Here is a 66,139-nt window from a genome sequence, read left to right as displayed (position 1 = left end):
TGTGCCCCTAAATATATAACACTGTCACACACTGTGCCCCTAAATATATAATACTGCCACACACTGTGCCTCTAAATATATAACACTGTCACACGCTGTGCCCCTAAATATATAATACTGTCACACGCTGTGCCCCTAAATATATAACACTGCCACACACTGTGCTCCTAAATATATAACACTGTCACACACTGTGCCTCTAAATATATAACACTGCCACACACTGTGCCTCTAAATATATAACACTGCGACACACTGTGCCCCTAAATATATAACACTGCCACACACTGTGCCCCTAAATATATAACACTGCCACACACTGTGCCTCTAAATATATAATACTGTCACACACTGTGCCCCTAAATATATAACACTGCCACACACTGTGCCCCTAAATATATAACACTGCCACACACTGTGCCCCTAAATATATAACACTGTCACACACTGTGCCCCTAAATATATAACACTGCCACACACTGTGCCCCTAAATATATAACACTGCCACACACTGTGCCCCTAAATATATAATACTGTCACACACTGTGCTCCTAAATATATAACACTGTCACACACTGTGCCTCTAAATATATAACACTGTCACACACTGTGCCCCTAAATATATAACACTGCCACACACTGTGCCCCTAAATATATAACACTGCCACACACTGTGCCCCTAAATATATAACACTGTCACACACTGTGCTCCTAAATATATAACACTGCCACACACTGTGCCCCTAAATATATAACACTGTCACACACTGTGCCCCTAAATATATAATACTGTCACACGCTGTGCCCCTAAATATATAACACTGCCAAACGCTGTGCCCCTAAATATATAACACTGCCACACGCTGTGCCCCTAAATATATAACACTGTCACACACTGTGCTCCTAAATATATAACACTGCCACACACTGTGCCCCTAAATATATAACACTGTCACACACTGTGCCCCTAAATATATAATACTGTCACACACTGTGCCCCTAAATATATAATACTGTCACACACTGTGCCCCTAAATATATAACACTGTCACACGCTGTGCCCCTGAATATATAACACTGCCACACGCTGTGCCTCTAAATATATAATACTGTCACACACTGTGCCCCTAAATATATAACACTGTCACACACTGTGCCCCTAAATATATAATACTGTCACACACTGTGCCCCTAAATATATAACACTGCCACACACTGTGCCCCTAAATATATAACACTGCCACACACTGTGCCTCTAAATATATAACACTGCCACACACTGTGCCTCTAAATATATAATACTGTCACACACTGTGCCCCTAAATATATAACACTGTCACACACTGTGCCCCTAAATATATAACACTGCCACACACTGTGCCTCTAAATATATAACACTGCCACACACTGTGCCTCTAAATATATAACACTGCCACACAATGTGCCTCTAAATATATAATACTGCCACACACTGTGCCTCTAAATATATAACACTGTCACACACTGTGCCCCTAAATATATAACACTGTCACACACTGTGCCTCTAAATATATAACACTGTCACACACTGTGCCCCTAAATATATAACACTGTCACACACTGTGCCCCTAAATATATAACACTGTCACACACTGTGCCTCTAAATATATAACACTGTCACACACTGTGCCCCTAAATATATAATACTGTCACACACTGTGCCCCTAAATATATAATACTGTCACACACTGTGCCTCTAAATATATAACACTGCCACACGCTGTGCCCCTAAATATATAACACTGTCACACACTGTGCCTCTAAATATATAACACTGTCACACACTGTGCCTCTAAATATATAACACTGTCACACACTGTGCCTCTAAATATATAACACTGCCACACGCTGTGCCCCTAAATATATAACACTGTCACACGCTGTGCCCCTAAATATATAACACTGTCACACACTGTGCCTCTAAATATATAATACTGTCACACACTGTGCCTCTAAATATATAACACTGTCACACGCTGTGCCCCTAAATATATAACACTGTCACACGCTGTGCCCCTAAATATATAACACTGTCACACGCTGTGCCCCTAAATATATAACACTGTCACACGCTGTGCCCCTAAATATATAATACTGTCACACACTGTGCCCCTAAATATATAACACTGTCACACACTGTGCCCCTAAATATATAATACTGTCACACACTGTGCCCCTAAATATATAACACTGCCACACACTGTGCCCCTAAATATATAATACTGTCACACACTGTGCCCCTAAATATATAACACTGCCACACACTGTGCCTCTAAATATATAACACTGTCACACACTGTGCCCCTAAATATATAACACTGTCACACACTGTGCCTCTAAATATATAATACTGTCACACGCTGTGCCCCTGAATATATAACACTGCCACACACTGTGCCTCTAAATATATAACACTGTCACACACTGTGCTCCTAAATATATAATACTGTCACACGCTGTGCCTCTAAATATATAATACTGTCACACACTGTGCCCCTAAATATATAACACTGCCACACACTGTGCCTCTAAATATATAACACTGTCACACACTGTGCCCCTAAATATATAACACTGTCACACACTGTGCTCCTAAATATATAATACTGTCACACGCTGTGCCCCTAAATATATAATACTGCCACACACTGTGCCCCTAAATATATAACACTGTCACACACTGTGCCCCTAAATATATAACACTGTCACACACTGTGCCCCTAAATATATAACACTGTCACACACTGTGCTCCTAAATATATAATACTGTCACACACTGTGCCTCTAAATATATAACACTGTCACACACTGTGCCTCTAAATATATAATACTGTCACACACTGTGGGCACAGTCCCAGTTATCGGAGGAAGCGCTGAATACTCGTCCTTCTGTCCTGTTCTCTTTTATGGCTTTTCCTCCAAGTGATGAACTGGTTCCAGTCCCCACAGGGTTTTCCTTCTATGTCCATCAGTGTGAGACCTGGGTCGCCGCTTACTAGTCAGGATCATCCCTGGATTATATTATCTTGGATACTAATAAATGTCTGCTGTTCTTGAAGCCTCCTGGCATTGTGCGTTCAGATTCCAGGCAAAACGTCGCAGCACCAAACAATTACATCTGCAACACCTCCATGGGGCTTAACTTATTGCAACTGGAACATCAAAGTAATGTTCTGTACCCCGAGTGTCAGTGTCATTATCCCGTACCCCGAGTGTCAGTGTCATTATCCCGTACCCCGAGTGTCAGTATCATTATCCTGTACCCCGACTCTCAGTGTCATTATCCCATACCCCGAGTGTCAGCGTCATTATCCTGCACCCCGAGTGTCAGTGTCATTATCCCGTACCCCGAGTGTCAGTGTCATTATCCTGTACCCCGACTCTCAGTGTCATTATCCCATACCCCGAGTGTCAGTGTTATTATCCCGTACCCCGAGTGTCATTATCCCGTACCCCGAGTGTCATCCTGTACCCCCAGTGTCAGCTTCATTATTCCGTACCCCGAGCGTCAGCGTAATTATCCGGTACCCAAAGTGTCAGCGTCATTATTCCATACCCCGAGAGTCAGTACCATTATCCCGTACCCCAAGTGTCAGTCCATTATCCCTGACCCCGAGTGTCAGCGTCATTATCCCTGACCCCGATTATCAGTGTCATTATCCTGTACCCCGAGTGTCAGCGTCATTATCCTGTACCCCGAGTGTCAGCGTCATTATTCCATACACTGAGTGTCAGTACTATTATCCCGTACCCCCACTGTCAGCGTCATTATCCTGTACCCCGAGTGTCAGTGTCATTATCCCGTACCCCCACTGTCAGCGTCATTATCCTGTACCCTGAGTGTCAGTGTCATTATCCTGTACCCCGAGTGTCAGTGTCATTATCCCGTACCCCGAGTGTCAGCGTCATTATTCCATACCCTGAGTGTCAGTACTATTATCCCGTACCCCCACTGTCAGCGTCATTATCCTGTACCCCGAGTGTCAGTGTCATTATCCCGTACCCCGAGTGTCAGCGTCATTATTCCATACCCTGAGTGTCAGTACTATTATCCCGTACCCCCACTGTCAGCGTCATTATCCTGTACCCCGAGTGTCAGTGTCATTATCCCGTACCCCGAGTGTCAGTATCATTATCCTGTACCCCGAGTGTCAGTGTCATTATCCTGTACCCCGAGTGTCAGTGTCATTATCCTGTACCCCGAATGTCAGTATCATTATCCTGTACCGCGAGTGTCACTATCCTGTGCCCCGAGTGTCAGTGTCATTATCCTGCACCCCGAGTGTCACTATCCTGTACCCTGAGTGTCAGCGTCATTATCCTGTACCCCGAGTGTCAGTGTAATTATCCTGTACCCCGAATGTCAGTATCATTATCCTGTACCCCGAGTGTCACTATCCTGTGCCCCGAGTGTCAGTGTCATTATCCTGTACCCCGAATGTCAGTATCATTATCCTGTACCCCAAGTGTCATCATCATCATCCTGTACCCCGAGTGTCAGCGTCATTATCCTGTACCCCGAGTGTCAGTGTCATTATCCTGTACCCTGAATGTCAGTGTCATTATCCAGTACCCTGAGTGTCACTATCCTGTACCCTGAGTGTCAGCGTCATTATCCTGTACCCCGAGTGTCAGTGTCATTATCCTGTACCCCGAATGTCAGTATCATTATCCTGTACCCCGAGTGTCACTATCCTGTGCCCCGAGTGTCAGTGTCATTATCCTGTACCCCGAATGTCAGTATCATTATCCTGTACCCCAAGTGTCATCATCATCATCCTGTACCCCGAGTGTCAGGGTCATTATCCTGTACCCCGAGTGTCTGTCATTATCCTGTACCCCGAGTGTCAGCGTCATTATCCCGTACCCCGCGTGTCAGTGTCATTATCCTGTACCCCGAATGTCAGTATCATTATCCTGTACCCCAAGTGTCATCATCATCATCCTGTACCCCGAGTGTCAGCGTCATTATCCTGTACACCGAGTGTCAACGTCATTATCCTGTACCCCGAGTGTCAGCGTCATTATCCTGTACCCCGAGTGTCAGTGTCATTATCCTGTACCCTGAATGTCAGTATGATTATCCTGTACCCCAAGTGTCATCATCATCATCCTGTACCCCGAGTGTCAGTGTCATTATCCCGTACCCCCACTGTCAGCGTCATTATCCTGTACCCCGAGTGTCAGTCATTATCCTGTACCCCGAGTGTCAGTGTCATTATCCTGCACCCCGAGTGTCAGTGTCATTATCCCGCACCCCGAGTGTCAGTTTCATTATCCTGTACCCCGAGTGTCAGTTTCATTATCCTGTACCCCCAGTGTCAGCATCATTATCCTGTACCCCGAGTTTCAGCGTCATTATCCCGTACCCCAAGTGTCAGCGTCATTATCCCGTACCCCCAGTGTCAGTGTCATTATCCTGTACCCCGAGTGTCAGTGTCATTATCCTGTTCCCCGAGTGTCAGTGTCATTATCCTGTACCCCGAGTGTCAGTGTCATTATCCTGTACCCCGAGTGTCAGTGTCATTATCCTGTACCCCAAGTGTCAGTGTCATTATCCTGTACCCCGAGTGTCAGTGTCATTATCCTGTACCCCGAGTGTCAGTGTGATTATCCTGTACCCCGAGAAACAGTGTCATTATCCTGTACCCCGAGTGTCAGCGTCATTATCCTATACCCCGAGTGTCAGCGTCATTATCCTGTACCCCGAATGTGAGTATGATTATCCTGTACCCCCAGTGTCATCATCATCATCCTGTACCCCGAGTGTCATTATCCTGCACCCTGAGTGTCAGTGTCATTATCCCGTACCTCGAGTGTCATTATCCTGTACCCCGAGTGTTAGTGTCATTATCCTGCACCCTGAGTGTCAGTGTCATTACCATGTACCCCACCTGCCAGCGTCATTATCCTGTACCCCAAGTGTCAGCGTCATTATCCTGTACCCCGAGTGTCAGTGTCATTATCCTGTTCCCCGAGTGTCAGTGTCATTATCCTGTACCCCGAGTGTCAGTGTCATTATCCTGTACCCCGAGTGTCAGTGTCATTATCCTGTACCCCAAGTGTCAGTGTCATTATCCTGTACCCCCAGTGTCAGTGTCATTATCCTGTACCCCGAGTGTCAGTGTGATTATCCTGTACCCCGAGAAACAGTGTCATTATCCTGTACCCCGAGTGTCAGCGTCATTATCCTATACCCCGAGTGTCAGCGTCATTATCCTGTACCCCGAATGTGAGTATGATTATCCTGTACCCCCAGTGTCATCATCATCATCCTGTACCCCGAGTGTCATTATCCTGCACCCTGAGTGTCAGTGTCATTATCCCGTACCTCGAGTGTCATTATCCTGTACCCCGAGTGTTAGTGTCATTATCCTGCACCCTGAGTGTCAGTGTCATTACCATGTACCCCACCTGCCAGTGTCGATATCCCGTACCCCGAGTGTTAGTGTTACCATTTTGTGCTCCATTTATACTTTCTCGCTGTGTTCTTCCTTCCTTGTAGCTTGTGGCTGATTAGAGTACAGAGCAGATAATAGCTGCTGTCAGTCGGGGGAGCGTCGTCTCTTCACCCAGAATGTGTCCTCCGCCCTTCACATCTCCTGGTGAATAATGTGCCACATACCGCCCTGGTGCCATCACTGTTATCGGCTGTTACCAGCAGAGGAACCTTTATGGCTTATACACGGGCTGCAATGTGCAGAGATTTTCCCTATAGACGCGATCCATCTATATTCCTCTTTTTGCCTCTTTATAAAGTAAAACCTCAGGCGTCTCTGCGGAAGCTTCACCCAAGGCCTCCTTCACATGTCCTGATATTTCCATTGCTGGAAAAGCCAGTACCTGAGATATCTGTGTCCATGTGTCGCATACATGTGTCAACCGTGTGCCACATCAGAATAACACATAGCGGCGCCTGAGAAAAGCCACCACAGTTTGCTCTGTTCCCAGTTGCCGGAGGCAACTGTCATCATTGTCCCCTGCTGGGCCTGAGATCAGTGTGAGCAGGGGACAATGTTGAAAGTTGTATTCATAAACTTTACAAGTGTTGCGCTAAGCTCACTGAGGTCACCGCAGTTCAGGGGCCAGCTCGCTTTAGCGAGTCGTTTTCCCCTGCTCTTCAGCATGAGCAGTCGCCTCATGCCACCGCTCATGCTGAAGAGCACGTCGCACAAATGGATTATTGCGCGGGACACTATGGATTCTTTCAACTTCAGACAGGTGAGGGATATTGTATTTTTCAGTTTTGTTTTTTACAGGGGATAATAGCTTCAGCGGGTTAGGTGTTAAGGTGAGTATAATGTGTTTTTATTTTATCCTTCATTTTATACTTGATGTAGACAGCGGGGGCTGAATACAATTCTCAACATTGTCCTGTGCTCGTGCTGATTCAGCGCCAGCAGGGGACAATGATGAGAGCTGCCTCCAGCAGGCAGCGCCAGGGATCAGCACTAACTGTACCACTGTTTTCCAGGAGCCAGTTTGAGTCACACTGATATCACAGATGTCATCCGTGTGTCATCAGTGTGCACATGTGTGGGATGTTTTGTGGCCCATGATGCGTGAAAAAAACAGACACGGCAGCATGTTTGCCCACAGACACACGGTCCGTGGAAACACACTGACATGTGCGCAGACCCATTCTTTTGAATGTGTCTATATGTGTCAGTGTCTGAAGTGCACGTGAAAACTGTCACCACATGTCCTGGAGACACTGACATGTGAAAGTCCCCTAACGCAGAGATATCTGACCGTGCCCTGTATTTGTACGTGTTCATTCCGAACTTTTTTTTTTTTCACTTTGAGAGTTTTTTTGCTGCCTACCCTGGATAGTTACTCATCCACTGACAACACGTGAGTCGTCTGGAGTTTGTTGCCTGCTTTCTTCTCAGTCGTAGATAAGGCATTATGCATCTCCCCGGCAGTCACATTCTTTTTCCTCTGGGACGGTTATTGTTTGACCATTAGGGTGGTTTGGAGCCTGTAGAGTCACAGAAGCTGTAAGTCTGGGACACGCAGCAAAGTCCCAAGTATCCAGATAACCTACAAACAACCCCAGCGTCTGTACTTCCTTAATGGCACTGGTATCTTCTCAGCTTAGGACATATAATATGGCCTCCCACACGGGTCTATGTGCTGATTTGACTGCTCTTCTGGGAGGTATAACCTTTTTTTCAGGATTCTTTTAGACATAGGTATTGAATGTATGACTGTGATGTTGGCTGCGGACACTTGTTACCACTATCGTAACATAGACTATAAAAAGAGTTGAGGAGAAGGAAGACAGTCAATGTGTGGCTGCAACAATCAGATGCACAAATTCCTTGTGCTGAGAAGAACAGAGAACTAGGACACCAGCCAGGTGGGGTTTCCAAAAAAATGTTCTTACGCAGAAGGGGAGCTCTGGAGAGCCGGCTGTAAGAGATGTCACATTGGTGGAGCACCTGTAGTTCCCGCAAGATGTGCTTGAGATAGACAGCATGACACAAAAGGGCAATATATATATATATATATATATATATATATATAGACAGTGTCATAGCTATAATTGTAAAATCTATAAAGCCACCTCATAGTTCTCATAAGTAAACATTGAAGCAAGGCTAACACACTATTAGCCTCTACATGACTCTTATTCTTGGCTGGGACCCCATCCTGCTGAAAACATATAATTAAAGTTGGTTATCTGATGGATCACAGACGTGAATTCCATACCCACATTGCAGAGGAATGTGAGAGGCTACAGGCTTATGTCCCTTGAATCCCAATTTACACAGAACTGTAAACAGACTACTTTGAGCTCCTTTGTCCATCTTTTCCAAGTTATGAATATTGATTATTTTTTATGAACGGCATAGATATGACAGATATGAGAGACATATTTTTGGCATCGTGACGAAGTAGCAAACGCAATGCATTGTCTTACATCACTGGACGGTTGCGGAAGCACCTCCACATTAACATTGGGCAGATGGATGACAATATATATGCCATGTTTCCTGTCTATGGCTAGCCAAAATCAAGAATGGAAGTAAGGCATTAATATCTCCCACCTGGGACCTCCAGCGACGAAGATATTGTGAAAGTTGGGCATCCCATAATTTTCTAAAGACCTAGCCACATCCCATGATGTGGGCGTGACTTGTGTTAATAAAAGCAAATGCCCAACTATGGTCAGTGTCAGTCCTGTAAGACACAGTGCGCTGTGTGCTGTATCGTTTGCCTAAAAAAGGAATACTTCCCTCCACTACAACCTGCATAATTTCCATGACATCAGGTTTAGTACTTTTCTTTTGTTATGCCTTTTTATTATATGTAATTCTTTATACTGCATTGTTTTCTCCATTTTGTAACATTTTTGTCTATTTTTGCAAACACTGCCTACTTTTTGGATTATATACATGTATATACGTGTTTGTGTATAGTGTGTGTATATACATGTGTGTGTACAGTGTGTTTATGTGCAGTGTGTATATACACACGTGTATGTGACAACACAGAATTTCTTCTTAATTATGCCAGAACTAAATTCACTGGGCCCCGAGACATAACTATTATCCATGAGTCTACACGTTAGCTCTTCTTGTAGGTTGACTTGATATTTGTAAATTGATAAATGGCTGTTATTTACCTCTTATATCAGTTCCTACAGTGTATTGTACTGTTATCTTTGCAAGACAGGGATGCAGGGTCATTGAACAATGCTGTTTGCTAATATGTTGATTACACATTATGCAGATTGTTGACTTACATTGTTTGGGTGTTTATAGTTTATCCTTCAATGTTTGCAAGTCAACACTGGGAGATGAACTGTGGATGCTCAGACAATGCAAGTTAATACCATCACCCCTTCCCCTTGACCTGTGGATGATAGCTTGAAGGACAGTTGTGAACTATATAAAGGGGTCTCTGCCTCTGTTCCAAGTGGAATGTCTGCTTACGGGACCACAGCCCCAGCTGGAAGAACATTGATCTGCTCCTTTGACCATTGCTGCACCTTCAGAGACATTTTGAAGAATCCATGTTGCGACCATCCGATCACCTGATCATGTACCTCCATTGGACTGTCAGCTTCCTAAGCTTGTCATTTCCTCCTCTCTGTGGGTGCCTACCAAAGAGGGGTGCCACGGGTGGGGCAGTCGACCCTGGAAGTCACAGCTGCTCTAATCCCCGTGGCCAGCGAAAGGGCGACATTCTGTCATTTGCACCATCTTGGGTATTTGCTGGGACTGTTCTATATGTTATTGTCTGTTTATTAAACCACCAAAGTATTGCTTTATTGTGTTACCATCACCCTGTGTTGTCCGAGTAGTATTCAGCCCACAAGAGACCCGAGTCTTCACAGTGTATGCGCAGTGTGTGTGGGTATATACACGTGTATGTATGCGCAGTGTGTGTGGGTATATACACGTGTATGTATGCGCAGTGTGTGTGGGTATATACACGTGTATGTATGCGCAGTGTGTGTGGGTATATACACGTGTATGTATGCGCAGTGTGTGTGGGTATATACACGTGTATGTATGCGCAGTGTGTGGGTATATACACGTGTATGTATGCGCAGTGTGTGTGTATATACACGTGTATGTATGCGCAGTGTGTGTGGGTATATACACGTGTATGTATGCGCAGTGTGTGGGTATGTACACGTGTATGTATGCGCAGTGTGTGTGGGTATATACACGTGTATGTATGCGCAGTGTGTGTGGGTATATACACGTGTATGTATGCGCAGTGTGTGGGTATATACACGTGTATGTATGCGCAGTGTGTGTGGGTATATACACGTGTATGTATGCGCAGTGTGTGGGTATATACACGTGTATGTATGCGGAGTGTGTGGGTATATACACGTGTATGTATGCGCAGTGTGTGGGTATATACACGTGTATGTATGCGCAGTGTGTGGGTATGTACACGTGTATGTATGCGCAGTGTGTGTATATGCAGGGTGTATATATACACATGTGTTTGCACATTTAAAATTTGTAAAGTGCTGCGGAATATGTTGGCACTATAAAAATAAAAAATATTATTATTATTACATAAGTGTGTGGGTATGTACACGTGTATGTATGCGCAGTGTGTGGCTATGTACACGTGTATGTATGCGCAGTGTGTGGCTATGTACACGTGTATGTATGCGCAGTGTGTGGGTATATACACGTGTATGTATGCGCAGTGTGTGGGTATATACACGTGTATGTATGCGGAGTGTGTGGGTATATACACGTGTATGTATGCGGAGTGTGTGGGTATATACACGTGTATGTATGCGGAGTGTGTGGGTATATACACGTGTATGTATGGGCAGTGTGTGGGTATATACACGTGTATGTATGCGGAGTGTGTGGGTATATACACGTGTATGTATGCGGAGTGTGTGGGTATATACACGTGTATGTATGCGGAGTGTGTGGGTATATACACGTGTATGTATGCGGAGTGTGTGGGTATATACACGTGTATGTATGCGGAGTGTGTGGGTATATACACGTGTATGTATGCGGAGTGTGTGGGTATATACACGTGTATGTATGGGCAGTGTGTGGGTATATACACGTGTATGTATGCGGAGTGTGTGGGTATATACACGTGTATGTATGCGCAGTGTGTGGCTATGTACACGTGTATGTATGCGCAGTGTGTGGGTATGTACACGTGTATGTATGCGCAGTGTGTGGGTATGTACACGTGTATGTATGCGCAGTGTGTGGCTATGTACACGTGTATGTATGCGCAGTGTGTGGCTATGTACACGTGTATGTATGCGCAGTGTGTGGCTATGTACACGTGTATGTATGCGCAGTGTGTGGCTATGTACACGTGTATGTATGCGCAGTGTGTGGCTATGTACACGTGTATGTATGCGCAGTGTGTGGGTATGTACACGTGTATGTATGCGGAGTGTGTGGGTATATACACGTGTATGTATGCGGAGTGTGTGGGTATATACACGTGTATGTATGCGCAGTGTGTGGGTATATACACGTGTATGTATGCGCAGTGTGTGGGTATATACACGTGTATGTATGCGCAGTGTGTGGGTATATACACGTGTATGTATGCGCAGTGTGTGGGTATGTACACGTGTATGTATGCGCAGTGTGTGGGTATATACACGTGTATGTATGCGCAGTGTGTGGGTATATACACGTGTATGTATGCGGAGTGTGTGGGTATATACACGTGTATGTATGCGGAGTGTGTGGGTATATACACGTGTATGTATGCGGAGTGTGTGGGTATATACACGTGTATGTATGCGGAGTGTGTGGGTATATACACGTGTATGTATGCGGAGTGTGTGGGTATATACACGTGTATGTATGCGGAGTGTGTGGGTATATACACGTGTATGTATGGGCAGTGTGTGGGTATATACACGTGTATGTATGCGGAGTGTGTGGGTATATACACGTGTATGTATGCGGAGTGTGTGGGTATATAAACGTGTATGTATGCGGAGTGTGTGGGTATGTACACGTGTATGTATGCGGAGTGTGTGGGTATGTACACGTGTATGTATGCGGAGTGTGTGGGTATGTACACGTGTATGTATGCGCAGTGTGTGGGTATGTACACGTGTATGTATGCGGAGTGTGTGGGTATGTACACGTGTATGTATGCGCAGTGTGTGGGTATGTACACGTGTATGTATGCGCAGTGTGTGGGTATGTACACGTGTATGTATGCGCAGTGTGTGGGTATGTACACGTGTATGTATGCGCAGTGTGTGGGTATGTACACGTGTATGTATGCGCAGTGTGTGGGTATGTACACGTGTATGTATGCGCAGTGTGTGGGTATGTACACGTGTATGTATGCGCAGTGTGTGGGTATATACACGTGTATGTATGCGGAGTGTGTGGGTATATACACGTGTATGTATGCGGAGTGTGTGGGTATATACACGTGTATGTATGGGCAGTGTGTGGGTATATACACGTGTATGTATGGGCAGTGTGTGGCTATGTACACGTGTATGTATGCGGAGTGTGTGGCTATGTACACGTGTATGTATGCGGAGTGTGTGGGTATATACACGTGTATGTATGCGGAGTGTGTGGGTATATACACGTGTATGTATGCGGAGTGTGTGGGTATATACACGTGTATGTATGCGGAGTGTGTGGGTATATACACGTGTATGTATGCGGAGTGTGTGGGTATATACACGTGTATGTATGCGGAGTGTGTGGGTATATACACGTGTATGTATGCGGAGTGTGTGGGTATATACACGTGTATGTATGCGCAGTGTGTGGGTATATACACGTGTATGTATGCGGAGTGTGTGGGTATATACACGTGTATGTATGCGCAGTGTGTGGGTATATACACGTGTATGTATGCGGAGTGTGTGGGTATATACACGTGTATGTATGCGGAGTGTGTGGGTATATACACGTGTATGTATGGGCAGTGTGTGGGTATGTACACGTGTATGTATGCGGAGTGTGTGGGTATATACACGTGTATGTATGCGCAGTGTGTGGGTATATACACGTGTATGTATGGGCAGTGTGTGGGTATATACACGTGTATGTATGCGGAGTGTGTGGGTATATACACGTGTATGTATGCGCAGTGTGTGGGTATGTACACGTGTATGTATGCGGAGTGTGTGGGTATATACACGTGTATGTATGCGGAGTGTGTGGGTATATACACGTGTATGTATGGGCAGTGTGTGGGTATATACACGTGTATGTATGCGGAGTGTGTGGGTATATACACGTGTATGTATGCGGAGTGTGTGGGTATATACACGTGTATGTATGCGGAGTGTGTGGGTATATACACGTGTATGTATGCGCAGTGTGTGGGTATGTACACGTGTATGTATGCGGAGTGTGTGGGTATATACACGTGTATGTATGCGGAGTGTGTGGGTATATACACGTGTATGTATGGGCAGTGTGTGGGTATGTACACGTGTATGTATGCGCAGTGTGTGGGTATATACACGTGTATGTATGCGCAGTGTGTGGGTATGTACACGTGTATGTATGCGCAGTGTGTGTATATGCAGGGTGTATATATACACATGTGTTTGCACATTTAAAATTTGTAAAGTGCTGCGGAATATGTTGGCACTATAAAAATAAAAAATATTATTATTATTACATAAGTGTGTGGGTATATACACGTGTATGTATGCGGAGTGTGTGGGTATATACACGTGTATGTATGCGGAGTGTGTGGGTATATACACGTGTATGTATGCGGAGTGTGTGGGTATATACACGTGTATGTATGCGGAGTGTGTGGGTATATACACGTGTATGTATGCGGAGTGTGTGGGTATGTACACGTGTATGTATGGGCAGTGTGTGGGTATATACACGTGTATGTATGCGGAGTGTGTGGGTATGTACACGTGTATGTATGGGCAGTGTGTGGGTATATACACGTGTATGTATGGGCAGTGTGTGGGTATATACACGTGTATGTATGCGGAGTGTGTGGGTATATACACGTGTATGTATGCGGAGTGTGTGGGTATATACACGTGTATGTATGCGGAGTGTGTGGGTATATACACGTGTATGTATGCGGAGTGTGTGGGTATATACACGTGTATGTATGCGGAGTGTGTGGGTATATACACGTGTATGTATGGGCAGTGTGTGGGTATATACACGTGTATGTATGCGGAGTGTGTGGGTATATACACGTGTATGTATGCGGAGTGTGTGGGTATATACACGTGTATGTATGCGGAGTGTGTGGGTATATACACGTGTATGTATGCGGAGTGTGTGGGTATATACACGTGTATGTATGCGCAGTGTGTGGGTATATACACGTGTATGTATGCGCAGTGTGTGGGTATATACACGTGTATGTATGCGCAGTGTGTGGGTATGTACACGTGTATGTATGCGCAGTGTGTGGGTATATACACGTGTATGTATGCGCAGTGTGTGGGTATATACACGTGTATGTATGCGGAGTGTGTGGGTATATACACGTGTATGTATGCGGAGTGTGTGGGTATATACACGTGTATGTATGCGGAGTGTGTGGGTATATACACGTGTATGTATGCGGAGTGTGTGGGTATATACACGTGTATGTATGCGGAGTGTGTGGGTATATACACGTGTATGTATGCGCAGTGTGTGGGTATATACACGTGTATGTATGCGCAGTGTGTGGGTATATACACGTGTATGTATGCGGAGTGTGTGGGTATATACACGTGTATGTATGCGGAGTGTGTGGGTATATACACGTGTATGTATGCGGAGTGTGTGGGTATATACACGTGTATGTATGCGGAGTGTGTGGGTATATACACGTGTATGTATGGGCAGTGTGTGGGTATATACACGTGTATGTATGCGGAGTGTGTGGGTATATACACGTGTATGTATGCGGAGTGTGTGGGTATATACACGTGTATGTATGCGGAGTGTGTGGGTATATACACGTGTATGTATGCGCAGTGTGTGGGTATGTACACGTGTATGTATGCGCAGTGTGTGGGTATGTACACGTGTATGTATGCGGAGTGTGTGGGTATATACACGTGTATGTATGCGCAGTGTGTGGGTATGTACACGTGTATGTATGCGCAGTGTGTGGGTATGTACACGTGTATGTATGCGCAGTGTGTGGGTATATACACGTGTATGTATGCGCAGTGTGTGGGTATATACACGTGTATGTATGCGCAGTGTGTGGGTATATACACGTGTATGTATGGGCAGTGTGTGGGTATATACACGTGTATGTATGGGCAGTGTGTGGGTATATACACGTGTATGTATGGGCAGTGTGTGGGTATATACACGTGTATGTATGCGCAGTGTGTGGGTATATACACGTGTATGTATGCGCAGTGTGTGGGTATATACACGTGTATGTATGCGGAGTGTGTGGGTATATACACGTGTATGTATGGGCAGTGTGTGGGTATGTACACGTGTATGTATGCGCAGTGTGTGGGTATATACACGTGTATGTATGCGGAGTGTGTGGGTATATACACGTGTATGTATGCGGAGTGTGTGGGTATATACACGTGTATGTATGCGGAGTGTGTGGGTATATACACGTGTATGTATGCGCAGTGTGTGGGTATATACACGTGTATGTATGCGGAGTGTGTGGGTATATACACGTGTATGTATGCGCAGTGTGTGGGTATATACACGTGTATGTATGCGGAGTGTGTGGGTATATACACGTGTATGTATGCGGAGTGTGTGGGTATATACACGTGTATGTATGCGGAGTGTGTGGGTATATACACGTGTATGTATGCGGAGTGTGTGGGTATATACACGTGTATGTATGCGGAGTGTGTGGGTATATACACGTGTATGTATGCGGAGTGTGTGGGTATGTACACGTGTATGTATGCGGAGTGTGTGGGTATGTACACGTGTATGTATGCGCAGTGTGTGGGTATGTACACGTGTATGTATGCGCAGTGTGTGGGTATATACACGTGTATGTATGCGCAGTGTGTGGGTATGTACACGTGTATGTATGCGCAGTGTGTGGGTATGTACACGTGTATGTATGCGCAGTGTGTGGGTATATACACGTGTATGTATGCGCAGTGTGTGGGTATATACACGTGTATGTATGCGGAGTGTGTGGGTATATACACTTGTATGTATGCGCAGTGTGTGGGTATATACACGTGTATGTATGCGCAGTGTGTGGGTATATACACGTGTATGTATGCGGAGTGTGTGGGTATATACACGTGTATGTATGCGCAGTGTGTGGGTATATACACGTGTATGTATGCGCAGTGTGTGGGTATATACACGTGTATGTATGCGCAGTGTGTGGGTATATACACGTGTATGTATGGGCAGTGTGTGGGTATATACACGTGTATGTATGCGCAGTGTGTGGGTATATACACGTGTATGTATGGGCAGTGTGTGGGTATATACACGTTTATGTATGCGGAGTGTGTGGGTATATACACGTGTATGTATGCGGAGTGTGTGGGTATATACACGTGTATGTATGCGGAGTGTGTGGGTATATACACGTGTATGTATGCGCAGTGTGTGGGTATATACACGTGTATGTATGCGCAGTGTGTGGGTATATACACGTGTATGTATGGGCAGTGTGTGGGTATATACACGTGTATGTATGCGGAGTGTGTGGGTATATACACGTGTATGTATGCGGAGTGTGTGGGTATGTACACGTGTATGTATGCGCAGTGTGTGGGTATATACACGTGTATGTATGCGCAGTGTGTGGGTATATACACGTGTATGTATGCGGAGTGTGTGGGTATATACACGTGTATGTATGCGGAGTGTGTGGGTATGTACACGTGTATGTATGGGCAGTGTGTGGGTATATACACGTGTATGTATGCGGAGTGTGTGGGTATGTACACGTGTATGTATGGGCAGTGTGTGGGTATGTACACGTGTATGTATGGGCAGTGTGTGGGTATATACACGTGTATGTATGCGGAGTGTGTGGGTATATACACGTGTATGTATGCGGAGTGTGTGGGTATATACACGTGTATGTATGCGGAGTGTGTGGGTATATACACGTGTATGTATGCGGAGTGTGTGGGTATATACACGTGTATGTATGCGGAGTGTGTGGGTATATACACGTGTATGTATGCGCAGTGTGTGGGTATATACACGTGTATGTATGCGGAGTGTGTGGGTATATACACGTGTATGTATGCGGAGTGTGTGGGTATATACACGTGTATGTATGCGGAGTGTGTGGGTATATACACGTGTATGTATGCGGAGTGTGTGGGTATATACACGTGTATGTATGCGCAGTGTGTGGGTATATACACGTGTATGTATGCGCAGTGTGTGGGTATATACACGTGTATGTATGCGCAGTGTGTGGGTATGTACACGTGTATGTATGCGCAGTGTGTGGGTATATACACGTGTATGTATGCGCAGTGTGTGGGTATATACACGTGTATGTATGCGGAGTGTGTGGGTATATACACGTGTATGTATGCGGAGTGTGTGGGTATATACACGTGTATGTATGCGGAGTGTGTGGGTATATACACGTGTATGTATGCGGAGTGTGTGGGTATATACACGTGTATGTATGCGGAGTGTGTGGGTATATACACGTGTATGTATGCGCAGTGTGTGGGTATATACACGTGTATGTATGCGCAGTGTGTGGGTATATACACGTGTATGTATGCGGAGTGTGTGGGTATATACACGTGTATGTATGCGGAGTGTGTGGGTATATACACGTGTATGTATGCGGAGTGTGTGGGTATATACACGTGTATGTATGCGGAGTGTGTGGGTATATACACGTGTATGTATGGGCAGTGTGTGGGTATATACACGTGTATGTATGCGGAGTGTGTGGGTATATACACGTGTATGTATGCGGAGTGTGTGGGTATATACACGTGTATGTATGCGGAGTGTGTGGGTATATACACGTGTATGTATGCGCAGTGTGTGGGTATGTACACGTGTATGTATGCGCAGTGTGTGGGTATGTACACGTGTATGTATGCGCAGTGTGTGGGTATGTACACGTGTATGTATGCGCAGTGTGTGGGTATGTACACGTGTATGTATGCGCAGTGTGTGGGTATATACACGTGTATGTATGCGCAGTGTGTGGGTATATACACGTGTATGTATGCGCAGTGTGTGGGTATATACACGTGTATGTATGGGCAGTGTGTGGGTATATACACGTGTATGTATGGGCAGTGTGTGGGTATATACACGTGTATGTATGCGCAGTGTGTGGGTATATACACGTGTATGTATGCGCAGTGTGTGGGTATATACACGTGTATGTATGCGCAGTGTGTGGGTATATACACGTGTATGTATGCGGAGTGTGTGGGTATATACACGTGTATGTATGGGCAGTGTGTGGGTATGTACACGTGTATGTATGCGCAGTGTGTGGGTATATACACGTGTATGTATGCGGAGTGTGTGGGTATATACACGTGTATGTATGCGGAGTGTGTGGGTATATACACGTGTATGTATGCGGAGTGTGTGGGTATATACACGTGTATGTATGCGCAGTGTGTGGGTATATACACGTGTATGTATGCGGAGTGTGTGGGTATATACACGTGTATGTATGCGCAGTGTGTGGGTATATACACGTGTATGTATGCGCAGTGTGTGGGTATATACACGTGTATGTATGCGGAGTGTGTGGGTATATACACGTGTATGTATGCGGAGTGTGTGGGTATATACACGTGTATGTATGCGGAGTGTGTGGGTATATACACGTGTATGTATGCGGAGTGTGTGGGTATATACACGTGTATGTATGCGCAGTGTGTGGGTATGTACACGTGTATGTATGCGCAGTGTGTGGGTATATACACGTGTATGTATGCGCAGTGTGTGGGTATATACACGTGTATGTATGCGCAGTGTGTGGGTATATACACGTGTATGTATGCGGAGTGTGTGGGTATATACACTTGTATGTATGCGCAGTGTGTGGGTATATACACGTGTATGTATGCGCAGTGTGTGGGTATATACACGTGTATGTATGCGGAGTGTGTGGGTATATACACGTGTATGTATGCGCAGTGTGTGGGTATATACACGTGTATGTATGCGCAGTGTGTGGGTATATACACGTGTATGTATGGGCAGTGTGTGGGTATATACACGTGTATGTATGCGCAGTGTGTGGGTATATACACGTGTATGTATGGGCAGTGTGTGGGTATATACACGTTTATGTATGCGGAGTGTGTGGGTATATACACGTGTATGTATGCGGAGTGTGTGGGTATATACACGTGTATGTATGCGGAGTGTGTGGGTATATACACGTGTATGTATGCGCAGTGTGTGGGTATATACACGTGTATGTATGCGCAGTGTGTGGGTATATACACGTGTATGTATGGGCAGTGTGTGGGTATATACACGTGTATGTATGCGGAGTGTGTGGGTATATACACGTGTATGTATGCGGAGTGTGTGGGTATGTACACGTGTATGTATGCGCAGTGTGTGGGTATATACACGTGTATGTATGCGCAGTGTGTGGGTATATACACGTGTATGTATGCGGAGTGTGTGGGTATATACACGTGTATGTATGCGGAGTGTGTGGGTATATACACGTGTATGTATGCGGAGTGTGTGGGTATATACACGTGTATGTATGCGGAGTGTGTGGGTATATACACGTGTATGTATGCGGAGTGTGTGGGTATATACACGTGTATGTATGCGGAGTGTGTGGGTATATACACGTGTATGTATGCGGAGTGTGTGGGTATATACACGTGTATGTATGCGGAGTGTGTGGGTATATACACGTGTATGTATGCGGAGTGTGTGGGTATATACACGTGTATGTATGCGCAGTGTGTGGCTATGTACACGTGTATGTATGCGGAGTGTGTGGGTATATACACGTGTATGTATGCGGAGTGTGTGGGTATATACACGTGTATGTATGCGGAGTGTGTGGGTATATACACGTGTATGTATGCGGAGTGTGTGGGTATATACACGTGTATGTATGCGGAGTGTGTGGGTATATACACGTGTATGTATGCGGAGTGTGTGGGTATATACACGTGTATGTATGCGGAGTGTGTGGGTATATACACGTGTATGTATGGGCAGTGTGTGGGTATATACACGTGTATGTATGCGGAGTGTGTGGGTATATACACGTGTATGTATGCGGAGTGTGTGGGTATATACACGTGTATGTATGGGCAGTGTGTGGGTATATACACGTGTATGTATGCGGAGTGTGTGGGTATATACACGTGTATGTATGCGGAGTGTGTGGGTATATACACGTGTATGTATGCGGAGTGTGTGGGTATATACACGTGTATGTATGCGGAGTGTGTGGGTATATACACGTGTATGTATGGGCAGTGTGTGGGTATATACACGTGTATGTATGCGGAGTGTGTGGGTATGTACACGTGTATGTATGCGCAGTGTGTGGCTATGTACACGTGTATGTATGCGCAGTGTGTGGCTATGTACACGTGTATGTATGCGCAGTGTGTGGGTATATACACGTGTATGTATGCGCAGTGTGTGGGTATATACACGTGTATGTATGCGGAGTGTGTGGGTATATACACGTGTATGTATGCGGAGTGTGTGGGTATATACACGTGTATGTATGCGCAGTGTGTGGGTATGTACACGTGTATGTATGCGCAGTGTGTGGGTATATACACGTGTATGTATGCGCAGTGTGTGGGTATATACACGTGTATGTATGCGCAGTGTGTGGGTATATACACGTGTATGTATGCGGAGTGTGTGGGTATATACACGTGTATGTATGGGCAGTGTGTGGGTATATACACGTGTATGTATGGGCAGTGTGTGGGTATATACACGTGTATGTATGCGCAGTGTGTGGGTATATACACGTGTATGTATGCGCAGTGTGTGGGTATATACACGTGTATGTATGCGCAGTGTGTGGGTATATACACGTGTATGTATGCGGAGTGTGTGGGTATATACACGTGTATGTATGGGCAGTGTGTGGGTATGTACACGTGTATGTATGCGGAGTGTGTGGGTATATACACGTGTATGTATGCGGAGTGTGTGGGTATATACACGTGTATGTATGCGCAGTGTGTGGGTATATACACGTGTATGTATGCGGAGTGTGTGGGTATATACACGTGTATGTATGCGGAGTGTGTGGGTATGTACACGTGTATGTATGCGCAGTGTGTGGGTATGTACACGTGTATGTATGCGCAGTGTGTGGGTATGTACACGTGTATGTATGCGGAGTGTGTGGGTATATACACGTGTATGTATGCGCAGTGTGTGGGTATATACACGTGTATGTATGCGGAGTGTGTGGGTATATACACGTGTATGTATGCGGAGTGTGTGGGTATATACACGTGTATGTATGCGCAGTGTGTGGGTATATACACGTGTATGTATGCGGAGTGTGTGGGTATATACACGTGTATGTATGCGGAGTGTGTGGGTATATACACGTGTATGTATGCGCAGTGTGTGGGTATATACACGTGTATGTATGCGGAGTGTGTGGGTATATACACGTGTATGTATGCGGAGTGTGTGGGTATATACACGTGTATGTATGCGGAGTGTGTGGGTATATACACGTGTATGTATGCGGAGTGTGTGGGTATATACACGTGTATGTATGCGCAGTGTGTGGGTATGTACACGTGTATGTATGCGCAGTGTGTGGGTATATACACGTGTATGTATGCGCAGTGTGTGGGTATATACACGTGTATGTATGCGCAGTGTGTGGGTATATACACGTGTATGTATGCGCAGTGTGTGGGTATATACACGTGTATGTATGCGGAGTGTGTGGGTATATACACGTGTATGTATGCGCAGTGTGTGGGTATATACACGTGTATGTATGCGCAGTGTGTGGGTATATACACGTGTATGTATGGGCAGTGTGTGGGTATGTACACGTGTATGTATGGGCAGTGTGTGGGTATGTACACGTGTATGTATGCGCAGTGTGTGGGTATGTACACGTGTATGTATGCGCAGTGTGTGGGTATGTACACGTGTATGTATGCGCAGTGTGTGGGTATGTACACGTGTATGTATGCGGAGTGTGTGGGTATATACACGTGTATGTATGCGCAGTGTGTGGGTATGTACACGTGTATGTATGCGCAGTGTGTGGGTATGTACACGTGTATGTATGCGCAGTGTGTGGGTATGTACACGTGTATGTATGCGCAGTGTGTGGGTATATACACGTGTATGTATGCGCAGTGTGTGGGTATATACACGTGTATGTATGCGCAGTGTGTGGGTATATACACGTGTATGTATGCGCAGTGTGTGGGTATATACACGTGTATGTATGGGCAGTGTGTGGGTATGTACACGTGTATGTATGGGCAGTGTGTGGGTATGTACACGTGTATGTATGCGCAGTGTGTGGGTATATACACGTGTATGTATGCGGAGTGTGTGGGTATATACACGTGTATGTATGCGGAGTGTGTGGGTATATACACGTGTATGTATGCGGAGTGTGTGGGTATATACACGTATATGTATGCGCAGTGTGTGGGTATATACACGTGTATGTATGCGGAGTGTGTGGGTATATACACGTGTATGTATGCGGAGTGTGTGGGTATATACACGTGTATGTATGCGGAGTGTGTGGGTATATACACGTGTATGTATGCGGAGTGTGTGGGTATATACACGTGTATGTATGCGCAGTGTGTGGGTATGTACACGTGTATGTATGGGCAGTGTGTGGGTATATACACGTGTATGTATGCGCAGTGTGTGGGTATATACACGTGTATGTATGCGCAGTGTGTGGGTATATACACGTGTATGTATGCGCAGTGTGTGGGTATATACACGTGTATGTATGCGGAGTGTGTGGGTATATACACGTGTATGTATGCGCAGTGTGTGGGTATATACACGTGTATGTATGCGCAGTGTGTGGGTATATACACGTGTATGTATGCGGAGTGTGTGGGTATATACACGTGTATGTATGCGCAGTGTGTGGGTGTATACACGTGTATGTATGCGCAGTGTGTGGGTATATACACGTGTATGTATGCGGAGTGTGTGGGTATATACACGTGTATGTATGCGCAGTGTGTGGGTATATACACGTGTATGTATGCGGAGTGTGTGGGTATATACACGTGTATGTATGCGCAGTGTGTGGGTATATACACGTGTATGTATGCGGAGTGTGTGGGTATATACACGTGTATGTATGCGGAGTGTGTGGGTATATACACGTGTATGTATGCGGAGTGTGTGGGTATATACACGTGTATGTATGCGCAGTGTGTGGGTATATACACGTGTATGTATGCGGAGTGTGTGGGTATATACACGTGTATGTATGCGCAGTGTGTGATGACATGATTACATTTGAATGTTGATTTTTTGTTCAAGAATTAATGTGGATTGTTGTTCATGGAAAAAAAAAATATATATATATATAAGCCTCAACTCATTCAGAGCAAAAAATAATATAAGATCCTGTCTTCTTTTCGGAGACACACGGTCCATGGAAGTGGTGACTTGACAACTACTCAAGCTGCTTAAGATGTGCATAAGAGCTGGCGTCAGACTGAAGTTTTACCATGGCTGCCGGAAAACCTCGATTCACCTCTGTGCAAACTATCAATATTAATTGAGATACTGAAAGAATAAGTGTGAGACGGAGCAGAGGAGGAATCTGTGCGTCACCGGCTCTGCAGCTGGAGCCCCCTGCGCTAGCACCCGCTCTGCAGCTGCAGCCCCCTGCGCTAGCGCCGGCTCTGCGGCTGCAGCCCCCTGCGCTAGCACCGGCTCTGCGGCTGCAGCCCCCTGCGCTAGCACCGGCTCTGCAGCTGCAGCCCCCTGCGCTAGCACCGGCTCTGCAGCTGCAGCCCCCTGCGCTAGCACCGGCTCTGCAGCTGCAGCCCCCGCCACTATGGGGCTCTGTGTTAGATGTAGGACAGGGGCCACAATTCAGGAAACGTTTATTGACTTTCTGCATTTCTACAGGATTCTTCCTTCACCTCCTCCTTACACTGATCGCGCTTCGCTTCCTTATGTGAAGCCAAAGTAAATACTGGACTTTACATTTTCCCGATGCAGCACATTCCTCACTAAGGGATCGTGCACACCTGAAGTATGTGCAGCAGACATTGCAGCACCCAAAACCTGGCTCGTGGCAGTACATAAACTGCATTAAATATTCACTTTTTTGGTGTGTTTTTGATGCCACTTTTTCCCCCCTTCATTTGAATGCAGAAATACTAAAATAATTGACATCGTGCAGATTTGAAACTGCTTCACATCTGCAAGGAAAAAAGAAGCATTGTGTGCATGAGCGGTCAGAATTCTCATCTGCTTTGCTGGTGCAGTAAAATGCTGCATTTTTTTTTTCACGGCAAAACATACGGAAAAAAAATACAGAAAATGCAACTCGACAGCAGTTATGACATTGTTCTGGGGCCCATTTAGGAGGTGAGGGAGACACTGGCATAGCTGCCATCTGAAGCCACCACTAGGGGGAGCTCATTGTATACAGACTTTTGCTTTCAGTGAAATCAATATTTTTTCCACTAAAGGAGTTTTCTACTATTTTTTTTTTACGTGTTCAGAGAGCGAAGTGCTGGGTATGAAATAAAGAAATGCGTGTTACCTATTGAGCGCAAAACTCCGCAGTTCTGCTGCCACCAAATCAATGATCCCAGAATGACGCGTTCATTTACTGCAGTGGCATGGCAGAGCGGGGGCACATGGCGTGGGGGGCTTTGGCCAGAACTCCAGGTATCTCAGGTGTTCAGTCACCACTTATTAATTGCATCTACATCCTGATGAGACCCGGCTTCTGCCGAGTGGATGAGACTATACAGGAGGTAGGAAGGGGTTATGGAGGAGTGAGGCCATTGCAGCTAGCATAAGGGGCCTTGGGGGCAAGGTGGCTGTTATGTCAGATATCTGGGGTTAATCAAGGAGCCTGGGCAGCAAAGTCAGTAGAAGCTGATCATGTTTGGGGGGAAAAAACATTCACTTTCCATCCTCTTAAAAGGGTTGTGAGGATAATTAATGGGATCACAGAATTTTGCTCCTATTGAAGCCCCTTAGGTGTTCCCATGTGCTAAGATACCCTTGGTATCAAACATAGCCTTCCTAACCGTACAATGCCCCCCCCCACACACAGCCCTCCACACTGTACAATGGCCCCCACACTGTACAATGGCCCCCACACAGCTCTCCACACAGTATAATGGCCCCAACTAAACCTCCCAAATTGTATAATGGCCCCCACAAAACCATCCAAATAGTATAATGGCCCCCACACAGCTCTCCAAATAGTATAATGGCCCCCACACAGTATAATGGCCCCAACTAAACCTCCCAAATTGTATAATGGCCCCCACTAAACCATCCAAATAGTATAACGGTCCCCACAGTATAATGGGTCCCACACAGCCCTCCACACAGTATAATGGCTTCCACACAGTATAATGGACCCCACACAGCCCTACAAACAGTATAATGGCCACCACTAAACCCTCCAAATAGTATAATGGGCCCCACACTGCCCTCCACATTGTATAATGGCCCCCACTAAACCCTCCAAATAGTATAATGGCCCCCACACAGTATAATGACCCCCGCACAGCCCTCCACAGAGTATAATGACCCTCGCATAGCCCTCCACACAGTGTAATGGACCCCACACAGCCCTACAAACAGTATAATGGCCCCCCACACAGCCCTACAAACAGTATAATGGCCCCCCACACAGCCCTACAAACAGTATAATGGCCCCCCACACAGCCCTCCACACAATATATTGGCCCCCACTAAACCTCCCAAATAGTATAATGGCCCCCACTAAACCATCCAAATAGTATAATGGCCCCCACACAGTATAATGGGCCCCACACAGCCCTCCACACAGTATAATGGACCCCATACAGCCCTACAAACAGTATAATACAGTATAATGGCTCCCCACACAGCCCTACAAACAGTATAATGGCCCCCACTAAACCCTCCAAATAATATAATGGCCCCCACTAAACCCTCCACATAGTATAATGGCCCCCACTAAACCCTTCAAACAGTATAATGGCACCCACTAAACCTTCCAAATAGTATAATGGCCCCCACACAGCCCTCCACACAGTATAATGCCCCCCACTAAACCCCCCAAATAGTATAAAGGCCCCACACATCCCTCCAAACAGTATAATGGCCCCCAGTAAACCATCCAAATAGTATAATGGCCCCCACACAGCCATCCAAAGAGTATAATGGGCCCAACACAGCCCTCCAAACAGTTTAATGGCCCCCACACAGCCCTACAAACAGTATAATGGCCCCCACACAGCCATACAAACAGTATAATACTCCCCACATACCCTCCAAATAGTATAATGACCCCCAAAGAGTCCTAAACACAGCATAATGGCCCATCATATAACCTTTCAAACAGTATTATGAACCCCATACACAGTATAATGGCCCCCACACAGCCCTCCAAACAGTACAATGGCCCCTACTAAAAACCCCAAATAGTATAATGGCCCCTACACAGCCCTCCACACAGTATAATGGCCCCTACACAGCCCTCCACACAGTATAATGGCCCCTACACAGCCCTCCACACAGTATAATGGCCCCTACACAGCCCTCCACACAGTATAATGGCCCCTACACAGCCCTCCGCACAGTATAATACTCCCCACATATCCTCCAAATAGTATAATGACCCCCACAGAGCCCTAAACACAGCATAATGGCCCATCACAACCTTCCAAACAGTATAATACTCCTCACATACCCTCCAAACAGTATAATGGCCTCCACACAGCCATCCAAACAGTATAATGGCCTCCACACAGCCATCCATACAGTATAACGGCCTCCACACAGCCATCCATACAGTATAACGGCCTCCACAAAATGTTCCAAATACTATAATGGCCTCTACAAGGCACAACACAGTTTGAATCTTACATGTAATAATCCTTTAATCTAGTTTTTATTCTCAATGTTATGATACAATCATATACTATAGTAAATTTGTTTGAACATCTAATATATTTGATACCTCCAGACTGTAATGTATAGCCGACAAGCTCAAGCCGTGAGAAAAAGTAAAAAAAAAATGAAAAATTTCTCAAGTCTATGAAGTACTACATTGATGATAACCATCTCCCCCATAACATAACTTTGCCCAGGCCTTGGGCAAGTCTGAAGATCAAGGCAGGAACAAATAAATTATCAAGTGGAAATCAGACATACAATCTTTCACATGAGAGTCTGATGCTCCGGCCCCTTCAAGACTCTCATAGCTACAAACAGTTTGAGGAGATGACCATGGGACCATCAGTACTACTATGACCTGAGCAATCTTGACTTCATCTTTGGGCATGTAGAGCAAAAGGTCATCAAGGATGGAAAGAGCTTGATATGTTATAATCTTTCATGATATATGTAGACACCTCTTTGAGGAAACAATGCAACAATTGGTTTAGGATAAAGTGATGATATTCAAGAGGTGGTCTTTCTTTTAGGACATGGCGATCATCTAAAGAGGTCTTTTAAGACATTTTTAGGACATTACACACACATATTTTCATCCCATCCACTGATTCCAGGTTTGTCCTCACAAAGCTGCAGACCCCGGTTGGACGACGACTAAATGTCTGACATAGGATCTTTTGCAACAGGATATGAAATGTCAGCTCTTCAGCTTTTGCTAGAGGCTCGTCACTACAAACCACCCCGATCACTCGGGTTGAACTCCTGGTAAGCCTCGATTTGATGTCGGTAAATATCTCCTTGACCTGGGCCATGTTGTCCTCCTCCTTCAGGAACGTTGAGCGAAAGACCACCAAGATGAGCAGGTAAGGGAAGGACTTGGGTTCGGGGAGCTGTACACACTCTTTCTTTTGGTTTTCTGGTGTCACCGATTTGCCGTCTTCTTCAGAGTTGTCGATTTTATAAAGATCATCATCAAACAGGGCTTTAGTAAGCTCCTTAAAAACCCGAGCTTTTTCAGAGTTTCGGGCGGAAGGACAGATATTCCCGAGGATAAGAAATCTCTCTTTACCTCCCAACTGGACGACGAGTTCTCGAAATGATCTTTCCAACTGAATGAGGTCATCTTCTATTGACTGATATCCATCTGTGGAACAAATTTGGAAACTGCATTGTAAATGTAGGAAATTTTGGTGCAATCTTAGAAGAAAATGGGGCCATAGGCAATGAGGAAGATAGCCCATGGTGAACCATTCAAGTGTATGGGGGAGATAGATGTTGGCTGACCGCTATCTGATGTACATGTCCACCTTTGGATGACTTGATGGTGCTTCTGATGACCTAATGTTGACTCCGAACCTCTTCATGGGTAATGGAGACAAAAAAAAATGCTTATTGTGCCCCTCTTCAACTATAAAAACACTATTGGTATTTTTCCAGGGAGTCTTAAAATAAATCTGACGTGGCACGGGTGGTGCGCTATCAGGCTCTCCTGCGTGACTGCACACAACGGTGACATTCGTCACTTGATAAGGAAGAGATGGAACGAGCTGGCGGGGGCAGGACTGATGGCTTCCCATGAGGAATGAGTCTTTCCAAGGGGTTTAAAGAAATAAATTGGATTGCTAACAAGAAGATGTATCCCACTGATGTAGACATCTAGGACCAAGGAAACTCAAAATGTTGTGAAAATCTGTCCAAAATGTTGATAAATTTTGTAAAGAAAAAAATTTTTGTTTTTAAATTTCAGCATTTTTTACTTTCTCAATTTTAAATCATTGGATTTAAAGGAAAATATAAATAAGCAGAAAAGAAAGAGATAAGGATTCATGCCGGAAAGTAATTGTCAGAATTAAGAATAGGGCAAATATTTAAAAAAAAAAAAAATGTTTGTGCTATGGAGAAGTTCAGAGAAATCTGTTGGTTGAGAAGCAGTTAATGAGAGACTGTGTGCACAGCTATCAGCATTGCATCATTATTTGTAGTGTGATTAACACACTGGGAAAATATAATTATTATCTAATACACTCAGGAGTTTATCACATTAACTCTAGATTTAACTATAAGAATATATAAAATACATCTTGCATTATACTCCAGAGCTGCACTCGCTATTCTGCTGGTGCAGTCACTGTGTACATACATTACATTACTGATCCTGAGTTATATCCTGTATTATACTCCAGAGCTGCACTCACTATTCTGCTGGTGCAGTCACTGTGTACATACATTACATTACTGATCCTGAGTTACCTCCTGTATTATACTCCAGAGCTGCACTCACTATTCTTCTGGTGCAGTCACTGTATATATATATACATTACATTACTGATCCTGAGTTACATCCTGTATTATACTCCAGAGCTGCACTCACTATTCTGCTGGTGCAGTCACTGTGTACATACATTACATTACTGATCCGGAGTTATATCCTGTATTATACTCCAGAGCTGCACTCACTATTCTGCTGGTGCAGTCACTGTGTACATACATTACATTACTGATCCTGAGTTACATCCTGTATTATACTCCAGAGCTGCACTCACTATTCTGCTGGTGCAGTCGCTGTGTACATACATTACATTACTGATCCTGAGTTACATCCTGTATTATCCTCCAGAGCTGCACTCACTATTCTGCTGGTGCAGTCCCTGTGTCCATACATTACATTACTGATCCTGAGTTACATCCTCTATTATACTCCAGAGCTGCACTCACTATTCTGCTGGTGCAGTCACTGTGTACATACATTACATTACTGATCCTGAGATACATCCTGTATTATACTCCAGAGCTGCACTCAATATTCCGCTGGTGCAGTCACTGTGTACATACATTACATTACTGATCCTGAGTTACATCCTGTATTATACTCCAGAGCTGCACTCACTATTCTGCTGGTGCAGTCACTGTGTACATACATTACATTACTGATCCTGAGATACATCCTGTATTATACTCCAGAGCTGCACTCAATATTCCGCTGGTGCAGTCACTGTGTACATACATTACATTACTGATCCTGAGTTACATCCTGTATTATACTCCAGAGCTGCACTCACTATTCTGCTGGTGCAGTCACTGTGTACATACATTACATTACTGATCCTGAGTTACATCCTGTATTTTACTCCAGAGCTGCACTCACTATTCTGCTGGTGCAGTCACTGTGTATATACATTACTGATCCTGAGTTACATCCTGTATTATACTCCAGGGCTGCACTCACTATTCTGCTGGTGCAGTCACTGTGTATATACATTACATTACTGATCCTGAGTTACATCCTGTATTATACTCCAGAGCTGCACTCACTATTCTGCTGGTGCAGTCACTGTGTACATACATTACATTACTGATCCTGAGTTACATCCTGTATTATACTCCAGAGCTGCACTCACTATTCTGCTGGTGCAGTCACTGTGTCCATACATTACATTACTGATCCTGAGTTACATCCTCTATTATACTCCAGAGCTGCACTCACTATTCTGCTGGTGCAGTCACTGTGTACATACATTACATTACTGATCCTGAGTTACCTCCGGTATTATACTCCAGAGCTGCACTCACTATTCTGCTGGTGCAGTCACTGTGTACATACATTACATTACTGATCCTGAGTTACATCCTGTATTATACTCCAGAGCTGCACTCACTATTCTGCTGGTGCAGTCACTGTGTACATACATTACATTACTGATCCTGAGTTACATCCTGTATTATACTCCAGAGCTGCACTCACTATTCTGCTGGTGCAGTCACTGTGTACATACATTACATTACTGATCCTGAGATACATCCTCTATTATACTCCAGAGCTGCACTCACTATTCTGCTGGTGCAGTCACTGTGTACATACATTACATTACTGATCCTGAGTTACATCCTGTATTATACTCCAGAGCTGCACTCACTATTCTGCTGGTGCAGTCACTGTGTACATACATTACATTACTGATCCTGAGATACATCCTGTATTATACTCCAGAGCTGCACTCAATATTCCGCTGGTGTAGTCACTGTGTACATACATTACATTACTGATCCTGAGTTACCTCCGGTATTATACTCCAGAGCTGCACTCACTATTCTGCTGGTGCAGTCACTGTGTACATACATTACATTACTGATCCTGAGTTACATCCTGTATTATACTCCAGAGCTGCACTCACTATTCTGCTGGTGCAGTCACTGTGTACATACATTACATTACTGATCCTGAGTTACCTCCTGTATTATACTCCAGAGCTGCACTCACTATTCTGCTGGTGCAGTCACTGTGTACATACAAGATGTAACTCAGGATCAGTAATGTAATGTATGTACAGAGTGACTGCACCAGCAGAATAGTGAGTGCAGCTCTGGAGTATAATACAGGATGTAACTCAGGATCAGTAATGTAATGTATGTACACAGTGACTGCTCCAGCAGAATAGTGAGTGCAGCTCTGGAGTAAAATACAGGATGTAACTCAGGATCAGTAATGTAATGTATGTACACAGTGACTGCACCAGCAGAATGGTGAGTGCAGCTCTGGAGTATAATACAGGATATAACTCAGGATCAGTAATGTAATGTATGTACACAATGACTGCACCAGCAGAATAGTGAGTGCAGCTCTGGAGTATAATACAGGATGTAACTCAGGATCAGTAATGTAATGTATGTACACAGTGACTGCACCAGCAGAATAGTGAGTGCAGCTCTGGAGTATGTCACTGTGTACATACATTACATTACTGATCCTGTACTGATCCTGAGTTACATCCTGTATTATACTCCAGAGCTGCTCTCACTATTCTGCTGGTGCAGTCACTGTGTACATACATTACATTACTGATCCTGAGTTACATCCTGTATTATACTCCAGAGCTGCACTCACTATTCTGCTGGTGCAGTCATTGTGTACATACATTACATTACTGATCCTGAGTTATATCCTGTATTATACTCCAGAGCTGCACTCACCATTCTGCTGGTGCAGTCACTGTGTACATACATTACATTACTGATCCTGAGTTACATCCTGTATTATACCCCAGAGCTGCACTCACTATTCTGCTGGTGCAGTCACTGTGTACATACATTACATTACTGATCCTGAGTTACCTCCTGTATTATACTCCAGAGCTGCACTCACTATTCTGCTGGTGCAGTCACTGTGTACATACATTACATTACTGATCCGGAGTTACATCCTGTATTATACCCCAGAGCTGCACTCACTATTCTGCTGGTGCAGTCACTGTGTACATACATTACATTACTGATCCTGAGTTATATCCTGTATTATACTCCAGAGCTGCACTCACTATTCTGCTGGTGCAGTCACTGTGTACATACATTACATTACTGATCCGGAGTTACATCCTGTATTATACCCCAGAGCTGCACTCACTATTCTGCTGGTGCAGTCACTGTGTACATACATTACATTACTGATCCTGAGTTACATCCTGTATTATACCCCAGAGCTGCACTCACTATTCTGCTGGTGCAGTCACTGTGTACATACATTACATTACTGATCCTGAGTTACATCCTGTATTATACTCCAGAGCTGCACTCACTATTCTGCTGGTGCAGTCACTGTGCACATACATTACATTACTGATCCTGAGTTACATCCTGTATTATACTCCAGAGCTGCACTCACTATTCTGCTGGTGCAGTCACTGTGTACATACATTACATTACTGATCCTGTACTGATCCTGAGTTACATCCTGTATTATACTCCAGAGCTGCGCGCACTATTCTGCTGGTGGAGTCACTGTGTACATACATTACATTACTGATCCTGTACTGATCCTGAGTTACATCCTGTATTATACTCCAGAGCTGCACTCACTATTCTGCTGGTGCAGTCATTGTGTACATACATTACATTACTGATCCTGAGTTATATCCTGTATTATACTCCAGAGCTGCACTCACTATTCTGCTGGTGCAGTCACTGTGTACATACATTACATTACTGATCCTGTACTGATCCTGAGTTACATCCTGTATTATACTCCAGAGCTGCGCGCACTATTCTGCTGGTGGAGTCACTGTGTACATACATTACATTACTGATCCTGTACTGATCCTGAGTTACATCCTGTATTATACTCCAGAGCTGCACTCACTATTCTGCTGGTGCAGTCACTGTGTATATACATTACATTACTGATCCTGAGTTATATCCTGTATTATACTCCAGAGCTGCACTCACTATTCTGCTGGTGCAGTCACTGTGTACATACATTACATTACTGATCCGGAGTTACATCCTGTATTATACCCCAGAGCTGCACTCACTATTCTGCTGGTGCAGTCACTGTGTACATACATTACATTACTGATCCTGAGTTACACCCTGTATTATACTCCAGAGCTGCACTCACTATTCTGCTGGTGCAGTCACTGTGTACATACATTACATTACTGATCCGGAGTTACATCCTGTATTATACCCCAGAGCTGCACTCACTATTCTGCTGGTGCAGTCACTGTGTACATACATTACATTACTGATCCTGAGTTACATCCTGTATTATACTCCAGAGCTGCACTCACTATTCTGCTGGTGCAGTCACTGTGCACATACATTACATTACTGATCCTGAGTTACATCCTGTATTATACTCCAGAGCTGCACTCACTATTCTGCTGGTGCAGTCACTGTGTACATACATTACATTACTGATCCTGTACTGATCCTGAGTTACATCCTGTATTATACTCCAGAGCTGCGCGCACTATTCTGCTGGTGGAGTCACTGTGTACATACATTACATTACTGATCCTGTACTGATCCTGAGTTACATCCTGTATTATACTCCAGAGCTGCACTCACTATTCTGCTGGTGCAGTCATTGTGTACATACATTACATTACTGATCCTGAGTTATATCCTGTATTATACTCCAGAGCTGCACTCACTATTCTGCTGGTGCAGTCACTGTGTACATACATTACATTACTGATCCGGAGTTACATCCTGTATTATACCCCAGAGCTGCACTCACTATTCTGCTGGTGCAGTCACTGTGTACATACATTACATTACTGATCCTGAGTTACACCCTGTATTATACTCCAGAGCTGCACTCACTATTCTGCTGGTGGAGTCACTGTGTACATACATTACATTACTGATCCTGAGTTATATCCTGTATTATACTCCAGAGCTGCACTCACTATTCTGCTGGTGCAGTCACTGTGTACATACATTACATTACTGATCCGGAGTTACATCCTGTATTATACCCCAGAGCTGCACTCACTATTCTGCTGGTGCAGTCACTGTGTACATACATTACATTACTGATCCTGAGTTACATCCTGTATTATACCCCAGAGCTGCACTCACTATTCTGCTGGTGCAGTCACTGTGTACATACATTACATTACTGATCCTGAGTTACCTCCTGTATTATACTCCAGAGCTGCGCGCACTATTCTGCTGGTGGAGTCACTGTGTACATACATTACATTACTGATCCTGTACTGATCCTGAGTTACATCCTGTATTATACTCCAGAGCTGCACTCACTATTCTGCTGGTGCAGTCATTGTGTACATACATTACATTACTGATCCTTAGTTATATCCTGTATTATACTCCAGAGCTGCACTCACTATTCTGCTGGTGCAGTCACTGTGTACATACATTACATTACTGATCCGGAGTTACATCCTGTATTATACCCCAGAGCTGCACTCACTATTCTGCTGGTGCAGTCACTGTGTACATACATTACATTACTGATCCTGAGTTACATCCTGTATTATACCCCAGAGCTGCACTCACTATTCTGCTGGTGCAGTCACTGTGTACATACATTACATTACTGATCCTGAGTTACCTCCTGTATTATACTCCAGAGCTGCGCGCACTATTCTGCTGGTGGAGTCACTGTGTACATACATTACATTACTGATCCTGTACTGATCCTGAGTTACATCCTGTATTATACTCCAGAGCTGCGCGCACTATTCTGCTGGTGGAGTCACTGTGTACATACATTACATTACTGATCCTGAGTTACATCTTGTATTATACTCCAGAGCTGCACTCACTATTCTGCTGGTGGAGTCACTGTGTACATACATTACATTACTGATCCTGTACTGATCCTGAGTTACATCCTGTATTATACTCCAGAGCTGCACTCACTATTCTGCTGGTGCAGTCACTGTGTACATACATTACATTACTGATCCTGAGTTACATCCTGTATTATACCCCAGAGCTGCACTCACTATTCTGCTGGTGCAGTCACTGTGTACATACATTACTGATCCTGAGTTACATCCTGTATTATACTCCAGAGCTGCACTCACTATTCTGCTGGTGCAGTCACGGTGTACATACATTACATTACTGATCCTGAGTTACATCCTGTATTATACTCCAGAGCTGCACTCACTATTCTGCTGGTGCAGTCACGGTGTACATACATTACATTACTGATCCTGAGTTACATCCTGTATTATACTCCAGAGCTGCACTCACTATTCTGCTGGTGCAGTCACTGTGTATATACATTACATTACTGATCCTGAGTTACATCCTGTATTATACTCCAGAGCTGCACTCACTATTCTGCTGGTGCAGTCACTGTGTACATACATTACATTACTGATCCTGAGTTACCTCCTGTATTATACTCCAGAGCTGCACTCACTATTCTGCTGGTGCAGTCACGGTGTACATACATATGTACAGGACCAGTTTTCTGTGGGGTTAGAATATGACAGGTAGGAACACTTCATGTATAGTAATTAGGGAGGTAAAGTAACAGTAAGGTATATACCTGTTGCCATCAGTCCCATGGTTTTGGTAATGACCCGCTTGACCTCCAGGATAGACCTGGGTTCAGAGCGGTTGTAGCAGCAGACCCCCAATGGCTGATCCTTGAACACCTGACTCATCAGCTTTCTCAGCTCTTCCATGGACTCCATCTTTTTCTCGTCCTTGAAGGTTTCCACAGAGTAGACAATTCCTACAATTGCGGATCGAAACTCCCTCGTCCTCAGCCGGATGTCCTTCAAGATCTCTTTAATGGAGTTTGAAGCGTCCATTATAAGTCTTACCCGAAACACTGCTAGAACGATGGGAAAGTCCAACATCCTTGATTTTGATGGAGAACTTGAGGTGAAACAAGTCAGAGAAGTGTTGGATCCATCAGTGGTGTTTTTATTGGGTTTCTTGGCCTTTTTGGGAGACTCAAAGAGAGCAGATGACAATTCTTCTAAAGTCCCACTAGTGCCGCCCTCATCTTCTGGACTGTATCCAGTCTCCCCCACCAGCAGAACATTCTCCTTTCCTCCTATTACGGTCATTCTTTCTTGGAACAGATCATTCAATGTTTCGGAGTCAATGTTTCGTGCTCCGGTGAGCTCCACTTGGCTTGAGATTTGCCAGGTCTGTAGCGGTTGGCTTTCATTGAGAAGATGGTGGTGAGAAGATGTTGGTCTCTGGAGCTGAAGGACAGAGGAGATCCACTGAGAGAAGCTCATGCTGGGTTTTTAGGGTCTTCAAGGTGTCCGGTCATAAATCCAGTCAAAATTAGTGTCTTAAAGGGGCTATTTCCCTATTAATGTTCTCGGAAGTTCTGCTCTCCTCTGGCTTGAAGTCTCCACTGGCTTTCTTTGCTTCTTACCTGAACTATGTGAAGTAGCAGCTTTCCTGTGTGCACTATTATATCTTCAGGTCAAGTTTGTCTGGGTCAATTAATCATTAATGAGGCCATCATGCTGGATTAAAATGTACCAAGTTACTTATAGGAGGCTGGGAGTGAAGTGGAGAGATGCAGTTAACCCTTTACTGCAGCCATTATCATACAGGTTCTTAATGGCACTTAAGGGGCAGGAGTGGGATGTAAAGGGTTGTCCATTACGTATCCTTCACGACTGGCCATAGTGAAGACTTGTACCAGTGGGCCACTTGACCCATACGTTACACAATGGCCTGTTGACTTTAATGGATGCATGAATGGCCACCTTTCACAGGCGTTGAACCCAATTTGGGATTATTTAGGATCCTCTTCTTTTAGGCCATTCATGCATGGACAAAGTGGCCTGGGTCTCCTGATCCAGACACAGAACCCTCAACTCTGATGCGATTGATTGTGGGGCAGTAGACCTTCAGCAGTACTGAACTGGACCGGAAGTCATCCATCAGACACGACCATGAATGTATTTCTCTCTGGAGGACCTACACAGGCATCCCATTAATATGAAAGGGTGCGGTATAATGGTTATTTTCACCTGTGCTGCAGAGAAATGGATTACGACTGATCACTCGGGTCAAATCCGAGGAACACTTTGTGATCTCCTTATTGATGAGGGACCTTCTAACAAGTATGGATTGGCCCAAAACCTAAGAAGTTCAGAGCTACATTTTTATGCTACAGAGCTCCAAATCCCCATACATTGAAAAAGGTAAAATGATGAAATTCTGGCTTCCTGTAGCCACCACTAGAGGGAGCATAGGAATTTCTCGCATACAGTTTTATTATTGAGCTCAATGTATAACTTGTAGCCAGTGAGCTCCCCCTAGTGGTGGCTCCTGGCAGTCTGAACTTCAGCTATTTCTTAAAAAAAGGGGTCAATTTGGGGGGCACGTAAGGAGATATTTCAGTCCTATTTAGATGTAATTCAATTATGAATTTTATAAGATAATAACCCGGAGGTGTTATACGGTACAGACCTCACGCCATCCTCCGTTGTATCCCATATCGTATGTTTTTTTCCTAATCTTTTTCCCGGTAGTGAATTTACATTACAGTGACATCATGCAGAACATTGTGCGCGGTGTATACTGAGCGCGCTCTGCAGACCATCTCCTCCCTGAGTCAATAATACACTGCAGATTGCAATGGACGTTCACCATTAATGACTGTGGAACATCTAGAACTTTAGAAAATGTATAAATCCTCAACGTATACACCTACATACATAAGGGTGGGTCGGGGGCAGTGGCCCCTGGTAATTAGTCCTCGAGAACTGGATGGACTACTCATTGCAGTACCATTTCCTACCTGAAGAGGTCTCCGTTACTGCGGTGCTAAGAATCTACAGATTCCGTTGCATTAGTGCGCAACGTTTTTATAGGCGGCTGAGATATTTGTCATTACATGCAGAGAAATCCGCAGAAGGGGGTGAAGGAGAGCAGTGAGGAGCTCAAAGACAAGTTTTACAAATGGCCCATGGTAAAGAGAGGGTCCAATCAATGGTGCAATATTGTGATGGGGGGGGACCAAATTGCACCCAGTCCCTTTTTGCAGCGGCTCAGAAGTGCAGTGAGTGACAGCCCAGCGAGCTAGAGGATCGAAGCAGCTCTGACATCTATGCTGATAACAGCAGCGAAGAAGAGTTTGTCATCAGCTACTGCGCTCTCCATAGGCAGAGACTGAGAACACAGGCTGCACTCTGTCGCTCCTCACAAGATTACAAGTGACATGAGAGGCAAGAGGTTGTCCAGCAGGTCTCTGTTCTTCCACGACTCGGGTTAGGGCTGCGGCAGGGGTTACGGCTATGATTAAGCTTAGGGCTGCAGCCAGGGTTATGGGCTGCAGCCGAGGTTAGGACTATGATTAAGCTTAGGGCTGCGGCCGGGGTAGGGGCTGTGATTAAGCTTAGGGCTGCGGCCGGGGTTATGGGCTGCGTCCGAGGTTAGGGCTATGATCAAGCTTAGGTCTACGGGCGGGGTTAGGGCTGCGGCCAGGATTATGGGCTGCGGCCGGGGTTAGGGCTATGATTAAGCTTAGGGCTGTGACCGGGGTTACGGCTATGATTAAGCTTAGGGTTGTGGCCGAGGTTACAGCTATGATTAAGCTTAGGGGTGCGGCCAGGGTTAGGGCTATGATTAAGTTTAGGGCTGCAGCAGGGTTTGGGGCTGCGGCTGGGGGTTGGGTCTGCAGCCAGGGTTAGGGCTATGATTAAGCTTAGGGCTGTGGCCGAGGTTACGGCTATGATTAAGTTTAGAGCTGTGGCCGAGGTTACGGCTATGATTAAGTTTAGAGCTGTGGCCGAGGTTACGGCTATGATTAAGCTTAGGGCTGCGGCCGGGGTTACAGCTATGATTAAGCTTAGGGGTGCGGCCGGGGTTACAGCTATGATTAAGCTTAGGGGTGCGGCCAGGGTTACAGCTATGATTAAGCTTAGGGGTGCGGCCAGGGTTACAGCTATGATTAAGCTTAGGGGTGCGGCCAGGGTTACAGCTATGATTAAGCTTAGGGGTGCGGCCAGGGTTAGGGCTATGATTAAGCTTAGGGCTGCGGCCGGGGTTAGGGCTATGATTAAGCTTAGGGCTGCGGCCGGGGTTAGGGCTATGATTAAGCTTAGGGCTGCGGCCGGGGTTAGGGCTATGATTAAGCTTAGGGCTGTGGCTGGGGTTTGGGCTGCGGCCAGGGTTAGGGCTAGGATTAAGCTTAGGGCTGCAGCGGGGTTTGGGGCTGTGGCTGGGGGTTTGGGTCTGCAGCCAGTGTTAGGGCTATGATTAAGTTTAGGGCTGCGGCTGGGGTTTTGGGCTGCGGCTGGGGTTTTGGGCTGCGGCTGGGGTTTTGGGCTGCGGCTGGGGTTTTGGGCTGCGGCTGGGGTTTTGGGCTGCGGCTGGGGTTTTGGGCTGCGGCTGGGGTTTTGGGCTGCGGCTGGGGTTTTGGGCTGCGGCTGGGGTTTTGGGCTGCGGCTGGGGTTTGGGCTGCGGCTGGGGTTTGGGCTGCGGCTGGGGTTTGGGCTATCACTAAGCTTAGGGCTGTGGCCGGGGTTATGGCTATGATTAAGTTTAGAGCTGTGGCCGAGGTTACGGCTATGATTAAGCTTAGGGCTGCGGCCGGGGTTACAGCTATGATTAAGCTTAGGGGTGCGGCCGGGGTTAGGGCTATGATTAAGCTTAGGGCTGCGGCCGGGGTTAGGGCTATGATTAAGCTTAGGGCTGTGGCTGGGGTTTGGGCTGCGGCCAGGGTTAGGGCTAGGATTAAGCTTAGGGCTGCAGCGGGGTTTGGGGCTGTGGCTGGGGGTTTGGGTCTGCAGCCAGGGTTAGGGCTATGATTAAGCTTAGGGCTGTGGCTGGGGTTTGGGCTGTGGCCAGGATTAGGGCTATGATTAAGTTTAGGGCTGCAGCGGGGTTTGGGGCTGCGGCTGGGGTTTTGGGCTGCGGCTGGGGTTTTGGGCTGCGGCTGGGGTTAGGGCTATGATTAAGCTTAGGGCTGCGGCCGGGGTTAGGGCTATGATTAAGCTTAGGGCTGCGGCCGGGATTAGGGCTATGATTAAGCTTAGGGCTGTGGCCAGGATTAGGGCTATGATTAAGTTTAGGGCTGCGGCTGGGGTTTGGGCTATGACTAAGCTTAGGGCTGCAGCGGGGTTTGGGGCTGCGGCTGGGGTTTTGGGCTGCGGCTGGGGTTTGGGATATGACTAAGCTTAGGGCTGCGGCCGGGGTTAGGGCTATGATTAAGCTTAGGGCTGTGGCTGGGGTTTGGGCTGCAGCCAGGGTTAGGGCTAGGATTAAGCTTAGGGCTGCAGCCGGGAGTTGGGTCTGCAGCCAGGGTTAGGGCTATGATTAACTTAGGGCTGCGGCCGGGGTTAGGGCTATGATTAAGCTTAGGGCTGCGGCCGGTGTTAGGGCTATGATTAAGCTTAGGGCTGTGGCCAGGATTAGGGCTATGATTAAGCTTAGGGCTGCGGCTGGGGTTTGGGCTATGACTAAGCTTAGGGCTGCAGCGGGGTTTGGGGCTGCCGCTGGGGTTTGGGCTGCGGCTGGGGTTTGGGCTATGACTAAGCTTAGGGCTGCGGCCGGGGTTAGGGCTATGATTAATCTTAGGGCTGTGGCTGGGGTTTGGGCTGCAGCCAGGGTTAGGGCTAGGATTAAGCTTAGGGCTGCAGCGGGGTTTGGGGCTGTGGCTGGGGTTTGGGTTGCGGCCGGGGGTTGGGTCTGCAGCCAGGGCTAGGGCTATGATTAAGCTTAGGGCTGCGGCCGGGGTTAGGGCTATGATTAAGCTTAGGGCTGTGGCCAGGATTAGGGCTATGATTAAGCTTAGGGCTGCGGCTGGGGTTTGGGCTATGACTAAGCTTAGGGCTGCAGCGGGGTTTGGGGCTGCGGCTGGGGTTTGGGCTATGACTAAGCTTAGGGCTGCGGCTCGGGTTAGGGGCTATGATTAATCTTAGGGCTGTGGCTGGGGTTTGGGCTGCAGCCAGGGTTAGGGTTAGGATTAAGCTTAGGGCTGCAGCGGGGTTTGGGGCTGTGGCTGGGGGTTTGGGCTGCGGCCGGGGGTTGGGTCTGCAGCCAGGGTTAGGGCTATGATTAAGCTTAGGGCTGCGGCCAGGGTTAGGGCTATGATTAAGCTTAGGGCTGCGGCCGGTGTTAGGGCTATGATTAAGCTTAGGGCTGTGGCCAGGATTAGGGCTATGATTAAGCTTAGGGCTGCGGCTGGGGTTTGGGCTATGACTAAGCTTAGGGCTGCAGCGGGGTTTGGGGCTGCGGCCGGGGTTTGGGCTGCGGCCGGGATTTGGGCTATGATTAAGCTTAGGGCTGCGGCCGGGGTTAGGGCTATGATTAAGCTTAGAGCTGTGGCCAGGATTAGGGCTATGATTAAGCTTAGGGCTGCGGCTGGGGTTTGGGCTATGACTAAGCTTAGGGCTGCAGCGGGGTTTGGGGCTGCGGCTGGGGTTTTGGGCTGCAGCTGGGGTTTGGGCTGCGGCTGGGGTTTGGGCTATGACTAAGCTTAGGGCTGCAGCGGGGTTTGGGGCTGCAGCTGGGGTTTGGGGCTGCGGCTGGGGTTTGGGCTATGACTAAGCTTAGGGCTGCAGCGGGGTTTGGGGCTGCAGCTGGGGTTTGGGGCTGCGGCTGGGGTTTGGGGCTGCGGCTGGGGTTTGGGCTATGACTAAGCTTAGGGCTGCAGCAGGGTTTGGGACTGCAGCTGGGGTTTGGGGCTGCGGCTGGGGTTTGGGCTATGACTAAGCTTAGGGCTGCAGCGGGGTTTGGGCTGCGGCTGGGGTTTGGGCTATGACTAAGCTTAGGGCTACAATAATAAAAGATTTACATATCGAAAAAATATAAGAAGTTGAAATAAATCATGAATAAATAAAAACGCAACATTTTATATCTTTTCAGCAGAAAGTAAATAACTCTAGTGTGAACTATGACGACGTCAGTATTTCTTCCATACAGGAGTTTGGGACGGGACAGGTGGAAGGACTCGAGGAGAGATGATGCTGCACAGGTTGGGGGCGGATTACACATCACTGCCCGGGCACTGGAGACCCCTCACCACCCCACCGGCTCTTGTATTGGGGCTCAGGAGCTTCCTGTTACTGTTCTGTACACACCTGACACTTCTCACAGCTGAGGATTTGTTACAGTCTCTAGAATCCTCTGTGAGCTATAAACAGCAGCATCTTCTCTCTGATCGTTTGTTACAATGTATCAGTGCAGGTAACAAACCACAACCTGGACAACACTGGAGATTGTCTAGACTGGATGCAATTGTAACAAACCCTCAGCTGTGAGTAATATTATTCCTGTACTTTCTCTGCTGGAATGATCACAGAACGGCCAGAGATCTTGGAAGTAGTTAATGAATCAGCATGAGGTTCGGGGCAGCGGGTTTGATAAGAAAAGCGTCTTCTGTAGAAATACGGTAGTTTTTTTTTTTTTTTTTTAAATAAATCCTTGATATTCGACTTCAGTGGCTGATAACAGGGAACAATAGGATGCAGTCAAAGGCTTTTTAGGTAAGCAAAAAACTTGTATGTATCCGGAGGCTGAGAGCGACCGGATCCCAGGACCGTCTACAATGGATACAAGCACTAAGGCTGTGTGCCCACGTAGCGTTTTTCAAGCGTTTTTGATGCGGAATTTCCGCAGCATAAACGCTTGTGAAACGCTAGGTAATCCGCACCCCATGGTCCCCAATGGGATTCCGCAAGTTCTATGCACATGCTGCGGATTTTTCCGCAGCGTTTATGCTGCGTTCAAAAATCCGCAGCATGTCATTTAATTTTGCGTTTCCGCAAGCAGAATTGCCTTTGTCCAATGCATAAAAAACGCAAGGCAATTCCGCATGTGGAAAACGCGTGATAAACGCGCGAAAAATGCGCGATAAACGCGTGCGGAATTCCGCATGCGTTTTTCCGGGAGAGGACTTGCAGAAATGAAGCAGAAATTTTCTGCTTCATAAATGCAACGTGGGCACATAGCCTAAAGGCCGATACAACAGATCAATGCAGGTGGAACATACAAGAGCGCCCCCTAGTGGGGATTATGGAGGCAAACACTTGGCAGATGAGGTTCAGTGTGGAGAAATGTGTGTTACATCTATGTAATATGAGCAGTGAATTAAAAATTATTATAACACCAGCTAATTTACTGAGATAATGACTTGTGTTCTCATTGGCTGTCAGCCATCAACATTAACAGAAATAAACACGTGAAATAGATCCCTCTGCGTGGAATGGCCCTATACACTAGATCCCTCTGCGTGTAATGGCCCTATACACTAGATCCCTCTGCGTGTAATGGCCCTATACACTAGATCCCTCTGCGTGTAATGGCCCTATACACTAGATCCCTCTGCGTGTAATGGCCCTATACACTAGATCCCTCTGCGTGTAATGGCCCTATACACTAGATCCCTCTGCGTGTAATGGCCCTATACACTAGATCCCTCTGCGTGTAATGGCCCTATACACTAGATCCCTCTGCGTGTAATGGCCCTATACACTAGATCCCTCTGCGTGTAATGGCCCTATACACTAGATCCCTCTGCGTGTAATGGCCCTATACACTAGATCCCTCTGCGTGTAATGGCCCTATACACTAGATCCCTCTGCGTGTAATGGCCCTATACACTAGATCCCTCTGCGTGTAATGGCCCTATACACTAGATCCCTCTGCGTGTAATGGCCCTATACACTAGATCCCTCTGCGTGTAATGGCCCTATACACTAGATCCCTCTGCGTGTAATGGCCCTATACACTAGATCCCTCTGCGTGTAATGGCCCTATACACTAGATCCCTCTGCGTGTAATGGCCCTATACACTAGATCCCTCTGCGTGTAATGGCCCTATACACTAGATCCCTCTGCGTGTAATGGCCCTATACACTAGATCCCTCTGCGTGTAATGGCCCTATACACTAGATCCCTCTGCGTGTAATGGCCCTATACACTAGATCCCTCTGCGTGTAATGGCCCTATACACTAGATCCCTCTGCGTGTAATGGCCCTATACACTAGATCCCTCTGCGTGTAATGGCCCTATACACTAGATCCCTCTGCGTGTAATGGCCCTATACACTAGATCCCTCTGCGTGTAATGGCCCTATACACTAGATCCCTCTGCGTGTAATGGCCCTATACACTAGATCCCTCTGCGTGTAATGGCCCTATACACTAGATCCCTCTGCGTGTAATGGCCCTATACACTAGATCCCTCTGCGTGTAATGGCCCTATACACTAGATCCCTCTGCGTGTAATGGCCCTATACACTAGATCCCTCTGCGTGTAATGGCCCTATACACTAGATCCCTCTGCGTGTAATGGCCCTATACACTAGATCCCTCTGCGTGTAATGGCCCTATACACTAGATCCCTCTGCGTGTAATGGCCCTATACACTAGATCCCTCTGCGTGTAATGGCCCTATACACTAGATCCCTCTGCGTGTAATGGCCCTATACACTAGATCCCTCTGCGTGTAATGGCCCTATACACTAGATCCCTCTGCGTGTAATGGCCCTATACACTAGATCCCTCTGCGTGTAATGGCCCTATACACTAGATCCCTCTGCGTGTAATGGCCCTATACACTAGATCCCTCTGCGTGTAATGGCCCTATACACTAGATCCCTCTGCGTGTAATGGCCCTATACACTAGATCCCTCTGCGTGTAATGGCCCTATACACTAGATCCCTCTGCGTGTAATGGCCCTATACACTAGATCCCTCTGCGTGTAATGGCCCTATACACTAGATCCCTCTGCGTGTAATGGCCCTATACACTAGATCCCTCTGCGTGTAATGGCCCTATACACTAGATCCCTCTGCGTGTAATGGCCCTATACACTAGATCCCTCTGCGTGTAATGGCCCTATACACTAGATCCCTCTGCGTGTAATGGCCCTATACACTAGATCCCTCTGCGTGTAATGGCCCTATACACTAGATCCCTCTGCGTGTAATGGCCCTATACACTAGATCCCTCTGCGTGTAATGGCCCTATACACTAGATCCCTCTGCGTGTAATGGCCCTATACACTAGATCCCTCTGCGTGTAATGGCCCTATACACTAGATCCCTCTGCGTGTAATGGCCCTATACACTAGATCCCTCTGCGTGTAATGGCCCTATACACTAGATCCCTCTGCGTGTAATGGCCCTATACACTAGATCCCTCTGCGTGTAATGGCCCTATACACTAGATCCCTCTGCGTGTAATGGCCCTATACACTAGATCCCTCTGCGTGTAATGGCCCTATACAATAGATCCCTCTGCGTGTAATGGCCCTATACAATAGATCCCTCTGCGTGTAATGACCCTATACAATAGATCCCTCTGCGTGTAATGACCCTATACAATAGATCCCTCTGCGTGTAATGACCCTATACAATAGATCCCTCTGCGTGTAATGACCCTATACAATAGATCCCTCTGCGTGTAATGACTATGTAATATAGGAGTTTCACTTTTTGTATTGAAGAACTGAAATAAATTGAACTGTTTGATATTCTAATTTAGTGAGATGCACCTGTATATTTACTGCAACCAACTGAAGAGGGATTAATGAAAAGTGCATGATTGTCACAAGGATCTCCTTCTAGTGACCCCAAAACCCCATGTTCTTAGTGGACTAATGTGATCCGATATTTGTGGAGGCAGATTTCTATCATCTTATCTGTATAGACCAGGAGCACAACAAATCCCCTCAAGCCATTCTGGAGTCTTCATGGGTGGTGTGCCCACTGCTCATCAACAACCAAGTAGTGGACAACCCCTTTAATGGTTGCTCCATAAATGCAGTGATTATTACATAAATCTGTCCACTGCGAGCTCCCTCTAGTGGTGTTTATGAGAAGACCTCTGCACAGATCAGTGGACCATTGACTACAGGTTGTTCTATAGACCAGCCCTCTCCTCACCGTCCCGAAATGCATAATTTTATTAAAAAAAAAATTTCACCATTTTCCTTCTCTAGCCTTTGTGTTCTGCAGAAAAAAAAAAAAAAAAAAAAAAAGAGTCACTGACTTGTACATCAGAAAAAGCTCAAGCTGCCCATTACTGAGCCCCTATTGGCCAATTTATGACCACAGACCACATCACAGCTGAAGATTGGTGCAATTATAAATCAGCTCAGTAAAGACGACAGATTAAAGCATTAAAAACGCTCCATCAGATGGCGCTCACCAACCGCAGGAGGCGCTCACCAACCACAGGAGGCGCTCACCAACCGCAAGACACGAAGCCTAGAACAGCAAAAAAGTGGAAAAATTTTAATGAAAGCCAGTAACAAATGCATGTATTTTGGGCTTGAAAAAAAATAAAAAAAAAGCCTCATACCCCTCATCTCCTGACATATTTCACATCTACTTCCCATGCCGACACAAAAGGTTAGTACAAACCATTCCACACATTTAAAAAGGTCATGAAATTTATTATTAAGTCTTTTCTTGGTAATTTCTCTGCAATTCTAATAAAGCATGGTGACATTACATCAAGTTAGACCATTGCATCTCATAAAGAGCTGGCCCCAAAGGCTTACAATCTAGTTTACATATTTAAAAAGGTACAAGGTAGTAACACACAGCGCCGAGGGGGTGAGGAGGGAGACGAGCCTCCAGTAATTTATGAGATCTGTACACTTTATTGTATTCCCTGGCGGCTTCCATAGGACTGAAGAAACCAATCCAGCACCAGCTGAGCTCACCGAGCCATCATGATACACAGAGAAAGTTATAAAAGTCATCAGTGTCGCTCTGCTACATCATCAGGTATATAGAGAGTAGATCATCTATAAAAGGAGACTTAATAAAGTGCTGTGACCAATTAAACTTTTTAAAGTGTGACATTTTACATGAACATGACAATTTCCAGTGCATAAAATATATTATACATAAGATCAGACACAAATACAAAGAAAGTGACCGGCCCACAGGGAGAACGGACCCTGCCCACGAGGGCTTTCATTCTACATGATTTCTGGCAACGGGCAGTGGAGCCACAGTAACAGCCAAAAACTGGTGAACTATATTGTTCCCATATAAGTGAATAGGAGATAGATGGCTTAGCACAGCTGGTGTCTGCGGAGTGTTTCCTTAGCTTTACTTCCAGTGGTGGTAGCGAAGATGGAATCAGTCTATGATCAGAGATGTTGACATTCATTTCTAATTGAAGCGTTTTAGATCTGAATATAATGGGTTATTCACCTTGGGTAGGGATGCATGAGGCCTGGCAGTTGGGCAGATGCACATGTGTTTATCCCATTTGAACATCACCACCCCATCCCTTGTTAGTTGCTAGCAGACTCTAGACTGAGAACACAACATTGTTTTGGATAAAAAAAAAAAATTGGTCTGAATGGTTTTCCTGAGGGTAGGAGACCAATGCAACACATTAAGAATTTTATGGTTTTAGGTATTTTGTAATTTGTCTTTTTTTTTTTTTTTTAACTAATTTTACTTGCTTTTTATGACACCTTGTTTGGTTGCTTTGTAAGCACTGTCCTTTACTATTAAAGCATGCAAGGGCTTAAAATAAGAAAGCCATAACATTTTCCATATGGAAACACTATATTTTCAGATAAGGGGGACCGCAATGGGGACCTCAGTTACCCCAAGCAATGCCAGTTTGATTGTAGACTTAAGATTGTATTTTTCTTCAATAAAAGAAAAGGAGTCGGATATGTAGAAAGCCTCATTTTGTCAACTGGGTTGGTAAAGTAACAGCTTTTTAAAGTCAAGATTTTTGTAAGCAGCATCTCATAGGTACAGTAAATTTAGAGACGTCAATGTCTGAACACATACAGCTATTAATATCTCTATAGTAAAGTTACATGCTTGAAGAAACAGTCCATGGGATCATTATAAGTAAGAGAAATAATCTGTGGGGCATGTTTCAGTACTGCTTTTCAAAAAGTTATCACTTACTGTCCATAGAAAAGCCTACAATCTAATTTACACATTATTAATGTCTTTGGCACTGTAAAAGGGAAACCGGAGAACCCAGAGGAGAACCACACAAATCACGGGGAGGACAGAACTCCATCATGTTGATTTAAACCCTCTATAGTACAAGGGGGAAGCCCCATCTAATAATCTAATGAGCAACCAACAAAAAGGTAGGGCTGCATCTCTCCAAAGAGAAAAAACAAAAGCTATATGAGCCATGCCATATTCCTGGCGTCTTTAAAGGGCGAAGGGAGACTCACCTGGACGGGTGACCAGAATTAAAAAAAAAAACACAAAACACTTGGAGGAGACATTGAGATACTCTCCATTGCAAGTAGTCAAAGATATAGCAGAAACTTGAATCCTTCACTTAGGAGTACAACCCGATTACCTGGAGTCATAACACAAAAAAATTCACCCTTGCCTGATGGATGCATTGCACACCAGAAATGCGTCATTAGACCATTTATACTGCCTCCTGTCAGAAAAAATACTTTTAAAAAGGGAATCCGTCAGTAGTCTCGTCCCTCCTGAGCAGTCCATATGGATAAGCAGGCCATAGGAAGCTGAATAAAATGACACCTTACATATTTGCGATCCAATCTTTTATCCAGAAAAATCATGTTTCTCTTATATGTTAATAAGCTGTTCCAGACATGGATCTGCATGAGAATCTGCCTACATAGCTCATTAAAAAGAGAAAAGTTACCAGTGTGAGACATGTAATGACCGAGTCTGCTCTCAGATCACAGAGATCAAGGTATCATTTTATTCAGCTTCCTGTGACCTACATGCCCTTATAGACGGCTTAGGAGGGGTGAGCTACTGATCGTTTCCATTTCAAATTGCCAAGAGAAAGTGCAGTCTCTACTTGTGGTATAAAGGGCAACATTGACGGGAGATTGAGACACAAGTGTTACACGTGTATAATCAGTTAATTGAATGATCAGACAGACAGACACACACACAGACACACACACAGACACACACACAGACACTAACTTCACAAACTTTCAGTGTCTGTAACTCATAAATTTATGTCTCCTTAATGTGTGAACAAAGTTAATTTCCCTCCCCCTAGGAATCAAAAAAATAGGGCGAAGCCCCACATTTTTTTTTTTTTTTTTTTTATTATTTCATGAAATAATAAAAAAAAAGGGCTTCCCTATATTGTTGTGTCCGGCCAGGTACAAATTTGCAGCTGGTGGTTGGGGGCAGCCCGTTCCTGCCTGCTGTACCTGGCTGGACACAAATATACTGCGAAGCCCCACATCAATTTTTTTTTTTTTAAATTATTTCATGAAATTAAAAAAAAAATTGATGTGGGGCTTCGCCCTATATTTGTGTCCAGCCAGGTACAACTAGGCAGCTGGGGGCTGGAATCTGCAGCACAGGGAGGCCCAAGCTTGTCATCCTTCAGAGACACTGCAGAACACAAGCATGCCTGCGCTCTGCAGTGTCTATGAAGGATGGAATGCTGGATGGCAGCGCTCAGCTGCGATCCAGCCTGTCATCTCAATGCCATCCCAGAGTGGGAGAATTCTCCTGCTCAAGTGGTGACGTCATTTGCCGGCACTGCTTGAGCAGGAGAATTCTCCCACGCTGTCAGTGACGTGCATGAGGTGAGCAGAGGTCATTGGACATGAACTCGGCTCATCTGGATGCCGTCACAGCCAGACACTGAGGAGCGCAAGCATGCCTGCGCTTCTCAGTGTCTGCGGCATGGCAAGCTGGATGGCAGCTTTCGGCTGCGATCCAGCCTGTCATGTGAATGTAGCAGAGCTGGAGCCGTCCTGGGAACCATGGAAAGGTAAGAATGAGGTTGCTTTATTTTTTTACTTTTATTGCAGAAGACATTGGCTTCAGCTGGAATGGGCGTGATGGTAAGTATGGTTTAATTTAGAACATTAAAGAATTGTGTGTTTATTTCAATTAAAGGACTTTATTCTGGGTGTTTGTGTTTTTTTTCACTTTCACTATGGGGTTAGTAATGGGGGTGTCTTATAGATGCCTCTCCATTACTAACCTGGGCTTGATGTCAGCTGGCATTATAAGCTGACATCAACCCCAGCCCTATTACCCCACTGCCACCGCTACAGGGCAGTGGGAAGAGCGAGGCCAAGTGCCAGAATTGGCGCATCCTATGGATGCGCCATTTCTGGTGTGGCTGGTGTTTCTAGCCTGGGACAGGGCCAATATTCATGGCACCCTTCCCAGGCTATTAATATCAGCCCCCAGCTGTCTGCCTAGCCTTTGCTAGCTATTAAAATAGGGGGGACCCCGTGTCATTTTTTGGGGGTCCCCCATTTTAATAGCTAGTAAAGGCTAGGTATTCAGCTGGGGGCTGATATTAGTAGTCTGGGAAGCTCCGTGGGTATTACCCCCTTCCCAGGCTTCAAACATCTGCCCCAGCCGTCTGCTTAACCTCCGCTAGAGACTAAAATTACGGGGAACCCCACGCCAATTTTTTTTTAAATAAATCCTTTATTTTAACACTAAATGACAAGTACAGTAACCAACACTATCACTGTACTTCTTATATATGTGACTGACATGTTTCTATCTATCTAATCTATGTGTGATGCTCTATTCTTTCGGTTCTAAATTGTCGGGTACCGGTGTATGCCGCTGCTGAATTGCCGGCTTTTCATGTTTCACTGTGAGCACTGTTCCCATCCATTTGGGCAATCACTGTAATGCCACAACCACCATGGCTGTGACATTACAGTGAGTGGCAGACAATCCCTGCATGATTGATGCTCTAAATAGCGCCAGACATGCAGGACGGGGACCCGAGCTCCCGCCCGAGCATCTCGCAAGTACTTGGCGAGCTCCGAGCATCTCGAGCAGTGAGATGCTTGGGCGAGTACCAAGCAGTGGCGAGCATGCTCACTCATCACTAATGACAACCCGTTGGGCCTTATGCTTTATACCTGCCTGTAAATATTCCCAGTTACCCATTAAAGTCCCCGTTATTGTTATGAACTTTGTCCTCTGAATTCATTACTGCCCTGGTTCCAGAAGAGAAATCCCTGGAGACAGAAGAGACCGGCCGGTCAGAAGTAAGTGGAAAACACCACATACACCGCAGCAGATTAGATCAAAGGGAGGACACACTTTGTAGGGTATCAGAGCGAGCATGGGCTACAGCTCACCCACGACTACCTCGCTGGGGCACCTTACACTCCCACAAAGGTACTTTAATAGTAGGCAACCCCCCTGACTTAATAAAAGGGAAATCTGTTTCGCATTTAATGAAACTTCTTGTAAATGGTTGAACAACAGTAGTTTACGACAGGAATGTGCCTTTTTTTTGGGGGGGGGAGAGACATGTGGTGCCCCTGCGGGTTCAGTTGCCACAGACGTACTGCATCTCACCCAAAGGTGTGGTATCTCACTGTCAGTTAAGGATAGAGTACTGCCCGGGAGCCTAACACCAGCATCCAACACTACACTACTCCAGTCCGGCTGGATGGGAAAGATGCGTCACTTTCCTGCTGAGCCCTGACCCTGGCTGGAGTGGGGGGAACCAAAGTGAGGGGGAACCATGTAGTGGGTGTAGGAAACAGATTAGGGGAGCACTTAAGATATAAATAAGGAAGCCATCTTGGGAGTGTGTAGAGTTTGAAAGGAGGAGATGTAGAGGGAGCAGGAGCTCTGCTCAGGAGGCGGGCATAGAGAGAGGCCCAGGACAGACTGAGGAGGAGAGGAGCAGGAAGAAGGCTCCAGGAACGAAGAAGGGATCCCAGGGGTACGGGCAGTGCTGGAGGCCACCCGTATACCCGAATCTGCCAGACGGCGGAGGGATTGAGTCGCAGAGGGGACCGGCCCCTAACTAGTGAGAATTAAAAAGTTCAACTGGAAACCGGAGGCTTCTGTACTTTCAGGGTGCAGTTGCCACATCCGCACTCAAGTCGTCAAAAAGGTAACCACATAGGATCCAGGGAACTCCAGGTTGCCCAGAAAGATCCGAGGATACCGGCTTGGGACATTGTTTGGCGAGGGGCAGGGCAAGAAGGGTGAGGGCCAGCGCAGGAAGACGGCTGAGAAGGGCATATAGAAGGGGGTCCTGTCAGGCGCTCTTGAAACACCTGGGAGTTTGCTGAACCCCTGCCTGGTGAACGCAGCGCGACGTGGGAGGTCGTAGTCCGGAAAGTATAACCTGACGAACTTAACTGTGAGTAAACCCTGAAGACTGCAGCCCACTGTGTGAAATTATTGCTGCGCCATCACTCCCTGCCCCACAACTCCAACAACCATAACATCTCAGCACTGCCCTGGAGCTAAGCTCTACCTGTGGAGAGCTAAACCAACTCTGCTGCGTCACCATCAGCTCCAGAGGACCTGCTCCGCAGCGGCAGCTCCATATAGCCGCATACCACAGGTGGTGTCACGAACTGTATAAAAAGAACTTTAAATTCCCCTGTAAATAATTTCCCCTTTCTACTGACCGCCCAGGGTCACGGACCGGGTCACCGCCACTGTGACATCTCCCCTAGCAACGACCGGCCCAGCACCGAGTACCCCACGGCCCAGGGGGCGCGTCAGACGCATCCAATGTCTAAGTGTTTCACGCATAATTCATAGAATACACAACAGCACGTCACAAGCGAGCAGGATCTAAAGAGCGTCGACGCCAGTGAAGCTGGAAAGAATGCTTCCTTGGCTCGAGCTAGACCCAGATCAATTGAATAGGAAACTAATTCAAGTAGGCTTTTCTCAAGGGTTTTTTTGTTCCGGAATTTTAAAAAAAGGGACAGGCTGCCTTCTGTCAGATAATTTGAAATCGTTAAACTCCGATAAGAACGTAGCTAGAGAAAAAAATCCTTAAAGAGTTGCAGTTTGATAGAATTGCTGGTTTTTTTGATTCACCTCCTTTTGACAATTTGAGAAAGTGTCCCCGTTGACTTAGTCCCCAAAAAAAGAACCAGGGACCTTTAGATTAATCCCTCATCTGTCATTTCCACAAGGTTCCTCTTTAAGCGACGAAAGACAAAAACGAAGCATCTGCGAGTTCTGCTTCTTCTGACATGGCAGTAGATTTGCTCAGATTACGGTAGAAATTAGTGTTGAGCGAGCATGCTCGACACTGCTCAGTACTCGCCCGAGCATCACGCTACTCGGGATGTTCGGCGAGCACCGAGCATTTCCGGGTTACTCGGGCGGGAGCTCGGGTCCCCGCCCTGCACGTTTGGCGCTCTTTACAGAGCCAATGAACATGCAGAGATTGCCAGCCAGTCACTAATGCCGCAGCCATGTTGTTTGTGGGCATTACAGTGATTGGCTGGCTGCACAGCGTCACCTCCCAGACGATCAGCCCGTCATGATTGGTGTCTGCGCGCGGGGTCTGTGCGATGTTTGTGGGTGTGTGCGCGGTGTCTGTGCGATGTCTGCGAGTGTGTGCGATGTCTGCGGGTGTGTGCGTGCAGGCAGACATAGGCCGATGTGACACTACTACTCCCATCGGCCTATGTCTGTCCCCCGTCCACTCCTGCCAGCAGGATCAGCTCGATGGGAGCAGTAGTTCCCATCAGCCTGATCCTGCTATTTAAATTGTCCTACTGTGTCCCCAATAAATGTTAAATACATGTCATTGGTGGCCAGTGGTTACCTACAATAAATTAGTTCATACATTACCTGTCCCCGCCGATCACCACCTAAAATAAAGTAAAAAATAAAAAACTACACCTATACTCACCAAGACACCTAATTCCCTGAAGCCATCGATCTCCTGTAATAAAATATAAAATAATAAACCACAACCTTATCCTTACCCCTCCGGAGTAGTCCACGAGTGTCCCACGATGATCTCCAGTTTAGAGCAGCCACATAGAATGTGACCGCTCTGAACCGCTGCCGCCGCTAGAATGACGAGGCCGTAAAGCAGCCCCGTCATTGCATAAGCGGGTTCACCGGAGTTCAGGCAGCGCTGCTCCGGTCAGCTCCTTTACGGCCCTGCTGTATCGTGAGAAATTCCCACGGTACAGCAGTGCCGTAAAGGAGGTCTCCAGAGCTGCGCTGACTGAATGCACTCCGGTGACCTCAGTCAGTGGCTCCCGCTGCCGGGAGCGGACGTGTTCCCGGCAGCGTGAGCTTACAGCAGCCATGACAGCTGTCACCATCTCCAGATGTGACAGCTGTGCATGGGAGATCAGCGCAGGAACGTGGACAGGGAACTATTTTTTTTAGTAAACTAAGAATTAAATAAAATGGTGTGGTTTATTTCAAATAAATTATTTTTTTCTGGGTGTAGTGTGTTTTTTCTTTTTAACACTTTGTAGGTTAGTAATGGGGGTGTCACACTGTCAGTGACGTGAATGAGGTGAGGTCATGTCCAATGAACTCAGCTCACCTCATGTATGTCACTGACAGCGTGGGAGAATTCTCACGCTGAAGCGCTGAGTGCAGGAGAATTTTCCCACGCTGTCAGTGACGTGCATGAGATGAGCTGAGTTCATTGGACATGACCTCGGCTCATCTGGATGCCATCACAGCGAGACACTGAGGAGCGCAAGCATGCCTGCGCTTCTCAGTGTCTGCGGGATGACAGGCTGGATGGCAGCTTTCTGCTGCGGTCCAGCCTGTCATCTCGATGTAGCAGAGCTGAAGCTGTCGTGGGAACCATGGAAAGGTAAGGATGATGTTGCTTTAGTATTTTTCTTTTATTGCAGGAGATCGTTGGCTTCAGCTGGAATGGGCGTGATGGTAAGTATGGTTTAATTTAGAACAATAAAGAATTGTGTGTTTATTTCAATTAAAGGACTTTATTCTGGGTGTTTGTGTGTTTTTTTTTTTTAACTTTGACTATGGGGTTAGTAATGGGGGTGTCTTATAGACGCCTCTCCATTACTAACCTGGGCTTGATGTCAGCTGGCATTATAGCTGACATCAACCCCAACCCTATTACCCCCTGCCACCGCACCAGGGCAGCGTGGAAGAGCGAGGCTAAGTGCCAGAATTGGCGCATCCTATGAATGCGCCATTTCTGGGGCGGCTGACGGCTGGTGTTTCTAGCCTGGGAGGGGGCCAATATTCATGGCACCCTTTCTGGGCTATTAATTCAGCCCCCAGCTGTCTGCCTAGCCTTTGCTAGCTATTAAAATAGGGGGGACCCTACGTCATTTTTTTTTTTATTTGGGTCCCCCATTTTAATAGCTAGTAAAGGCTAGGTATTCAGCTGGGGGCTGATATTAGTAGCCTGGGAAGCTCCGTGGGTATTACCCCCTTCCCAGGCTTCAAACATCTGCCCCAGCCGTCTGCTTAACCTCCGCTAGAGACTAAAATTACGGGAAACGCCACGCCAATTTTTTTTTAAATAAATCCTTTACACTAAATGACAAGTACAGTAACCAACACTGTCACTGTACTTCATATATATGTGACTGACATGGTTCTATCTATCTAATCTATGTGTGATGCTCTTTTCTTTTTGTTGTAAATTGTCGGGTACCGGTGTATGCCGCTGCTGAATTGCCGGCTTTTCGCGTAATACATTCTACATTATCCTTAGCTGTTTTCCTTCATGTAGAATTAACCTACAAGGAAAGAAAGGGTTTATTTTCATTCCGATATTTCTGTCCCATTGACTTGCATTGGTTTCCGGTATCGGAATCGGCGATATGCGATACTTTTTCGGTATCGGTCCGATCCAATCCGATACGATATTTCCTGATATCGGAAGGTATCGCTCAACACTATCCTTAACATATTTCACAGGAAAGCACTTTCACTTTTGTTTTTGAACATTTTATTGTGAGCCGGTAAAAGTGGCTTAATACCTCTGACCACGTTGTTGACAGCAGTGACCTGGGCATCAGAAATGCTTCCTGAGGCGATCCCCATGCTGTCCCCATGTCATTTGAGCACTGTCACTATCGTTTTGGGCACTTTTTAGGCTTTTAAAAGACTGCCGGGGGTGCCGCCGCAAAAATGCTCGAGTCTCCCATAGACTAACATTGGGCTCATTGCTCCGGTCGAGCACCCGAGTATCACAGTGAGCTCGGCCCGAGCTTCCAGCACCCGAGCATTTTAGTGCTCACTCAACACTAGTAGGAATGCATTACTAGCAAAGTCCGATATTAAATTGGCTTTTAGGCTGTTGCCTGTTAATTCGTTGGGTTTCAGTCCTCTAGGTTTCTATTTCGAAGATAAAATTTTATCTTGATAAATGCCTTCCCTGTCATGTCACTAGTTTGAAGCATTTCCACCATTCATCCAGTGGTCAGTTCAATATGAGGTTAGGTGAAGCTCTACACTACCTAGATGACTTTCTATTCATCGGTCCAGCGAAGTCGCCCATATGCTTGAACTTAAATACACATTTTTGCAGTTAAGTTTTCATTTTGGCGTACCAATAGCCAAGGAAAAAAAAAAATGGTTCACCCATGTTACCGACTGGAATTTTTTGGCATAATTGTAGATTCTGAGAGGATGGAATGTAATCTTTCAGCTGATAAGTTGAATAAGTTTATAATTTTGCCTAAAAAGTTTTTTTTTTTTAATGAAGGTTAAAAGTAACATTAAAAGAATTACAATCTTTTAAATTTTGCGCTATGGATCCTTCCTATGGAGCGAATATTTTTTCAAGCGTCTTTATGACGCCTCAAAAGGGTTACAAGTCTCCAAAATTTCGTATTCGGATTAGTAAAGGAGGTCAAGGAGGACATTGTTATTGGCTTGAAATTTTAAATAACTTTAATGGTAGGAATCGTTGGCAGGACAAATGTATATCCCGCTCCTGACTCGTTCTTTGTTTTTCGATGTTTCAGTTAGTGTCAGTTATAGTATATATTTTTTTTACAGCGGAGTTTGGTCAGCCGACCCATGGCCAGCTTCTTGGGTATCAGAAAACGTCATAAAAAAAAACACAACGACCCTGTAGTGTTATTCTGCATTTTAGTTTCCCTCGTTAATTGGGGTTCAGATTTGTCAAACTAAAGAATTAAATTTCTTCTAAAAACCAAGGCCTAGTTTTTGCTTTTAAAACACACTTTTCTCTAAAAAAAATCGCTGGGTTGCTAGGAGTAGTAAGGGGGAGGGATAAGTCGTCAAAAGTAATCTGACAGGTGCCCCGCCCCTATCAAAGTGTATAAAACAATCAAATTGATATCAAAATGATATTAATTTGCTAGTTGTCACGTTTCCCTTAATCAGGCTCTTTATCTGACCAATAATTATTCTCTTTTATAAGTATTTTGATACATTGCTTAACGGAAGAAATTATTGACCGTATAAAGTTCATCATTGATATCAAATGGATTCCTGTTACGTTTCCCCGTATTTTGATATTGTCAGCAGAATTATTTCATCGTTATTATTTATACGACCAATAATTATTTTCCTTGTTGAAACCAATTGATTAGTAATAAAAGATTTGTTTATTCACTTTGTAAATGAGACACCTTATTCATACAATTATAATATTTATTGAATAAAAATCAATTACAAACACCGCAATTAAAATCAAAGGTCACTGAACTGTAACACTAGGGCGACAGATTTACCCGGGAATTACACGTTTTTTTCTTAGAAGATTTTGAGGATGCAACGAGGGAACCTTATGGGTATTTAACGCTAGACTTAAGAGTCAATACCCCTGAGGATCTTCGCTCGAGGAGGGTCCCGTTTCCTCCAGCTTTACCCCTCTGTGTCTATGTTCAAAAGAAAAAAAATACTTCTGAAAAGTGAATTTCACACAAAAATCAGACATTCTACGCTGCGGACATAGTGTCGTAAAAGAGGTGTGAGAGAATACGTCGTAACTGGGATCTCTTAAAAACGCTGGTGTCAGAAAATCTAAATTTTGTGCAAACGCAAGTCGCGATTTAATTACAGCCATTGGGGAAATTTAAAGAGGACGAATCCCTCTGAAAGATCGCCAAAAAAAAATATACTAAAAAAGTGGCGTAAAGTTAGAAGAACCATGAGTGATAAATACCACGGCATAAAGAAAAAAAGAAGCGTATGCCAAGTCAGAGCCTCTTTTAGGCTTTGCGATTCCGATATTAAGTCTTCTCGCCGGTAAATAATGGAACATACGGAGAAGATGCATCGTCTCGAAAAGTTATTTCATTTTAAAAACCAGCAGCTGAGATGCCTTAATATAAAAGATATCATGACTGGTTGTTACGCTGTGGAGGGGTGTACTTTTTTTTGTGCCAGAGGTCTCACTCAAGTCAGGTCGTTACACTCTATACCGAGAAAGAAAAGGATTGTTCCACTGCTGCTCAGCATCTGTTCTATTATTTCCTATTTGTTGTTAGTAATAAGCTGCGTCCTTCCATTGTATAGATCGGTAATGGAATTATTATAATTTATCCAGATATGTAATATAATATTTAATAGATGGATGATATTATATTGCTAAATAGTTCATTCATTGCACAGATCTAGTTAATAATCGCATTATAATTTATCCAGCATTTTGATTCCATTTCTACAAATTCCCAGTTAGGTAGGCATTATATTGGATAGAACGAATGGAGTGTTCGCTTGTGTGGATTAAGCTCTTCTTTCGCAGATTAATAATTATATATCATTTCATTCTCTTATTTAAGAAGAGTGTAGTTCCTGGATTTAACAATATTTTAAACACTGAATTGTGAAGCCTTTGAAGATGTTACTGATGATGCAAACAATGATAATTTGCACCAATCGATTACAGATAATTATGGTTTATTACCAGCAGTAACTAGACGATCTGTATCCAAATGCGCACAGCAGGGTGCAGTAAGCAATTAGGACACTTATTTTTGCTAATTATTACTATATGTGTATTATCTGATTAAACATGTGTATCTAGACATTTTATTTACAGATGAAAGACTAGTGGCCAAAAATTTTTTCCAAAAGAGAATATTCCCATCGACATCGATCAATGAGAAATCAACTAATCCTGGGTCTGCGGACGTACAATACTCAGCTCGTTCTTGTAAGAATTTATTTAGTCCATTCTATACTGTCTTTATACAAACAATTTTACAATGAAACATGGTTACCCGACACCTGTAATTCTTTTAGCTGCATCTGCTCATTAACCTCGAGTACGGCAACAGCGTAATTACGGATCGGTGCAGAATCCTCCGCAAAGAGATAATGCAGCTGTGAGAACAACTCCTCTTCCACCAATCAGCGTTGTGATTTGCGAGGCTAGATACGCGACCACCAAGCGTCCCAGAAATTCAGCTCCGAAGTCTATGAAACTGGACAATATACGGGTGCGTCATACCGAGCCTCCGGTAGATAATACTCCTGCAGGTTTGTCTAAGGATTTTGAACTTTTAATCCCTCTAAAGAAATGAGCAGTTTCAAATCGAAAAGTAAGTAAAAAGCAGAGCGTTGACGCTACATCTTCTGATGAACAGCTCAACATGCTTACCGCTATGTCTGGTCAGTACGCCCAATGCAAAATCCACCAGAATAAAACTAAAATATTTCTGTGAAACGTATAAAAAAAAAATAATTGATAAATGCATACCCAACACCTGACATTATCGAAGAACTATATGAATTCAAAAGGGAGCATGCTATTGCATCATCAGACCCTAATAAAAATAAATTGATGTGACCAAGAATGGTCGGTTATGGTCTGCAGAAATTGTCTAAAATAGTCCCCCAGAGATCTTCTAGATCGAGAGTAAACATGCTCAAACGCTGTTGGTTAGGTCGAAACGATCACTAGCAGCTAGAAGGCGACGAGAGGCAACTCACAGCCCAATAACTACACAAAACCCTCAGCTGTTGATACAGGCACAGAGTCCATCTTTACACATCCAAGATGTCCCTGGAGGTGTTAGGCCCAACGTGTCTCCAATTGCTCAAAGCAGGGAGCATCTGGAAATACACGCTGAAAATGAAAAGGATGAAGCATTTGTGGGTAATAGTGATGATAATGTGATGAACGTAGACCAATCAGTATTTTTACCACCATCAAAGATGTCCGCAATTTCAACGCACGTATGTACGTTGACCATTTCAGATTTGTAAATTTAGAGCGTATTCAAATCATTTGTAGAGGCCCTAAATGTTGTGCCCAATACCATTCAGTGGCTGCTGGACAGAATCATTAGAGACTTTGATTTTGGTGACTTCGTTCAATCAAGACTTGAAGGCGGTGAGACGTTACATCCTATTTTCACTACAAAACAATCAAAGGAACGATTTTAGCTCTGAAACATTTTTAAATTCTGTTGCTCGCTGTCAGCAATTCCAACACACAGGCGAGACGACACCGGGGAGATCACGCACGCTCGCCTTTGCGGTCCCACTGTCCTTATTTCGTCTGTAGTCGCGAGTACGCAATCCAGACTACTCTCTACGTAGGTACTGGTAAGCGACCAGTGAGTGTATGGCGTCACACCTCGGGGGATGTCAAATCATGGAATCAGTGTTTAACGCCCTACGTACGGTCACTGTCAGCTTCACGATAGCCCAATTATTATTCTCTGCCACCACAGGCCGAGTTTGAAATATAATACAGGCCTGGCTGGATGCCTGCGTTTTGGTAGCGTATATGGCTTCGGGGAAGGGAACGATTACAGAACAAAAAGAAACACGATTATTAAATTTTATATTTAATCCAAAAGGGAAGCAGTGTTTAGGAAAAATATATACAAGGATGTTACAAAGGAGACATTAAAATACATAGGCAGTTACATTAAATAAACAGGATAAAAGATGATAACTTACACTATAAGATAATGGAGACTATTCAATATAGGTGGAGGATGGGCTCCCCAGTTGGATTATGCAGTTATTGAACAGGACCCGTTGCTTATAATTCTTATTCCCCCTGGCAATGAGTGCTCCTGTCTTCTCCATGGATGCTCTTATACCCAAGGGGAGATCTGGCCACACGCCCCTTGTGGTGACATCATGTGGGCCGGTCTCCATCCTGTACATTTTTATTAAAAACACTAACTTCTGCGATAACTCACCACTTGTTGATCGCAGAAGCTTGCAAACTACGTCATTTTTTCCCTTCTGATTTTATCTTTATTTAAATCACATGACATAGCTGCAGTCTGCTATTCTGGTGTTTATGCGCTACATCTCCCTGATTTTGCTTACAGCCCTGGAAAACTATGGATGCATTCCTGGGCTGATTTGGTCACTAAACATATGGGTCATGTTACTGTCAGACATATGGAACTCACAATATTTCATAGTTCATATCGGAGGCAGCGCGTCTGAAAATTTCCCTTTGAGCCTCAGGAAGCAGCCTCATGGTTACATGCAAATTAGTGCAAGCCAGCATTTTAATTACCTCCTGCGTCTTTCAGAGACAAGATGCTTGCTTCCTAAAGAAGTTATAACACTCCTTGGCTGGCATCCTTTGCGTAAGCTACTTCTCAGGCGTGTGCTAATTGGGGCTTTTGTGCTGAGCAGAAGGGGAATAAGGGAGGGGGTGAACATCTATGTCAGGCAAATATGGACGAACATTTTCCTGATAATATTTCCCTGACACTCGCACACTGCAAAGTAACGCTGAATGCATAGCATCCAATTCCCTCAAATTAGTCGTAAAAATAATTAAAAACCAGACGCGGTGGGGCAAAAAGACGCTTGTTGAAATCTATAGAGTAGTCAAATCATTAAACAAAAGAGGCGCTGGTTGTATGACTAACAATGACAGCACAAATCTGCTTCGCCGCTAGTGTGTGCGCCCTGGTGGCCGACACTTCTGTTGCTGATTCAGTTTTACGGAGTCGTGCTGAAGCCATACATGCATCCCTGGGTATTCCTGAGGAACAATTAGTAAGCTTTAGCGAAATTGTGGATTTTGAGAAACTTCTGAACGTCAACATTAAAATACTGCACTACTATAATTATAAAATAATAATAAATTCACAGGTCAGTTCCAGGTGAGCTTTTAATATTTCATATAAAGAGTGGCCAGTAAATATATGTACTCAATATGGGGATCCTATAAAGTACTTTTTTCTATCGATATGGGACATCTATTGAATATATTATATATCCCATTTGAGGCAGTTAAATCACTAGCACCTTATTCCGTCCTGTTGGGGTGATTCTTTATACTTATTCATGTGTATTTTACATTGTCTGTTGGCATATAATCAGCATTTTTATACACTTTCTTGCGATTTTAACATTTATTGAGAGGATTGTGACATACTGTATATATTTTATATCTGCACTTTTTCTTAATATTTATGCCATGGTGCTTATTGTACACGTGTATATGTATATATGTATCTTCTGTCTATAAGTGATTTGTTCCAGATTGCCACCGGGAATTATCCTTTTACTTCTGTTTTTTTCTCCCACCCCGATTTATCTTGTAACTTGACCCAATAAAAAATTAAATATTTTGCACATTTATCTTGGATTCTTGATCTCTGTTTTTTCGTTTCTTGTGCTCTCACTATACACTTAGATCCCGCAGCACGTAGCAATCGAAGCTTTGATTTCTCACCTTGAGTAGTATAGCTATTATACTCAAAACTTTGTTTGATAATTCTTTTTAAATTTACAGCATAGAGGAGTTTCTATGGGGGGGGGAGGCAAAATTTCCACCCTCCCTGGCAAAATTGGGAGGAATGGTTCTTGTATTCTCCTTCTCCACAAAATGAATTTCTTTCTGGTATGGCAAATATATTGACGATCTGCTCCTCATATGGAGCAGTGATGTATCTGCCATACCACTCTAACTGTAAATTGAAGTTATTGTAGTTAATATTCATTGATCGTAACCCATCTAACATTTCCTTCTTAGATCTGAAGTTGATCGGCAGATCTGGTAACACTCTCTACTTCTATGTTCCGCAAACAACTCGCCGGCAATATAATTATGCATCGTAAAAAGTAGTCACCCCAAAAATGTTGCCAAAGTCAATACCCGTAGGCGAATACATTCAAGCCAAAAAGAACGGTAGTGATTCTTCTGATAACATTCACAAAACCAAACAATTGAATCTGAGACTCAAGAAAAGTGGTTATCCTTCTGGGGCGTTAGATAGTGTACATAACAGTGAAATATAAAATAGACCTCTGAGCTCATTCATTACAGTAGATATCACAGGAATAAAAGTTTGATAAATTAATCCTTTATACCCAGTACAGCCGATGATTTTCTAATGTTAGACAAAGTATACAGAAATACACACTCTTGCTTCAATTTTGCCATCTAGCTGCGGTGTAGTTGCAAGAAACGCACCATCATTAGGCGACAATCTTTCACCCAGTTTTTTTTAGTTCCCAATCCTCTAATCAAACATGGCTTAGTTTTAAAAGTTTTTTTTTTTCATAGTAGAGCTTTGTGTATATTGTTATAGCGGTCATCTTACTGTGGATGGCATCCTTGTCTTTAAGAAAAAGGTCCTAGTGTCAAAAAAAGCATGGGGGGGGGGTCAAACACCATTTGGACAGGAGATTAGACATCCATCAAAAGAACAATTTTTTACATCTCAAATGCGCTGTACTAGGTAAGGCTGACAAAGCTGCCCCAATCGGTCTTTATGACCAGGATGCAGGTCGAAGGTGATGGCTTTTTATCTCGCCTACTTGACGGGCTCCACAAGCAATACACTGTCGGTGAGAATACTGCCTCACTCATTAATACTGAACAGCAGGGTGAGGGCCAGCAGACCGCTTGGTATACCCATCCCCAGACACGACAGTCATTTCCCCTCTTGTTCTGCTACCGCTTGAAAAAATGGTAATCCTGGTAAGCATGTAGAAGGGTGAAGGGCTGAGAAGACGCAGAGTCAAGAAGGGGTTACTGAGTTGTGGTTTCACGTTGTTTTGCTGCGTTTTATCCCTATGGCTGTTATGGTATGCCAGCTCTCCTATACACTATGCCTAAGGCCGTCCCTAGGATGCGGGGGGTCTGCCCAGGGGGGAAAACCATACAATAGACAGGGATTTAGTTTACACTACATTACTAAGACATTCGATTGTTAAATTCAGGGGTCGAATGAGATTGCATCATTAGCTGGGAGGGTTTAAAACAGTTTTTAAAGAAAACAATTTCCAAGTTGTAGACAGTCAGAGGAAGAGTCAGACTGAGTTAAGCACAGAGTCTGCCAGGGTGTAGGTTCTGCCAAGAATACCCAAAATCTGGGTCCACGACCCCAATAGCATAGGACCTGTGTAGGTCCTGTTCCAGAGTGTGGAGTGTTGGAGGAAGACTGAACAGACAGGGAGACAGATTCCAGGTACAGCAGTGGAGAAAGTGTTTTAATAGTGCAAGTTGTCAGAATTGTATGGGGACACGTTTGATACTCGATCTGGACGCCGGCACAGTTACAGAAGTGGATAATGTTGGGTCTCAGGACAGGATGAGGACGAGGACTGGAAAGGAACAACCAAGGGTACTTCATTAAACTAAAGGCTGTGTCTTGATCTGTATGCTGCAGCTGCGTATGGAAGAATTGCATAGTAAAAGTGAGAGTCTGTTAATCCGGACCTAAGATCTTTTGTATGAAGTCCGTTCCGGTCCCATGGATGATGTAACAGGGAGTACAGAAAATCCTTCATCACACTCCACTCCATCCTTTGTCCCCTCTTCTATAGAGGGACGAAGAGAAGTCAGTTCCGGCCTACAGCGTGTCAGTAGCAACCCTCTGCCTCCCCTCTTCAAACATGCGGTGGTGCATTGGCACAGGAGCCCAAAAGGGCCCTCCTGAAAGTCCTTTCCTCTATACTGATGGCGGTGTCTGCAGCATCATTATGGAGAGTCCCAGCAGTAAAGCTAGTCTGCTGCGGAGAAGTTTCAAACTGCAGTAACATGTGGACCAGGTATAATCTGTGACTCAACCCAATGATGCAGCAGTCCATACCTTCCTCTGTTGAAATGAACCCCTAACAATTAAGTACTGATTTGCCCCTCATTCATGGTGGGTTTCAGCATTGCTGCCAGGCAACCTGTAAGATCAAGGTGGGGGTTAACATCCTAAATCTGCACCAGGTTCTTCATGGCACGTCGCCGCCAGTGATCAGTCCGCAGACCTAGTCATCCACACTGCAGTTACATATCAGGTGGCAGCCGGCGTTTCAGGGCTTCCACTGGTGTTCTTCATCTAATGGCGCCTCATGTGGCTCTAGAAGCTTTAGCAGGTATTTTAGTAGAACAGTAGGAGACCAGAGCCTGATCTTCAGTTGAGATGTTTCACTTCCTTGGCATTGGTTCAACCAGCGCGGTTCCTCAGGTGCCATTAGCAGCTACAGTCCTTCCAGCACAGACTTCAAGTGTTGAGTTTTATTATACTGGGGCTGGGGGTGGGTGGACAAATTTGGTCCAAGCCCTTAAGGATCTATTGTAGCATTTACAGCAGAGTTCCCAAATTCAACTAATAAAACTAAAACTTCCCAAAGCAGTTATGCATACATGAAAAAAAAAGAAGGACTTTTGTTGTGGTATTTAGAGGAAGATCCAA

General features: G+C 45.1%; 1 protein-coding gene across 1 annotated transcript; it reads right to left on the bottom strand.

Moving 5' to 3' along the window:
• Positions 1-27,553: 27,553 nt before the first annotated feature.
• On the bottom strand, positions 27,554-37,280 carry LOC141165417 (uncharacterized). The gene is made up of 2 exons (XM_073651017.1): positions 36,391-37,280; positions 27,554-28,731 (listed from the first exon to the last, which is right to left on the bottom strand). The coding sequence occupies exons 1-2, from the start codon at positions 37,094-37,096 to the stop codon at positions 28,145-28,147; spliced, it is 1,293 nt and encodes a 430-aa protein (XP_073507118.1). The 5' UTR covers positions 37,097-37,280; the 3' UTR covers positions 27,554-28,144.
• Positions 37,281-66,139: the final 28,859 nt, after the last annotated feature.

Source organism: Phyllobates terribilis, unplaced genomic scaffold, assembly GCF_046119375.1.
Source record: "Phyllobates terribilis strain yellow unplaced genomic scaffold, ASM4611937v1 Scaffold_11__3_contigs__length_659146591, whole genome shotgun sequence".
NCBI classification, from domain to species: domain Eukaryota; kingdom Metazoa; phylum Chordata; class Amphibia; order Anura; family Dendrobatidae; genus Phyllobates; species Phyllobates terribilis.
Note: the sequence above shows the minus strand (reverse complement) of the source record. Positions and strands in the feature narration are given on the sequence as shown.

What these genes read in the sequence shown, in the direction of transcription:
- LOC141165417 (XM_073651017.1), bottom strand. Translation starts at nt 37,096, where the DNA reads ATGAGCTTCTCTCAGTGGATCTCCTCTGTCCTTCAGCTCCAGAGACCA. An exon ending in CATGGGACTGATGGCAACAG is followed by an intron (nt 28,732 to 36,390) that starts GTATATACCTTA and finishes TTTGTTCCACAG; the next exon opens with ATGGATATCAGTCAATAGAA.